Source organism: Triturus cristatus, chromosome 10 (genome assembly GCF_964204655.1).
Source record: "Triturus cristatus chromosome 10, aTriCri1.1, whole genome shotgun sequence".
NCBI classification, from domain to species: Eukaryota; Metazoa; Chordata; class Amphibia; order Caudata; family Salamandridae; genus Triturus; species Triturus cristatus.
Genome location: NC_140593.1, coordinates 438116387 through 438188475, shown reverse-complemented (window position 1 = coordinate 438188475; position 72089 = coordinate 438116387).

Below are 72089 nucleotides of genomic sequence, written 5' to 3'. Positions count from 1 at the left end.
AATGGAGCAATTACAATACATTCAATTTTAAAACCAATTCATCATTGTACGATCCAAGACTATTGCACAAGAGTTTAAAAACAGACAGTAACCTTTTTCATCAATTGCCACAATTGAAAATTGAATTTAACCACATGAACCCTAGTGCCTTGCAAGTCATATACATCTAAGGTAATATTCATACAGACGAATTTGTGGCTACAGTAAGAGCGTTGACACGTTTCGAAGGAATATTCATATAGCACCTTCTTTCTCAAGACAGTAGTATTGTTACTCTCGTTCTTTTAAAATTTGAGGCGATGGTAAATAAGTATGCCCCAGAATCATCAAAAGCACTTCATGTAAAGAGGTCCCAATTAATCAATTTCTTATCCCATAAACTCTATATAAGTCGGGCACTTGGTGCACAGCGGCAGACTGGCCTCAATTTATGGATCACAACAACCGCCTAAGCCCTGTGTTTAACTTATATCAAAATCAATGTTCATCGGCCCATTGAGTGAACTTCCTTTTGTTGTTGTGGGCAGTATAATAAAAGAGCGTGTTCTTCCAACTATTCCTCGAAGTGAACTGTTTTGATTCCTTATTGGAGTAGAGTTTTTTTTTAAAAATATCGAGCTCTTTCAAATTCACGATGAAAACCGGTGGCGTGTCAATACGTCCATCCTGGTGCAGTATTGCAATCAAAAACTGTGCACGGCATGGAGATGGCAGCCTGCGAGGAGTTGACTGCCTCTGGGTGGGTTGACCACGGTACCTGGCTGCAGATAGGAAAGTATATTTCCAATTTAGATCCAGTACACTGCCCCTAAAAACTATTACTGCAAGATGAGTCCCTGATAAAGACGGCATTTGTCCAGTGTGCACTGCTGCCTCAGAATCCATTGGCCACATATTCTTTGCCTGCTCTGGATATGGCAGCATTTGCCAATCATGGATTAAATTGATATGCAGGCTGTTGGGGACTTGCTGTAGCCAAACGTCCCTCAGGACACTTAGATCAGACCCGACCCAGGCATCTGTATGTGCTGTTGCCAAGTTTTTGGGTAAAATGTTGATTATTCGCTCAAAGGCAATAATAAGGGCTGCTTGAATATACTGACATCCTTTGTACTGCTCAAGCAGTCATAACATCATTTGTCAATGTTTCATTATTGTGAATACATGAATGGTGATAACCCTTATAACTCCACATATGCCCCTTCAACTGTAAAATAACTTGTTATATTCTGTTGAATTTCTTCCAATCTCTGTATGTAAATAGAGGATCAGGCTGTTAAATCGACCTCTCAACAAATGTTTATTTATGTATTGATGATATTTTATAATGCATGGGTTTATTCTATCTTATACTGCTTTATTATGCTCTATACAAGGTTGCATTTGTATGAGTACTCCTGTATTTAATATATGATTTTATGGCTTGTGTTGTCGAATAAACCATTGATTGATTGATCGCTAATAAATCTAACCTTTCCAAAATCCAACATTTTTAATGTTATTGCAGACGTTGGAGTGAGAACAGTAAATCTATCCCCTCCAAAGTCCAATACTTTCCCTACTGTTGCTACAACTGGAATGGACTTTGAGATGTGGCACAGTTCTTAAGGTACTGAAGCAGTCTTGCAACTGCATTTTGAATTCTTTGGAGTTCTCTAATAGTGGTCCTTGATACTCCTTGGTATAGTCCATTGGCATAATCCAGACAGGATGAAGGGAGTGAGATGGTTGCCTGGACATTCTATGGGATTCATAAATGAGGGAGGAAGGATTGGCGTGTCCTCATAGTGTGTAATTTGAATTTGTCAATTGTTAAACTTGTAGGATAATGGATAGGGTGGAATACATGTTGTACCTTAGATGAGGTTATTGGCAGAATTCCTAGTTCTTCAGGCCACTTCGTAAGTGGATTGTACATTTTCGATTCCCCGTAGGATAGGATTTCTATTTCTGTAACGCTGAGTTTGAGATGACTCACTATCATCCATTGGTCGGTGGCTTTGAGGCAGACATATAATTATGAGAGATCAATTTGTGATTTAAAATTGAGACACTGAATTGTTAAAATGGATTTAAAGACCAATATCTACAGCGCAGCCAGGGAATCAATCAGGAGGACATTCCAGTGGAATGAGTGTGGAGTTAAGTTTGTTGACAGCAAGAGTTTATGCTAGGCATTTAGGAAAAGTCAGAAGGTGGAGATTACCAAAGAACAAAGCAATGTAAGTAGCAAGAGAGCTATTTAGCCACAGAATGGGGATGGCACAGGAATCAACTTGAAAACTGGCCTGTCATTAATTGGGGGGCATGAGCAAATGTTGAGAGAGAGTAAAGGAAATGCAGGTTGAAAAGGTGACGAAAACTTGACGACTTTTCAAGCGCTAAGAAAGCATACTTTGTGTCAAATAGAATTCCATGATTTCTGACAGAAGGAAAAGGAGCAAAGAATTCCAGAGGAGGTTGGAAAATAGATTATATCACTTTTTGATGATGCAGTAGGGATCATAGAGAAATTCAGTGCATAAAAGCCAATAGTTGGAGAGATGGAAATATGGGGCTGAGGTGTGAAAGAGTTGAAAGAGGAACAAGTTTGATGGCATCGACATACAGGTGATAAAACAATCCAGTGTAGGAGAGAATGTCGCTCAGTAAGAGGGAAACCTAATGAATGGGCCAAGCATCAAGGTACATAAAACAGAATGTTTAGCGTTGTAAAAGGAGAACCAGTCAAGGAATGTATCAGTAGTAACGACAATCCAGTTAGGGACAAAATGCCACTAAGTAAAAGGAAGACCCACTAAATGAGCCAAGCATCAAGGGACAATAAATAGAATATTCAGAGGTGAAAGTGGAGAACCAGTCAAGGGGATGTGTTAGTAATACCAATGTAGGTATGAGTGTTAAGTAAGGTGTATTATGATGGGTATATAAGCTACGTATGAAGACTATAAGCTCTGAGACTTGGTTAAAGGCAAAACTATGTTACTTACAAAGATTTCTGACTTCTATTTCACCTGTTAAAGTTCATTTTCTGTTGGATGGAATATTAAAACCATCAGTCAGCTTAATACTGGAGATTTGACTATGCCAGATTGGGAGTGTATATATTACTAATAAATATATGCACTAGAATACCACATTTTATGTTACATGACTGTGTGGCCATAAATAATTGTAAATGTCTAAAATTGATTTAATTGATTAATGAGTGGAATACCATTTCAGGTAAACATAACTTTAACAAATATACATGCAAATTATATTGAAGGTAATGTGTAAATATTCTAGCCCATCCAATTCTCGTAAGGCCAGTTTTTCATTTTATTTAACTTGTATTTCTGCAAAGATCACTATTTATTGTCAGAGTTCATATAAATGTGTTTTAGATGATCAGCAGAAACAATATTGTTACTTTTGATAGACCCCTTGTCAAGTTAAATTCAATGCTGGCCACCAATGTTTTACAGCTCACCTTCAAATTATATAGGTTGATTTCTAGCTGACATTCAAATAAATAAACTTTGATTTTGTTAGAAGTGCTTTACTTTGATTATCACCACTATGTTTAATTGTTTTTAATATCACAAATATATAGTATAAAAGTGGTTATATAGAGTTTGGCGGATACAGGACATTCACCAATAATTGGGGATACGCCATCCATCCCTATTTATGGTTCATGCCTGCGTATAAATTCAAAACAGTTTGCTCAAAAAGGAACACATCAATAAATCAGTTGAAATACTATAAAAGCACTCCCTATATCTACAACCAAACAACAGCACTTAAGTCTAGGTTTGCTACATTCTCGATCATCCCTTCCTCCAAAAACAAATGTTGTATTGTCGCGAAACTCAGGATACTATAAGGCGCTCAATGCTTGCTTGATACAATAGGAATGATCAAAAACCCTCGACATTTCTGGAGTGCATTATATACCTGACTTTTCACATGCATGTATAGTTAACTATTCAGTAAAAGGGTTGGTATCCACATGTAGGATCCTGTCTATTCACACATCATTCTTCAACGCTTCATGTTTATATGCAATACTGCCAAGCACCATGATTAGAGCGTATATTGAAATCATTCACCCCAACCAACAACTTCCATATAGTTTTAACAAGAAGCAGCACCCTTAGGGAATATGCTTTTAAAACAGAAAGCATTGAGACCTTGTCAGGGGAACAAAGCACTATATTGATTCTGATTTTTTTTGTACCACTGTGTTCCTTTCTAAGGGTGTAGAGGGTTTCCTTCTAATTTTGTATGGATAAGTCACAGAGTCACAGGGTCAACGTTATATATTTCAGACATCTACATTCCTTGTGATGTAGGTAGGTTTGGACACACCTAAAACAGTCCTCAAGAGTTGAGTAGTGAAAGGGCCCATATGAAGAAGGAGATCAAAGTCCATCTAAAATCTGCCAGGGCTTTCAAACAAATAATAAAACATAGGGACAAAGGATAACCGTTATATTCACATGTTCACTGTATAATACCACCAACAATTTAAGAACAATATTCAATGGTTGGAGTTGTGTTCACATAGAGTGAAACCAGACCAGCACTGTTCTAGGTTGGTCGTTATTCAAATTACTGATCTACTCTGGATATCTGTGTCTCCCGGGTTGTTTTTCACGTTTCCCATGAAAAACAGAGTAAAGGCATAGAAGTTCTCACACATATTTGATTCAAGATACTTTAATATACCAACTCAAAATTTCTCGCAATTTTTGGCAAAGAGTATTTTGATGAGTCTTGTGTCTGCAAGTGGGACAGTGAGGATGCAGTCATGTCAGTGTACATGGGTGTAATGCGCTTGTATGGACAGTAGAGGTGTTAGGAAAGACTGGTAACTTTAACAGAAGGAACGCCAACTACAAGGAACATAATCTGGAGCACAAAAGCCAATGCTCAATCATACCACTGGCAGAGGAGATTCTGGGCAGCACCAAGACAGTAGCTTCTTTCCTCATAGTTTATAATTTGTTTTTTGCCTCAAATGGTTGAAATGTCGGCACCATTTTCTTGCCTTCTGCTTGCATACTTCCCTGCCATTTCTTGCTTAATGTGAACCACTTGTATTTACATTGATGGGGCAAGGATCAGCATTTGAAAAATGCACCCTACTGGGAACATCAAAGGACCTGGACACAGTTAAACAGCGTGCATTTTATGTAAAAGATTGCTAGAATGTGGAAGAGCTGAGGGTGGAATATCCTACCGTGGCAATGCTCAGCTGACAAACCTCTCATGGAATACATTACTTCTTTGAAGTAATATGGACAAAATAGGCTTAAATTAACAGGGTGAATCCGTTTGCAGGGTTTTAACATCAATTTCAGAATTCCTGTAGGAATCATGCATGAAGTAGTGCAGATTTGACAGGGAAAATCTGGAATGAATGATGGGATTTAGAATGGAGCGTGAAGCTAGGTGTAAAACCAATTAGAAGGAGGGAGCGCAGGAGCACAACTTGCATTTAATATTTTTGTGACATCTTTCAGTTCAGACATGAATGTTATCATTTCTGGTGTTAGAGTGCTGAATAAAAACTATCTAGAACCAAACAGTCACAGATGGAAACATCTAATAACCAGTTAACAGAGAGTCTGAACTCTCCATGCACAATCAAAGAGGGGCATCAGGGGAGACACTTTGCAGATACGGTCCCATCTGATGATCTGGGCACACGCATCTCTGTGAAGGTGCAGACTTCTCATAATGGATCCTTGACTGTGGGAAAGGTGAGGCTGGGGTATCTGTGAATTTGAAGGCAAACTTTTTTGGAGGAAGTAGACCATGGGATTTGAGAGGCTGTGAAATTGGTAATAGCACAGCATTCCCCCACTATTGGCAGAACGGGCGACAGAGTGTAAATAAAAGATTGCATCACAAATACTGTCAATACAAATACACAGATAGTATGTTTAAAAAATAACCCTACATAAGAGGGAGAGTCTGCATTCGTGGACCCTGTGCTCTTTGTGTCCAGGTTTTTAAGCTACTCCACCTGTGTTAGAGATGCTGCTGACCATATAACGGTGAAGTCTTTGGTTTTATTCTGTAGCTTTGGAACAACGTCCCCATATTATCATTCATGATCTAGCCTTCACATCCTTTAACAAGCACAAGCAAAGCCAAAAGGCATGAACCTGGCAAACTGCACTGCTTTTTTTCTACTTTTATTTAATTTTCCACAAAAAAAAGAAAAAAATGGAAACAGGCAGCTTCTTAAGTGGGGCTGCCATATGCCTGCAGTAAACATTTAAAACTTTTTAAAAAATTGTACTGACTGTTTTACAATTTATTTTTGTATAGCAAAGCTTTCAGCTATGCCACACATTTCATTATTTGTTATTTGTGAAGGAGACGAGAATAAATCACCACCCAATTACAACTTTAAAAAATAAATAAAAAATAAATCCCTGTGTAGCTGGGTACCCAAAATGGAGGCAAAATATAAAGTTGGTAGTTAAAATTAATATGTAAGGAAACTATTTTAGATGGCTGTGAACAATGTGCATATACTTTATGCAGTCACTCAAAGTGAATGGAGCCAATGGAATGTGGGCTGACCTATTATCCCACACTGTATTTATGGTGGAAAGAAGCACATTTTGAATGACAATTTCATACACCAATGGTTGATGTCCGAAGACCAAAAACTCCTCTATATATGCATATTATATATGAATTATTTGCAAAATAATAGTCTGGTGAGACAGCTAAAACTGTCTCAAGTGCCAGACCTAACAATCACCTGTAATCATTTACTTCTAAAATGAATGGAACCTTACTGAATGACTTTACTATATTATCCTTCAAAAAGCATACTTACTCACCATGACTGATTGCAACATCAGTACACCATATGGTTATTTAATAGGTTATCTTAAAATGAACCTCATAAGCATATACTTTATGTCTTTAAATCAAATCTTAAGCTATAAACGTAATAATTCAATTTGTTCGCTGTAAAGCGCTCAAATATCCTCTGGATTATGCTAACACTATCACAAAACCTAAAAACGTAAATGCAAATACATGTTCAGAAGGTGTGGTGAGCATGAATATCATGTTGCACTGGTCATATCAGACTCGGACGTATATATGAGTTGTCCTCTATTGTAAGCATGCAGCAGACATAAACAATGTGACAGAATTCTAAATAGTGGAGAGGTGTGGTGCAGCGGCCAGGGCAGCTGATTTTGGAGCACAGGGTTCACGGTTTGATCGCTGGCTCTGGCAGCAGCTCAGTATAGTAAACTTATGCACCATGTGACTCGGGGCAATAGCTCACTTAATTTCCACGATGGCCCCCATCGCCTTGAGACCCGTGAGGGTGAGCAGTTTGTGCTTTACAAATACGGATTTATTGAGAAACATCCTCATATCTTAAAATGTATCTGTCACCCCATTGATCTCTAGGGTGATTCAGCTGATCTGGTGGGCTAGGCGGGTGCCCACTTCCTCCCTCACTGCTGCACGTGTGTCCCTCCCGAAGCTGTGTGCTCTGTCACAGAGGACGTCTCTTTACCGACAGAAGACTTACCAGTGTCCGGTCTGTCTCCTGGGTGTGTGAGAAGCTGTGCTCCCCTCCTAGAACCTCAAAACAAGTCTCCCATCACAATACTTTACCTGAAGAGGAAGCTTACGTGAAAAGGAGAATCCAGAAACAGGTCTGCATGCACATTATATTTAAATGCTTCAGCTACATTTCAGTAACAAAACTCAGCAAGAAAAAATCATATGGGAATGAGTTTGATTTGTTTAGAGAGATATAATGTGTCTGTCACTGCTTGTGGTTGACGCGGTCGCAAGATCACACTGGAGAGTAAACCGATGATGAGTCATTTCAAATGATTCAGCCCCAGTGACTTTCAATGCTAAACTGTATGCGTTCCTATCACAGCTTCTATGTGAACCATGTGAAATATAACAGTGGTCACATGGATAGTGCCGCCCATCAAGCCAACATTTACAAGCTTTTAAATAAATAAATTGTGTCCCTAGATGCCATGTAGATCATTCGTGAACCTAGGTATCTTTTACTTCTTCACTTGTGTTTCAGATTATGTATATCACATTTAAAAAAATGTAGGGGGAGTGCATAAGGAGTCAACAAATTGTGACAGACTGCACAGTGTAAATTCAGTTACACATCTGTTGGTTTTATTGAGCTAATGCCACCAGTGTTTTGGAGATTATGTAAACAATGACACATTAAGGAAATTAGCTTTTAAGTGACAAAATTGAAAATTTTAAAAGACATCTGAGGCACTGCCATACAAAGGCTACTTTTTAAATGATATCCCATTTCAAATAGTGACGCACAGCAAACAGTCTGGCTCATCCTTGAAAGTATATTTTCAGGGTGTAATACGTCAGGATTTTGCTTCTGGCTGTTTGGGGGTATGCAGTGCAGTTTACAGTACAAGCCAGGACTTTTATATCAGATTGCAAGAAAACACAAGAGCAGGATATCATGTTGCAGCCTACAAAGCAACCGACCACCCTCTACTGAATATAGCATAAACAGGATCTGAAGTGTCACTTCACCACTACTGAAGAGCTTACAGAGACCACTTTTAGAATGCACTCAATTGCATACACTAAGAGGCATATTCACAAGAAACTATCGCCGAGTCAATGGCACTTTATCGCAGCCAAAGTTGCGATAAAAATACCTCCCCATTCACAAGCCGGTGTAAACAGCCCACAGCACCAGTTTACCCACAATAGCAGCCGCAAAAAACATTGCCACAGAGGCCCCCGCAACTATCGCTAATGAGATGCAGAGTGGGTGTTCCCGTGCCAAAAGCCGCGACAACATCACACCTCAACATTCTCAACGACCAGACAGAACTGCGATAAAAACACAAAACAGGCGATAAGGCACGTTAGCACCAGGAAATCTACACATGCTCTGACCTGGTGTAAAGTTGGACGGCAGCCTGCACCACAAAAGGGAGACCAGTCCGGACACCCAAGAGGGCCACAACACCTACGGACACCACCCCAGGACCACAACCCACACCCTGAACACCCCCCCCCGGACCACCACAGACACAGCGCAGACAAAGACAGCGGACCCCCAGGAAGCGTACCAGCCGCACAGATCCAACCAACATCCCACCCCACACCAAGCTGATGGCTTGGCTGTACCTGTTGGCCCCTGGCACCCCCCAACCAACACCCGCCAGAGTTGGAGGAGTCCCACTGCCAGCCACATCCAAGTCCCTCACACCTGTCCTGGACATCACCAACCCCCTGGTACCCCAGTCCCCATACGTACAACACAATGAGCAGGTCACGCTGGAGACCAAGCAAGGATCATACGCCATAGCAGGATGCACGCACGTGTAGGGTGGCAATCCACAGCACACATGCCCCACCTGTGCCCCCTGGTGACACAGCACACAATCACCGCAACAGAAAGCACACATCCCACCCCAATGTGCAGCCAACAACAGAACACCTTGGAACCTCCAACAATGTCTCCTTCTTTTACACAGCCAGTGTGCATGATTCCTCCATCCTCCGACAGTCCATCAGCAACCAGCGTTCCCAGGATGGCACCAAGGGAAATGCACAGCCCCTTGGCTAATTCCAAATGAACACCCCACTCACCTCAACTCCACTACCATGAAAATCACAACTCTGGCAATACACACATCACCAAATCACAACCAACTTGCACAACAGCATGCCCACCCACCAGACACGACAGAACAACTCACAATGGTCACCTGGCCAAGCCATGAACATGAGCCGTCAACAGCATGGCACCTCAGCCACACAACAGCAGAATGTGGGGAGAGGTGGCAAACAGGCATGTTTGAAGGATGCAGTAGTACCATGATTGGGAAAGGACACAATGCCAAGAGTGGTAGAGACGTGCCGGACAGACCGCAGTATGCAGCACACACCCATATCCATGGCGACATACACCTCTAGTGTATGGAGTGTAGTGGACAGTGGACGCAACTATGTCACCACAGCCAGTGGGGGACCTCGCGGAAATCTTGCCTGTTACGCCCCCCCCAAGCGTGACTGGAGTGGGATGGCCAGGCATACGCCACGCCTGCGTAGGGGTGTGAATAAGTAGCACATACCCTGGGTGTGGTCCTCTACCGGAAAGCCCAACGTCTCTGCCAGGGCGGTGCCTCTCACCACGCCATGAGGCCGACGCCATCCTCGTGAGCGGAGTTGCCTGCGACGCTGTGCGCCTGCCGGACCACGCATCTGTCAGGCCCGCTCCTGCACAGCCAGGCCTCACTGTTCACGTGTCGACACCGGCGTGTGTCTAGGAGGGCCCACCACGTTCCGGCTCAAGCTCCAGGTCCGAGTCCCACGACCTTGGCAGCCTCCTCAGACCATCATGGCCTCCACGACACGGGCCCGCTTTAGTCATTTTTCGTTGACATACCCTACTGTCGCCTCAGGCCTACACCTCGACCCAGTAGGTCCCATGTATGAAACTGTGTCCTGAGTCATGAATGGCAATGACCCCAAATCCGGGCCACCGGCAACAGCACCAGACTTCCTTCGATCAGTGAGGCATGGTTCCATATGGGCTTCTTGCGACACGTGGTGCCACTAACCATGTTCAACACCAACCGGCGACACATGGTGCCACTAACCCTGTTCAACTCCAGCCGGCGACACGTGGTTCCACTAACCCTGTTCAACGCCAGTCGACGACATGGGGTGCCACTAACCCTGTTCAATGCCAGCCGGCGACACATGGTGCCACTAAATCTGTTCAACGCCAGCCGGCGATACGTGGATGAGGAACCAGGACTACCCTGCGGACCAGTAGGTCCCACATCCAACACCTAGGCGCAAATCACGAATGGCAGAGTCCACACCAGTGGTCGCATGGAGAGGAGTCAGAGGAAGATGTAGCTCACTCCGGACGAAACCCGGGTCACATACACAGAGGTGTCCCAACACGTGGTGCCACTGAACCTGAACTACGCAGGCCGGTGTGGCCATCCAACCTGTGCCGGGGACACTCGGTGAATGGGCCGTGCCGACCACTGCCTCAGGTCTACACCACGGTCAGGTAGGTCACACATTTGGAACTGAGTCTTGATTACACCATGGCAGTGAACACCATGTAAGGCATAGGAGAAGTCACTATACTCCCTTCGATGTGGTGCCAACAAGTCTGTGCATGGCATCACAACCACACGTGTCTTGTCTATTGCCCTACGCGGACTACTGCCCTTGGACTACACTGCGCACGAGTGGGTCACAGATTTGGAACTGAACATCGGTTATTCAAAAGGCAGAATACATGTCATCGCACGCACAGAGAGGCGTAAGAGGATGACGCGTTGCAGTCCGGAGGGAACAAGATCATCGTTACGGAGGTGATCGAACACTACCTACAACTGCCCTTGTGTCACTGACTCTGTGCCTCGCCAGCCATCGACGCGTGGCTGTAGGTCACTGCTGACCGCTGCCTATGGCGTACACTGCGGTCCAAATGAACACCCCACTCACCTCAACTCCACTACCATGCAAATCACAACTCTGGCAATACACACATCACAAAATCACAACCAACTTGCACAACAGCATGCCCACCCACCAGACACGACAGAACAACTCACAATGGTCACCTGGCCAAGCCGTGAACATGAGCCGTCAACGCATGGCACCTCAGCCACACAACAGCCGAATGTGGGGAGAGGTGGCAAACAGGCATGTGTGAAGGATGCAGTAGTACCATGATTGGGAAAGGACACAATGCCAAGAGTGGTAGAGACGTGCCGGACAGACCGCAGTATGCAGCACACACCCATATCCATGGCGACATACACCTCTGGTGTATGGAGTATAGTGGACAGTGGACGCAACTATGTCACCACAGCCAGTGGGAGACCTCGTGGAAATCTTGCCTGTTACGCCCCCCCCAAGCGTGACCGGAGTGGGATGGCCTGGCGTATGCCACGCCAGTGTAGGGGTGTGAATAAGTAGGACGTAGCCCTGGGCGTGGTCCTCTACCGGAAAGCCCAACGTCTCTGCCAGGGCGGCGCCTCTCACCACGCCACAAGGCCGACGCCGTCCTCGTGAGCGGAGTTGTCTGCGACGCTGTGCGCCTGCCGGACCACACATCCGTCAGGCCTACCCCTGCGCAGCTAGGCCTCACTGGTCACCTGCCGACACCGACATATGTCTAGGAGGGCCCACCACGTTCCGGCTCAAGCTCCAGGCCCGAGTCCCGCGACCTTGGCAGCCTCCTCAGACCATCCCGGCCTCCACGACACGGGCCCGCTTTAGTCCTTTTTCGTTAACGTGCTCTACTGCCGCCTCAGACCTACTCCTCGGCCCAGTAGGTCCCATGTGTAAAGCTGTGTCCTGAGTCATGATTGGCAGGGACACAAAATCCGGGCCACCGGCAACAGCACCAGACTTCCTTCGATCAATGTGTCATAGCTCCATATGGGCTTCTTGCGACACATGGTGCCACTAACCATGTTCAACACCAGCCGGCGACACGTGGTGGCACTAACCCTGTTCAACTCCAGCCGGCGACATGTGATGCCACTAACCCTGTTCAACGCCAGTCGGCAACACGTGGTGCCACTAATCCTGTTCAACGCTAGCCGGCGACACGTGGTGCCACTAACCCTGTGCGATACGTGGATGAGGGACCAGGACTACCCTGCGGACCAGTAGGTCCCATATCCAGCACCTAGATGCAAATCATGAATGGCAGAGTCCACACCAGTGGTCGCACGGAGAGGAGTAAGAGGAAGATGCGGCTCACTCCGGACGAAACCCGGGTCACATACACTGAGGTGTTCCAACACGTGGTGCCACTAAACCTGAACTACGAGGCCGGTGTGGCCATCCAACCTGTGCCGGTGACACTCGGTGAATGGGTCGTGCTGACCGCTGCCTCAGGCCTACACCATGGTCAGGTAGGTCACACATTTGGAACTGAGTCTTGATTACACCATGGCAGTGAACACCATGTAAGGCATAGGACAAGTCACTATACTCACTTCGATGTGGTGCCAACAAGTCTGTGCATGGCATCACAACCACACGTGTCTGTGGCCCTACGCGGACTACTGCCCTCAGCCTACACTGCGTACGAGTGGGTCACAGATTTGGAACTGAACATCGGTTATTCAAAAGGCAGAATACATGTCATCGCATGCACGGAGAGGCGTAAGAGGATGACGCGTTGCAGTCCGGAGGGAACAAGATCATGGTTACGGAAGTGATCGAACACTACCAACAACTGCCATTGTGTCACTGACTCTGTGCCTTGCCAGTCAATGACACGTGGCCGTAGGCCACTGCTGACCGCTGTCTACGGCCTACACTGCGGTCCAGTAGGTCACAGACTCTTCATTTTGCAATGGCTGAGTTCATATCAGCGTACCGGCTTCATCGCAGACACCATCCCCTCTCAGCCCCGGTGCCACTAAGTCTGTTCCCTGACAATCATGGACACTCTCTGGTCGAACTTTGGTGGCGTCTGAGTCTATGGAATAGGGGGCAGTTTTCATCCTGGTGGTGGCAACGAGGCTGTCGCATTCCACTCCTCCATTTGCTGCTTCTGGATAAAATCAAACCTTTCGGCGTCATGCACTGGAGGACACCTTCCACTGTCCCCTGATCCCCTCCGCAACATACACCTCGGACATTGATGGTGACCCGCTCAGATCGCATGGCCCATCTGACTGCACCACAAGTCACCGTACCGTGGCTGGGTGCCTGTGCTGGCCGCTGTGCATCCGGGGCCACTAACTCTGTGCTGGTCAGGTCCGGGACCCCTTCTTCTGAGATATTGCATGGCCCCTGAAGCGTTGGCCTTGAGGTCATCAACACCATTTCTCTGTGGCCCTGCATTGTACGCAGCCTCTGGGCCCAACAGCGTCCCACCAGGGCTCACACACCAAATCGAGTCTTGACCGGCCTGGACGTGGCATCACCGCAGGAGGCACATGCCACCACCGCAAGGACCACCTCCAACAGTCATCTTCCAGAGTCGAAATGGTGGTCCTGACAGACTTACGGAGTTGCTGAGGCCTGTTTTGGATGCCATCATCGGCCTGATACCCTGCTCAGCACTCCAGGTGCCTGTGACTCAGTGCACCACAAGCCATTGTCCGTTACTGATTGAGTTTTGAGCTGTGGAGAGGTTGCGCAGCTATGTCACCTCAAACAGTGTGGGGGCCCTGAGACATTGATGGGGAAGATGATGCAGGTATGAAACACCCCACTGCATCTGCATCAGGTGTCTGTCGGAGGGACACAATCCGAGACTTTTTCTTCACATGGGCGCCCTCATCTCCAGTGTCCCATCCCCAGTGCACTGCAGCTCACGGACACTTCTGTTTGCATGTTGGCTGTCCTCTGGACTTTCTCTGGCCCCCTCCATGTTGCTCAGCAGTTAAATCTTTTATGCATGTGTTTTCTGTTTCCGTTGCAATGGTGTCTAATGTTCAAGTGGTTGCCAGCACCAGACATTCCGTGCGGAATGGCTTACACTCACCCCACACACATCCAGTACAGGCGTCACTGTGCATGTGACCCTGCCAATAAAGGGGCCGGGCGCATGTGCCCGCAGCCAGTTCAACATGATACCTGCGTGTGTCCCTGTGGTCTTGTTGTATGCTTGAGGGCCATGGGCCCGACGCCATTACATTGTTCTGTGTACATCGGATGCAGACGTGTCACCGCAGGCAGCGGGTTGGAGCTTGAACATGTAGCTTTTTTGTCACCCACTCAATTCGTAAGGGGAGTGGCCAGGGCTGCCGTACGCAGAGCCAACATGGGTGTGTGACTGCAACTTGAGCGCCCCTGCCCGTGGTTCTGTACTGTGAATGTGCAACTGCATGTGTCTCTATGGCAGTGTGGGTCTCCTTAGTGGGGTGTTGGTGGCCCCTGAAGCTGTGCTTGCGGGTGCTTCCTGCTGTGTGGGCTGTTGCAGGCTGGGTGTTCTCCTCTGAGTAGCTTGGCTGTCCAGGTCCTGGTGGGGGGTTGCGTGGGATATCCATGTGCTGTTGTAGGGCGTCGTTATCGACGGTGTGGTGGTCCTCTCCGGCATCACTGATGTGTTGTATTCTGTGCTTTGCTGAAGGTGTTGTGTGCCCCTCTGCAATGTGAAGGGGAGGTGCGAATTGACTTTGCGTTGACATATATGTTGGCGCATTGTGCAGGTTTGCATGCAGACTGTATGGCAATGTGATTGTGACTGTTTAGGGGGTGCTGGATTCTACTGCGGGACAGTGTACATTTGGTCTACATGACGGATGTGATGTTGTACGCGTACATTTCCATTTCACAGTTTCCGGCTCCGTTAGATGTAGTAGGCATGTTTCTGTGCATGTGCGGAGCCAGTTGTGTCCTCTGTTCTGCAGTGTCGGCTATGCGCGTTGTTCCTCGTTGTCATCAATGTGGGTGTGCTGTTTGTGCTATGTGTGTGTGCTGCAGTGTGCCAAGGGGATCAGGCCCATGGACCTGGGTGATTGTCGGTGTGCAGTGTGCTACACCTTGTTGTGCATGTGTGCCATTGTGCCCACTCCCCCGTCCCCCCCAGTCCCTGTTCGTTGCACTCCCTGTTGATGTTGTGTCAGGTCCTCTCGAGCTGTGTCCGTACTCCCTACTCCTTGCACCGTCTCCACACTGATGACTGTGGCCTGGGTTTCCTTCAGTTCCTCCGGTGGCGCTGGACTGCCACCTCCTGTCGCCGTTGCTGCCTTCCTGTTGGCAGCTGGTTTGTGCCTGGTTTAGGTAGTCACGTCATGCCGGCACCTATTGGCCTCCTGTATTGGCCTCCTGGGCACTCCGACTGCAATCCAGGTGGTCTGCTAGTGAGTAAGTTGCTGGTAGTGTTCTGTCACCTCCGTGACTCTGGTCTTGTTTTCCTGCGGTCTGCACCCCGTCTTCCTCTCCCTCTTCTCCTTGGCCTTCCCGACCCCGTTGTTCCTTGCTAGTAGTCTGTGGGGGTTGTGGGGTTTAAGTTGGCCCCTGCACCCAAGTTGCTACACGCTTTGGATTGTATTTGGTGTATTTTTTCTGTGGTTTTTATGGTGCATTGTTCCGCCAGCCACGTGGGATTTGCAGGCCTGTGGCTGGTGTTCGCTACTTTTTGTACCGCGGTTGGCCTCATCGCATGTTTTTTTGCACTCGCGTATTGCATTTATGCGGCGTGGCATTGATTTTCACCCAGAGATTTGGTGGGTTATCTGGTGACTATCGCATGCTACCGCCTTGTTGTGAATTCCACGTTGGCACAGGGTTATTTTCCCATGATAGGCTTTGATATTGGAAGTTGCGTTACGCTACTCTTGCGGTAGTTATCACACATTCTTGTGAATATACCCTAAGGGCCTCGAACCGCCAGACTCGTGGTGGTGCGGTTGTGGCAGTCTTCTGACTGCCACATTACGACCTTGGCTGTCGTGACGCCCTTGGGACTGCTGACACCGCAGTTGTTCCATGGCAGTGGCGTGACAGTCTTGAGGCAGTAATATGCTTGGCAGGACCCCGCAGTCCAGCCAAGCATATTATGACTTTCTTCACCGCCACTGATTTCATGGCGGTCTTTCCTTCATGAGAACAGTGGCGATGAGGAAAGAAAGGGGGATCCACAGGGCCCCCTTGTGCCTCTCTCCATGTGGATGCACACAGGGAGGCACAACACGTGCCCTCCTGTGTGCATGCATCCCCAGTTCCAGCACGGCATGGACTTCACAATTCATGCCGTGCTAGAATTTTCTTTTACTTTCCCATTGCAGTACCTATTTTTTAGGCACTGTCGTGGGAACGTCGAAAGAACCGGCCACCAGAAACTAAAAAGTCATAATATAGCAGGCGGTTCTTGCATGGGTTCTGCCGCCGCACCGCCAAACTTGTAATCAGCCCCTAAGTGACGAATTATGAGTTACCCTCTAACTGCAGCAGGACTAGCAAGAACAGTTACTAGCCTCATCGGAATAATATGTTTCCCAAAAACTCAGTAGACCCACTGTTTTTCACCCAGAGTCTGTCTTCTGACAGCAGCTATAGCCTCCAGGTTAAACTCCAGTGAAAAGGAGAAATACCCTGCTGAATTAGATGTGGTTTTTCAAAGCTGGTTATTCTGAATTTTAGAAGTGTGCCCTCAGGATCCAGCTTACAATCCCTCACTATCTCCACCTCTCAGAGTTACAGAACCCCAGTATCTGTAAGGCCAGGTGCAGACACACACCTAAATCCGTGGACCTCTGAATGAGGACCGAATGAAAGAAAATTATAGTATTGAATTGGGGTCTTCACTTTAGCTCTGAATCACCAGTGAATTGATTGGTAACAGCGGGTTGGCGAATCCGTGATCGAAAGTACTGGTACAGTGCAATATCACCCCCACATTTTTGTGTGCCTCCAATTCTAAATTATGTAGTAATGCGTAATAACGTGGTATTCAAAATGACTTCATGTTTTCTCCACTGTAGGATTATTTACCATACATGAATGTAATTGTGCCTGAGTTTTATCACAGGTGCCTTAAAACCTAGAAACTTGCAATCCCATTTTACACAGAAGCCGGAGTGTACCGCTCGAATGTGATTACCATTCCTTCGTGATCAGACCCTGAGTGCATTAGCATAAGGACTTCCCTTAACAGGAAAGGTGCGAGTGGTGTTAGCTGCTCTTTCTAGAAGAAACTGAAAATCCTCCGACTTGTGTAGAGCTGTGCTAAATAATGCTAACTCAGGAAAACAACACACCCGGCCAAATTTTCTGCTCTGTTGGCATGGTAGGTATTGAAAAAGGTCACCAGCGCAATAAGTGATGCCCCAGAGAATTCCATTATCACATATATGGACATCAGGAGAGTCAGAGAGGTAGGTCAACATACTTTCTCCCTAACTGATACAGGCGAACACAAAAGAGTGAACAGCTCTTAGCCAAAGTTTACCTACTTATTAAACCACCTACTCCTTGACAGATATATTTCTATAATAGGAGAAGACACCTCACATGCGGTTCATAGTGGTATGCTTCATCATAGGTGCGCTCCCCTCACTCGCGTAGGTGGATGCCACTCGTTTGGGCTCTTCCACTATCTAGGAGCTCTAAATAAAGTGTTACTTCTGGATATGTGAAAGGATCCAGTTTATATAGAAATGACTAAGGATATACCCTTGAGATATCTCTTTGTTCCATGAGTACCCATGTCATGGTCAAAAGGTAATTGTGGAATCTGAATGAATTGCGAATAACAATGATTAATTCATTCACTGAATGGTGTTTCTTGTCCAGATGTTTCAGCCGTTTCTAACAAGCCCATATGTGTCTCCGGCTTTCTTGAGGGCTCATCACATCGCTGCCTGAGTGCAGCTGTTTCTACAAGACATGCACTAAAAAGTGAGGTGTAAGGCTTTTCTCCCTGTGTATAGTTTTTAATAAAAACCCTCTTTGGTTAAATGTTCCTAACACAATGGCTAAGAGGGAGGAGGCACTTCCTTTTAGTTACACATTTGTCAAAGAAAAGTATCCGCCATCTTTACCTGCCACAAAGCACATGGATCCTGTCCACCTAACTCTGAATCAGACGCTTACATTTGCTCTACTCTCTGAGAAGGCTTTCACAGGTTTCATTAAAAAATATTTACTGTGCTCTGGAGGAAGCATTTCACAGGTTCCTTGATCCGTCTTTCACAGTGCTCTAGGGTAAATCTTTTGCAGAGGTCTGTGGAAAGACCTTTGCAGTGTTCTTGGGTAAGTATGTTGCAGTGCTGTGCAGCATGTCCTTCCCAGTCTATTAGGGGTAAGTATTTAGAAGTGCTCAGGGGTAAGTATTCCGCAGTCTTTTGGAGTGCTCTAGGATAGCTATTTCCAAGTGGTCTAGAATACACTTTTAACATGCATGTGATAAGTCTTTTTAATTGCTCTGTGATGCATCTTTCAGTGTTGTGCGTAACCCTGTTGCAGTGCTCTGCAGTAAATTATTATCACTTCCCTGGGGTGAGTCTTTTACAGTGCTGAATGGTAGGGTTTTTCTCACTGTTTTGACTCTGTCTTACATATTGCTCCGGGGAACATATTTTGCAGGTCTCTGGGGTAAGTCTTTCATAGTGCTCTGTGATAAGTATTCTGTAGAGCTCCTTTGTAAGTCTTTTATTGTGCTCTGTTGTATCTCTCTGATATATATATATATATATATATGTGATCAAGGCAGGGGACCCTGCCGGAACGCGTCATAGCCCGGAAATAATTGAATAAAAGTTACTTGAAAGCTTGCAAGTGCGGTGTCGTTTTCTGGCGAGGAGAGTTTGTGTGCCAGAGTAAGAAGTCTGACGTCTTTTTTAGACGAGATGAAGTTACTATATCTGGACCAAAAAGGGCAGAGGGGAGGGGAAGAGGACATGGAAACGTCAGAGGGAGAGGAGCAAGGAGGGGCCAATCGTTTGCTCAAACAAACGAGGAAAGACACGAAGAGGCTCCGTAAAAAACAAAGGGGTATCCTCTATGCAATCGACAGAAAAAATAACATCAATGGGTGGCAGTATGGAACAAGAAAAGGACCTGATTATAAATCTATCTAAACACCACTTGACTGAACATGAGAAAAGCTTATTAAATAAAGGCCTTCATTTCTGCCCCGAAAAACATTATGATCATGTCAAAACCCGAATAGACATATACAAGTTTGTGAGCAAATTGAAACTTATGACATTTTTTGCCAAATCTAATTATAAGAAACTCAGCAGTGCGAATCCAACAACAGCATTGATAATATCAGAGGTAACAGATTTAAAGACGGCATATGATCTTGGTGATGAAGACATGACAGAATTACAAATATTGGAGGAAATAGAAATTGAAACAGAAAAGCAATTGGGCACCAAATTTTAAAACAAGTCTAAGTTATGCCCAACATTATATCCTGGCAACCGGATCGATACATTTTATGATCTTGTGGTCTCTAGACAAAATGGAGAAAGTGAAACATGGCCAAGAGTAAGGAAAATCTTTCACTAGAGGAACGTAAGGCAATGACTGTACTCAAGAACAATGATTTAATATATGTAAAGCCAGCTGACTAATGAGGCAATATAGTGATTTTAGACAAAGAGGAATACATATGGAGGCAATGGGACAGTTGAATGTGAATACCAACTATAAGAGATTAAAGAGGAATCTGATAAATTAACTCACGGTAGATTTGAACAACAAATTGGAGGAGTGGTTCAAAAGGGGCCTACTGAGTGAACAAGAAATGCTTTTTCTGAAAAATGAGAGCCCAATCACCCCCACGATATACTTTCTACCAAAAGTGCATAAGACCTTAACTAGACCTCCAGGGAGACCCATCATCTCCAGCTGTGGCTCTTTGTATGAAAATGTCACTATCTATGTGGATCACTTCTTGGCACCTGTGGTGCCAACCATAAGTTCATATATTAAAGACACTGGTGATTTCTTAAGAATTCTAACGGACACTGACTGGCAAAATGGGTACCTGCTTATAACAATAGCTGTGATAGCCCTCTATACATCAATCAGTCATGAATTGGCCTTAAAGCAATTAGATATTTTCTTGAGGCAAAGACAAATTGAGGAGTTACAGCATACACAAATGCTGTTGGAAATGATCGAACTGTGCCTTAGAAATAACATCATTATTTTTAATTAGGTCTTCCATTCCCACATATGCGGCACTGCCATGAGAGTTTCCTTCTCTCCAAGCTATGCCAACCTCATGAGGGGTTGGTGGGAAAAGACCATAGCTTGGAGAGAGGAAATAGAACCATAGATGGCGAAAACAGCTTTGTGGCTCAGATTCATGGATGATCTGTTCCTTATTTGGAATGGTACTGCAACTGAATCCATGGAATTCTTCTCAGCACTCAACAACAACGAAGTGGGTCTGAAATTCACATGTAATATCAGCACCAGTAAAATACAATTTCTGGACACTACGGTCTACATTGATAAAAATACAATCCAGACTACAGTGTTTCGCAAGCCGACAGCCACTAACAGTATTCTCCATGGATCGAGTTTTCATCCAAATTCATTGGTCAAGAGCATCCCCTGTGGGGAATTTATAAGAATGAAGAAGAACTGTTTAACCAATGAAGAGATGGAATCTAATTTTAAGGACACTGAGAAGCGCTTTAGACACACAGGATACAAACACAGTGACATTCTAAATGGGAAAGCCAAAGCGAGATCTTTAACACAAGCACAGACCCTTGTGAACAAAGGAAAGAACAAAAATAAAGATTAGGACGAAGGAGCAAGGATGATATTAACATACAGCAAAGAGAGTTACAAAATCAAAAACATCCTGGACAAATATTGTAATATTCTAACAAAGGATCCTGATATTGGTGGAAAACTATGGACAAGACCATCAATAACATTTCAGAAAGCACCCTTGTTGGTCGAGAATCTGGTCAACAGTCACTTTTCCCTGAATAAAGCACAAAATTGGCTGGAACAACAACAGAAAGGCTTTGCCAAATGTAGCAAATGTAAAGCATGCAGAAATGGGAAAAATAAAAACTAACTTGAAGATCCGCGTGGAAAAACTTTCATGATAAATGACAAGATCACATGTGATTCAGTATGTGCAGTATATTTGCTCCAGTGATTCTGTGGGAAGAGATTCATTGGGAGCACGATTTGTCCTCTGAAAAAGTGTATTTTGGATCACATTAGAGCGATACAACACAGAGACAGCAACTATGCGATTGCAAAACACATGATCTTGCATGAAGGATAAAAATGATTGAATGTAACCTACTCTGGAATAGCCATACACCCACCCAATGAGAGAGATGGAGACAGAACTCTCATACTAAGGTGTTTATAATCCCTACTCATTGACAGATTTAAGACTAAGATCCCCTCAGGCCTGAATGGAGACGAGGAAATGTACATTCATTTATGAGATGGACCTACATTGTGAAATTCTAGTCGGACTTCTGCAGGTACCTGGGTTATAGGACCAAAGCAGTTTATAATGTGGTAGTTGATAACTGTGTATAAATATGTGTGACTCACCTGTATTTACAAATCTGTTACATCATTTGACACTATGTCACTACAGATGAACATGACACATAGATGAGACTGGTCACAATTCTGACACATCGGTACAGATCAATATAACATATAAATCAAACTGATCATGCATACCCTGAATTTCCAAATAGGCAAGGATCACTATGATCCTTACCAAATATGAGGATATATCTCACAGGCACTTAGTTGAGACATGTATCAAAATTGTAGTCATAAACACAGGTTGGAGCACACAAATATGATAAAACAACTTCACATAGCAGCTCGATTACCACTGTGAACATTCATTAGTAACATATTTTAGAACAAATATACCCAGTTTCTAACTCGCTTCTCATGTTGCAACTAATAACAACTCTTGATTAAGTTGGAGGAATAATATGTAACATCATACAATATGATTTACTTATTAATGTATAAAAATAATTCTTTCTTTTCTTTCGAATTTTAAATGTGTGAAGACTACCATTCCCACAGTGCTGCATAATGGACCAAGTGGGAAAGAGGTATAAAAGGTGAAAGTGTTGATGGACTAACCATTTACTGTGATCAAGACCAGTTTGGTTGAAACGCGTAGGTGGAGAGTTAGGTTGAGTTATTCTTTAACTCAATAAAATTACTGGCTATATCATATGGTGAGTGCAGCGTTATCTTTTTGGTGACTGACAAGTTTGCGGGGGTAGTCCACACCCCTGACGAGTGCACCGACTGTGCAATAGCACGCCCTTTGGTTTGGACTGCTTTGTCGGAGAAAATATATATATATATATATTATCTACTGGCGGTCGCCAATAGATAGTTATAGTCACAACCTAGTTTCCATAGGAAATCTCAAAATTCTATTTTGAATAACTTTGGCGCCGGTGGACGAATCCTCGCGAAATTTTCAAAACTAATGGGGCGCTCCGTTCAGCTCCTACCCTGAAAGTCTCGGGGTGATTCGTCAAGCGGGGGCCGAGAAAAAAGGGGGGTCCCAAAACACGTTTTCCCCATGCATTTTTCCATAGGACCTTTAGTCGCAGCTACAGCCCGAACGGCTGAACAGAATTACGTGAAATTTGGCAGAGAGGTAGCCATAAGGTCAAGGAAGTGCCTTTTGCAGGTCTGGTGTAAATCTGTTCAGTATTTCCTGAGAAAATAGCATTTAAAAGCATATCAATATCTATACGCGCGCACCGTGCGCGCACCCTGCCGTGCGCAAGTGCAATTCTGATTGGTTGTTAGATGTTGGTAAACATTCGAATCGGTCGAAACCAGGAAGTGTCGGCCGCCATTTTGTCTCTCGCAGTCTGAGGGGGTGAAAAAAAAAGGTGGAGAACGTGAAAAGGGGGCAGAGTGGACAGTTCCTGACCCCCTAGCCTTGGTCAGGGGGTCACAGAGGACCCCCAAGGGAGAATAAAACATTTTTTTTTTGTTGAAAATCGCGAGGTGCGCGCACGGCGAACCGTGGGTGCTCGGTGTGCGAAGCGCACCGAGCGCCCACAGTGCGCGCACGGTGCGCCAAGCCCAACGTGCGCGCACGGTGAAAAACCTGAAAATAAATAAATAAATAAATACATAACTTAGCATTTAAAAAACCGTACAGATTCACTGAAAAAACCATAGGTTTCACACACGTTATAGTTACGAATTAGCATTTAAAAAACCTTGCAAATTCACTTAAAAAACAATAGGTTTCACACATGTTATAGTTAGCTGGACATTTCACTCGTAAAAAACCAATGAAATTCCCCCGTTATAGTTAGTGCAGGCAACTATAACTCACGCGACCGCAATCCTCGGCTGATGACGTCAGATATTACATCACTGATGACATATGTGTCTTTTTTTAAAAAGAAATATTTGTAATATATGTATAGCTAAAGATTAATGGAAGAAGACATGGGTAAATAAGTGTCTAAATACAGTGATGTAATATCTGACGTCATCAGCAGAGGATTGCGTTCGCGTGAGTCATAGTTGCCTGCACTAACTATAACGGGGGAATTTCATTGGTATTTTACGAGTGAAATGTCCAGCTAACTATAACATGTGTGAAACCTATGGTTTTTTAAGTGAATATATATATATATATATATATATATATATATCAAAGCTCCAAGGTTCCCACCTGTGGAGACGCACTCTGACATCCACTGCAGCAACCTTCATGAGGTAAAAGCCGGTTTGGCGAGCGGATCCACTTTACAGCATGCCTGTCGATTCGCGCCTGACGCGTTTCGTGCTCATTGCACTCTTCAGAGGCGTGACAGTCATTTTGGCATAGAGGCCACACCTCCCACTTTGAAATATGAGCCCTCCAATGGACGACTCAAATGAGTCTGCGTTGGTTTGTGGGTCTAGTGGTGTGTGCCTCAGTTATGTGCCGCTGTCTGAGACATTTCAAGCCCACCAATGGGCCTCCACTTGCACATCCGGCTTGTCAATCCTCCATGGATGACTCCACATTGAGATATATATATATATATGTTAAGTCGTTCGTAGCCTGTGGTGAGTATGTTGCGGTTCTCTCTGTTAGGTCTTTTAAAGGCCAATGTTGTAAGTCTTATACAGGCTTCTGGAGTAAGTCTTTCACAGCACGCTCTAATCTGTCACAGTAACCTGCAACAAATCTTTTCCAGATTACTCCAATAAGCCTTTTAGTGCGGTTGATGGCCAATGGCCGACACCCCCTCTGGTGTTTTGCACCAGAGGGTCTCTTTTTTTTGTCCTGCAGTCAAGGCTGTTCCGAAAGAGTTTACTGTGTAGCCTGAGTGTTTTTTTTATATTTGTAATGACAATCAGCCTGCAGGGCTCGCTTAAGTCATACATTCTAAAAGTGAAAGTAAAATGAGCAGAGAAGCTCATTTTACTTTCACCAAATCAGTGCTCGGCCCATTGAGCACTGATTCTCTTGGGAGGGATATCATTGTAAAGGGTAGAAGCTCTCCTTTCCAGTGGTACCTCTGCCATGTGGATCTCTGCTTGGGGATACCTACTGGAGAGCAATCCCCAAGCAGGGATCCACCCAGTCGCTACCAGGGATAGAGGGTGCGGCCCCATGGGCAAGTGCTTGTGTTCCCCCAAACCCCCCTCTAAAATGTCAGCCTTTCTACACCCCCGGGGGCAGATGGGGATAATTACCTCTGATCTGCACCCCCCACTGGAGGGGGAAGGGGAGAAAGCCCACTAGACACCAGGAATATTTGTTTATAAAATATAGCGTTTGAGCTACCCACCTGGGTATGGCCATGCCCCCACCCCAAATGGATATGGCAAACGTCTTTCTGCCCCTGGGGTGCAGATGGGGGTGTCCATAATGTGCAAGGCCATTCCCCAACCAAAAAAAGGCAGACTGTCTTTTTGCCCTCCCTGGTTATCCCCAATCTACACTCCGGGGCTTAAAGCCTACCAGACAAAAGAGATTTTTGTGTATAAAAATATAGAGGTGGGGGCTGCCCACCAGGGCATGGCCATGCCCCCACCCCCAATAGACATGCCAACATTCTTTAGGCCCCCCCAGCGGGACATATGGAAGTGATTATCCCCAATCTGTACCACTGGGGGTCAGAAAGCCCACTGGACAGCAGGTAAGAATAAAAAAAATAAAAATGTAGTGGTGGGAGATGCCCACAATGGACATGGCCATGCCTTCCCCTAGAAGATGTCAGACAGTCTTTCTGCCCTCCCTGGTGGAGCAGATTACCCCCAATCAACCGCCCCCAGGGGCAGAAAGCACACACGACACCAGGGATTTTAAAAAACATTGCAATATAAGGGTGGGGGTTGCCCAACAGGACATGGCCATGCCCCCACCACCAATAGACATGACAACTGTCTTTTACCCCCCCAGGAGGGCAGATTGGGGTGATTACCCACAAACTGCCTCCTCAGGGTTCAGAAATCTCACTAAACACAAGGATTTTGTTTTGATAGGGGTGGGGGCTGCCCACCATGTGTTTCTGCCCCTCTTTGGGGGGGCAGATGGTGTGTAATTTCCCCATATCTGCTCTCTTGGGGGGACAGAAAGCTCACTATACACCAAGTTCCAAAATAAAAATAAATATAGGGGTGGGGGCGCCCATTATGGGCATGGCCATACCCCCACCCCCACCCCCAAAAAAACCTGGTAACGGTCTTTCTGCCCACTGGAGGGCAGATTGGGGGTGAAGAAAGTCCACTAGACCCCAGAGAATCAGATTTTTTTTAAACAATATAGGGGTTACAGCTACCCCCATGGGTATGGCCATACCCCCAACCCAACAAGAAGCCAGACAGTCTTTCTGCCCCTCCTGGGGGTTGTATGGGGGTGATCCCCGGGGCCGAAAGCCATCTAGACACTAGGACATTTTATCAAAATAAACATAGGGGTGGGGGATGCCCACTATGGGCATGGTCATGCCCCCACCCCAAAGGGGGACAGGCTTTCTGGGCCCCTGAGGGCGGATTGGGGCCATTCCCCCTAATTTGCTTCTGGGGGACAGAAAGCCCACTAGATACCAGGGACTGCAGTTATGCAACATTTGTGGGGGGAGCGTGGTCTCCCCCACCCCACAGGCCAATAGTCTTTCTGCCCTCCTGGGGGGTGCCTAGGGGTATACACCTCCAATGTTCCTCCTGTGGGGAGCAGAGCCCACTCAACACCAGGAATTTGAAAACAAAGCCAAAACAAACAAAAGGAGGGTGCAGTCTGCCCTGTCAATGAGCCATATCCCCTCCCCAGAAGGGCCAATAGTGTCTGTCTGCCCCCTAGGCCAGGTGGGAGGTTTTTCTCAATTCGGAAGATTGCGTCAAATATGCCCTGGGGGGGGGGGGGGGGGGGTGGGGGGGAGTAGAATGTCCACCTGCCCCTTTGGGGCAAAAGAAGTGGTGACGGCATTGCACTCTGGTTTGTCGCATTTGGGTTGCAAGTGTGGTCAATGCCAAAGGGCAACACCTGCACCACTTTCTTTCATGCCAAAGGCAAAATCCCCGGTGTCAGGTGGACGTTCCACCTCCCCCTCGGGGGTAAGTTTGGAACACACCTCCCATGTTCCCCCAGGGGGCAGGAAAACATTATTGGCCCTTCTGGTGTAGGGGTATGGCTTGGTGCCAGGGTAGGCCACATCTTCCGTTGCGACACCCTTTTGAATTCCCTGGTTTGTAGTGGGCTTTCAGCCCCCCTAAGGGGAAAATGAAAGGTAAACCCCCTTAGAATAACGCTAGGTGTTAGGTATTTTGTGGATTCCCACGGATTCCCGAAGTTCCCAGTACAGAAATGTAGGGAAAATGTGTGATTTCAGACAAAGGTTGAGGTTTGCAGTGCATTATGGGTAAGAAAAACTCATAGGATCCACGCAAAGCACGCCATCCTGGAAATCTTTGGGTGTCTAGTTTTCAAAACTTTCTGTGATTCAAAGGTTTGAATGGGTTGCGCCACAGCACGGCCCCAAATACCACAGCTACTCGGATTGCTTATCTCTCAAAGCAGTGCTTTAGGGTATTTCATGTTATAGTCTCGTGGCCCACCCACACAAGTGAGGTATGGTTCTTATCCGTTGACAATTAATGAACCTATAATGATTTCTTCAATCTCAACTGATGGGATGTTATACATACAAACATGTCCTGGCTTCGCACTTTGATGGGCTTTGCTGGCACAGAAGTTTAGTTACTCGCCTTCCACTGAGGTTACAGCATAAAAATTCTCCAGAGTGCAACCCTTATCCTCAATCCGTAAAAGAAAGTCAGTATGGTCTTGCCTTTGGTAAATTCTTCACAACATTGGTGTAGACATTCCAGGCTTGGGCAGATGAATTACTAATTATTTTCTTGAATCCTTGTTTGTGGGCAGAGGTGCTGGAGAAGCCAGACACAACCAAAATACTATCCCTGAGTTTAATATTCAAACATCACCTCAAATCAGGATGAATTGCATTTATTCTCAATTTTCTGATCTTGGCAGGTATTAACAAAAAATGTCATTTGTGTATTGGCACCAGACTGATCAGTCCACAGAGCTCATGTTACCAGGTGACAGAGTAAGAAATGGAGTGGGGACAATTTGAGGAAAACAGAAAAAACACTATATGGGCAGATTTGAAGACCGACCCGCGACACAGCTCCAGTTTTGGGGACTAATCTTTGAACAAATGGGCAGTCAAGAATTAAGTCTACCGTAGTTTAGGCCAGCCTGTATATTAACCACTATTGTGTGCAACTCATAATGTACACCACTACCAGTGTACACATGGTCCCTGGCCCTACACACTTAAAACAATCATACCACACAGACATACTGTATGTACGAGGCAAGGCAAGGGCACATATTATGGGTGACTGATCAGGCATTTACAGCAGGAGACCAGTACACAACTTTCCTAGCAGGGTTCAGGTAAAAAGGTCTGCACCCCTAAACTATTCTCTAAGGCACATTCTTCAGTCACCTCAGAGCCTGGCTGGAGAGGGTAAAAGACACCATAACTTTTTTGAAAGGTATACTTTGGGAGCACCTCCTTTTAGCTGGGGAACCTTCAGTGGAGTTGCATTGGGGAAACACATTAATGAGGTCTTACAAATGAACAGGGCCAGTCAGTACAAATGATTGAAGTAATGAAGATGATATCTGTTCCAACATGGCAGGTAGATAGGGAGAACTTGCAGCACCAGATAGTACAACAAGGAGGAGGCAATATATGGCCTGCTCTAGAGTTTGATGGACGGGTTACTCCATCACAAACATGGTGGTCTCATCCCGCACTTATTATTACAAATGCAGTATAGCTAGGGCTCCCTGTTATTCGTTTTTACAGATTTTTACAGAGAAATACAGACAGAAAATCATTTATTTTCCTGTCTGTATTTATTTTTAAATGTGGATAAAAGCGGAAATAGGGTTGTTTTTGAGGGATTCTGAATGCCGCCAGTCATGACTGCCAGGCCAATAGCTGTGCGGATTGACATGAAGGGAATTAAAAAAATATAGGGATTTTAGTGAAGAGCCTTAAACAGCAGTAGATTTGCACAACGTGATACTAAAATTTACATATTTTCTTACAAGTGCATATTTTAACATGTGAGTGTGTTTATATCATTGCTTAGTCATGAGCGCACATTAACTGGTTAAATAAATGGAGGAATATACACATTTCTGCTTCATTTTTTCACAGAACTAAAATAAATACGGATAAATACAGTTAAAATTAGCAAAAATAAATATGGATAAATACAGACGGAAATTACTAAAATATAAATACCATAATACCGTGAGTCCTAATTATATCCTATGACACTTCTAAGAAGGCATCTGCCAAACTCTAAATGTGACCCAGAGGAAAACAAGTATATCAAACGTGGTGAGCTCCATTTCCTTAAAACGTAGACTCTACTTGAAGGTGGCAAACAGGTCAGGTTACTGGTCTTGTAAGGCCTTCCTGTAAAAACACATATATTGATACACAAGTTGTTTTATATAAACTTGAGTTTCTCCACAGTTTCAACAGAGGGTATATTTTTGCTAAAGAAATCTCCAGAAATCAAATTGGGACCCAGAGGAACAGACCTTGTCAAAAATTATTGTTAGATGATTCCACTGCTGAAACCCATTCTGTCGCATCCAGCCCAAAGTGCATCTAAGGTTCTTGGGCTTAGATTATTAATGACAAACAAGGGAATCCAGCAATTCCAGAAATTCCAAAAATGCAGAATTATAATACACAGAATGACAGCAAATTGTAAACAAATGTTCACCAAAACACACATACTCTGCAGGTTAATGCTGGTGGAGAAAGGAAGCAAAATGCTAGGCAAGCTAAATATATTTCTTAAGCAAAAACACAGTGACAGCTCAATTTAGAACTCTGAATGCAAAAAAATGATATGCTATTTTTTTTAGGAGTTTGTTCTGTGCCATGATGTTAGCACACTCTTCAACTGAGATAACCGAAGAATAGATGAGGCAGCCATTGACCCCACCCAATAGGAAAGCCAGGAGGAAAGAACTGTCACTTTCTCTGCGTCAGGCACTTTATGGTGGAATTCTGAAACATGTTCAGACATCATAACATAAGTACTTTTAATACTGATAGTGCTGTGCAGGCAAGAATGAGTGGTTGTTGGCCATGCATTGAGGCCGTGTATGCACCATATAACTTCTGTTTTCTTCAAGCAATAACTTGTAAATAGTTCAAATAAATTGCTGAATAGTTTATTCTGGCCACTCTCGACAGTATGACAGTAATGTTTCAGTGTGATCAACCTAAGGTGACTGAGAAAACTGAAACAATACATTCAAATATTGAAGTATCACTTTAAGAGAATGGTATCAACACATAAACAGCAAAACATAATTTGAAAAGGTTCATTGGCATTACCCTCCTGCCCCTACCACTCACACAAATTATTTCTCATGGAGAGCCTACACACACAAAAATATACTCATAAATATTGAATGGAAAAAGACCATTCAATTTAAAAAAAACATTCTTGAAGTAATGAAGGAAGGGCTCATCCACAGCCAATACCAAACGCAACCTTTGCAGGGCACCCTTGAGGCAACTCATGCTTCCTTCACAACAATATTCTGGTTAGTTCCACCCATGAGAATAAAATGAAGTTAATGAACAGTTAGGTAACATTCCCTTCTTGTACACCAAATCTGAGGTCAGTGAGGGGATGAGGCTTGGACAATCACCATCGTTCACCATAACCCGAGATAATAATGGTTCATACAAATCATTTAAGGCAATCTCTTCCTGTAACATAGATTGTGTGGTAAACCTTTATACAATAACTAAGTTTGGCTGGAGGTAAAAGGGAAGATGTTTATTAGGATCCCTTTAAACAGTAAGGGTGTACACTTTCTCCAAATACCTCTTCCTCCGCTCCTTCACTTTAAATACGTATTGGCTCCCTAAAGATTGTAATTAGGTTTCTAAAAGCAGACTCAGGTAATCTTTGACAATCTAAGATTAGAATTAGGCTGTTTGTTTGCACCATGCACATATTACACATATTAGAAGTATGCAATGGATATTCCATTAATAAAATCCTGTAGACATCTTGATTTACACAATCAATTCTTCAGATCTTCATTTTCCTACACAGCACGTTTTGTTCCTCACCAATAGGAACTTCATTTTTTTACATTTATTTATTTGAATTTTAAAAAACTTTATTGAACTTCATTCATGCGTACAGGTAATGAGCATCGTGATAATGTTGCAGGCAATTTAAGCACTCCTTTGCAGATATAACAAAACCCAGCATGACATGAATTAAAGTACAGGTGTGCCTCTACCCATTTATGGCGGATCTCGTAGTAAGCTATGCTGTCTCCAGGCGTTCCATGTGTGACTGGCATGTGCTTATCCGGAGCCAGTTTGGCTTCCTTCTACTGATGTTGTGGGATAGTCATGGTCAGGCTCGGGGTCTAGTGGGGCTGTGTTGAGTGAGGATGTCGTGGGGGCATCCTTGTGTCTCAAATAAGTCATCAAGGATTCCCATATGTCCACCGGGCGACATCTAGTGGGTATAAGATCTCAATAGGCAGATAGTTGTGCCTGACATTGCGCCCCATCCCGCAGCAGGGTGCAGGTTTCCAACCCCAGTGTATCGCTACTCTGCGCTTAGCCAATAGGTCCTTCATCAAGGCTGTGATCAAAATGTAATACACAAACCAGTATTAAAAATCATAATTAAAAAAAGTCAAATATATACATTAAAAATTGCATATTATTGCAATAATTTTAAACACCAGAGACAAACTGACACCATTTATTTACCTCTGCGTGGTGCATACCACAGAATTGTAGCACATTTAACTTACATATAAATCAAAACAATTCATTGCACATTTGTTAAATTACTATACAAAAATCATGAAGAAGAGCTATATATATTCATGTATTCACTGAAGAAAACAAAGAAAAAGTAATGTTATTTTCAGGTGTGATACAAAAGATCTGTTTTTTTTTAATATAAAAATTCACTGACAAAAGGTTAAAGTGATTTCATAGTTAGGTGAATATGTCAGTAACAACATTAACAATTTAAAATGAAAAAGCACAGAAATTCATCAGTTATAGTTAGCAGAGCAAACTATAACTTGTGACCCCGCCGTGCACTGCTTATGACCTCATATATTCCATCACTCATGGCACTGTCTATGACATCATTTATGACATCACTGAAGTAATCTCAAATGACATCTGTAATGTGCCTATTAGTAATTTACACATTAACAAATGGACATCTAAACCTCATAACATTTCATTAGAGTGCGATCCTTGTTATAAAGGATTCAGTTAACAAGTAACAAGTTATCTGAGAAGAACAAAAAGAGATGGATGCAATGCTTAATTAATCATAGGCACTTAATTACATAGATCTACAATTAGATTTGTCCTTTGTTTGCTCGCAGGGGTGTCCTACGTTTCCTACAAATTTAGTAGGTCTGTGTATCTGGATGACAAAACTGTCGGAATATGGGGACTGAGTCCATACATATCATCAGATTATGTTGGCCTAATTCCTAGCTAGCTCACAGTGCCCCATATGAGCATCTAACCATACCAGGGTACCAGGTGGTATCTGCAACCTCAGAACATGACCACTCTAATTCCCCAAGGAAATCGTGGACCCAGATCTAAAGTTTTGTTATCACTCAAGCATGCCCAGAGGGAGACACAAGAAAGATACAAATTGGCTTTTTGAACATTTATTTAAAGCAATTGTATTCTTCTGTAAAAAACATGAGCTCCAGTTATTAGCAGGAGGAAACAAAGCATTGTAACCAGCATTACAAGAATGGTGAACAAGATTAACAGTTCAACGATTATGACAATATTATGTGATTATATGAATATATGATTATGCATTTACTTATAGTTATACCTAATATTACCTACACTAGCGTAAGAATAGTGGAAGTAACCTCTGCCAGATCTCTTGGGACAACCCAACCCCCCCATACCTTTGCATGATGTAGCTGTAGGCCGATCTGGTGTGGAACAGGTTACTGTCCTTTGCAGGATAGAGATTGAAGTCAGCAGGGCTGCATCTCAGTCACAGGCACAGCGTCCATGATGATCTATAGAAATGCTTCTCTGACGATTATGCTCAGAGGTAGTTTATATAATAAAAGCACTGTTCCAATTGCTCTGTGTCAGAGGTGCAGTACCGATGCGATTGTTTGTCTTGCAAATCAGAGCTGTCTCCAACCGGACAACCAAACACAAATATTGTGAAGGTAAGTTTCTAAAGGTAAGTAAAGTTTTCTATATTTAACTCCACATACAAATCTCATGTGCCGTACAATTATGTAGATGTGAGTTCATGCAGATTACAGCTAGGTCATCACTTCCTAGAATATTAAAGTAACCCAACCCACTAGGACTCATCTGGGGTTGATAAAAGGTAGGCAGTAAACTGGCTCCAGATGTCTTTTGGCCGTGAGCATCGTGGAAGTTCTTCAGCATATAGTTCCAGCTGATCTCAACAGTATGCCAAGTCACTGAGCCACTGATTGGTCTTTGGCACAGTCTGTTTGCCCCAGTGTGTAGCCACCCTTCTTTTCGCTAGTAGTAGGGCCACTGCCACCAGTTAACAATTGACCGGGTGAATGGTCCTCGATATTTTTGACACAATATTCTGTCCATCGGATATGTTCAGTTCCGATATTCTGTCAGTGATCCTTTATGTTATGTTAACAGCTTTTGTTTAGCATCTTCTTCCATATACATGACATTGCAGTGCTTTCTTAACCTGGGTGCACGTTTAATGCTCAACTCTCTGGAGTAGACATCCATTTTAATACAGAACAATAAATAGACATAAAGGGTATACAAGAAAGCAGGCAGCACCAATAATCTGGGTCTCACATCTCGAACCGCCTAATAGGCAGGGCCATTATATGACAGAGGAGCACCAAATTATGCAGGGTTGACTAAATTATGTGGCAAGAAAAGCCAAATTATGAGGTACAAGGGACCACATTTTCTGATAGTATTATTGTTACTCATGATAATACTGTCTGGGCAAAGATTTCACCTCATTAATACAAATTTAACAACCAAGTACAGAAATAAGCAAATGAAAGATGACCAGATAACCTGTGCAAAGGGCCCTCCACTGTCTGTGAACACATGTTGCAACATTCTTAGTAACCTTTCATCCGTTTAAGCTGGAAACAATGTTTCTTTGTTTAATTCTGTAGATAACGATGGATTATGTGGCAAATGCTAAAAGCCCTGCCATCATGTGAAAAAAGCCACAGGTGTAGTTGCGTTTTAAAATCACCCCTACTTTCAGGTCTCCACAGATGTCAGTCACAATGTTATGTCATTCTCTACACACAGCTTCTCCCTGGCTTTTAGGCCAGTTACTTGCTACATCTGTTATTTTTCAGTTCAGTGCTTCTAATGTCCTATCAGTTTCTGCTCACAAAACGTTATCCGTACCACTCACAACTTTTCACCTACATCTATGCTGACTTTTCTAAAATGACAGCTAGCTGGTTACTTGTTGATTTTGAAAGAACTGACAACAGCCATCTTTGTATACACAAATGCCGATTCCCAAGCACATTATGTCCACTGTTTATCATCAAAGTCACAGGAGAAAATCGAGCAATTGACATTCTCTCAGCAGCTGATGGAATGACTCATGCTGCTTTGGCTGTAGTTGCAAAACATGCAGTTATCTTACTGCGTGTGTTTTATTTGATTCCTCTAATCTTTAAATATTCCTAGAAATCCATCTGTTTTATTTACAAACACATTTTTTCATGTTTTCACCAATTAAGGCCGTCTGGCAACGTTACTTAAAAGGTCGTGATCAATTGCATGAGTTGAGATCATTTGCTGTGGCCTGCAAGACATTTAGCAGCGTTTACCGAGAACGCTTTAGTGCTGTAAGGGCGCCAGGGAATCCTCCATCCATGCAGCTGCAGGGGGTGTGCCGGTCAACCCCCGTCTGGCGTCTTAGGATGCCAAGTGCCCTGATCTGCCTGGGAATCATCTCAGCCTTAAATATTCTTCTACAAAAATACTGTGGCCAGAATTTCCAGTCAAAAATAGGTTAAGTATATAGGTAAACATCGATTTACTAATCATAACTGTATATGTGTCCCTTGATGGTATTTATATTTTCAAGGTTTGTATATGTGGAGTTAAAATGAGTATATCTATTCTTACCTTCATGATATTGGTAGCCTATATTTTGTAGTCCCAATACTTCTGTGCCCAATATCGTGGCACATTCCCCCCCCTGTAACATCCGGTGATGGGGGGGGGGGGGGGGGTTACCAAAATTTCAGCTGCCACTCCTAAACAAACAGGCAAAAAGACAATAGCTCTGGCTTTGTTGAGGTCACAATGTTTATTTATATATGTTTGCAAATATATACGCTAAAAGTTTAAGTGTAAAAACAAATATATATAAATCCAACCGTCTAAAGGTGGTCTGCATATGTTTCTAAAAAACATAAAGAATGACCCATCACATTTAGGGCCACTAGCCCTGGCACTGAAATACATTTTTTGCGAATGTTCGTATGTACAGGAACACAATGCTGTTTAGATGTACAGAAGCAAAATGCCCAATGCCCCATACAGTGTGCTGTTGATGGATGGAATCAAAATGGGATGGCACTTGAACAGCCCAATAGATCAAGAGGGTTTACTGAAAGCCCCTCTACCTGTATACATATGCGTGTATTTATAATGATTCATTGTTGAGAAAACATGAGACTGGTTGAGTCATCTAACGCTGCCTCTAAGCCAGACCTAAAGATACAGTGTCAGGTAATGTGGGTCCAGGTGGCGCATCTATAATCCGTGGTACAGCTTTAAAAAGGGGGTAAGGCCCCATAGAACCTCCACGCCCCTCCCTCAGCTCCCATGAAGGAGTCGTGAAAAATGTATTTAGTCTCTTTGGTGGTTTTTAGTTTAGGGCCTTTCTCCGGGTTTGGTGAGCTTCAGCACATGGTTCATGGTTTGACAACATAAAAGAAAAAGATGGACCCAGCTCAACTAATCTGAGCCACTGGTAAGTACTCTGTGTGCATTCCATTCCACTGTGATCAACCGTATGGAAATGAATCTTGGTCCAACCCAAGGAGGCCAGGCCAGCCAGAATGATAAGATTGTTTTCCTGCGGCTGACGCCTGGGATTATACAAAAGGAAACAGATGGATTGAAATTCTTAAATGCATTGGAACCTGTAGCAATTATATTAAGATATATTCCATCATTTTTGCCACAGCTGTGCCCTTACCACTAGGTACTTCCCATTTCGGATTAGGGTTTTAGCTGTGCTCACCCTTTGAATGGGAATACGAGCAACCTAAGTGGAAAAATCATATTCATCTCTTAAACCATTGCGAAGATAACGAGAAAAGTTCACCAAATTTCACTCATTGCATGTATTTACACCATTCCTGAATGTTTGGAAAACAAGATAAAGAAGCCGTATAGACTGCTCATCTCTCTTCAGCTGCCATTCTAAGCACTTATGTGTGGGACTCCCCCATACTTCTCCCTCTCCTCAGACATCTGCCAGCAGCTTGTCTGTGCGATGGTCCAGGGTGGCTGCACATGGCCTTGGTGGATTTAGTTATAGAATACAGGGGTCGCGGGATGACTGAGTGTCTTGTGAGGCGCCTTCCCTAAAAGGCTTATTCCCTAATTACCAGTGCCCCACAAAGGGCTGTAATAATTATTGCAGACAGTGAAATCTGATAGCCCGGAATTCCACAAATGCAACATTTGACTCCAATGTGAGTTTCCCCCTTCAATATGTGCTCTTCCGAGTGTTTACTCAGCTATTTCCATCAGTATTTTTAGCAGGGATAGCCTGCTGTAATGAAACTGGCGGGAAACTGCTGGGGCGCAGACAACGATGAACAATTTATAATCCTAATCTCTGTGCAAAGAGGGGTTGAGAACTGTCCATCCCACTTTTAATCGTGGCCATACTGTGCCGGTGCAGACTACTGAGCACACTATGCAAATCAGCTGAAATGCCACTGAATGTAATGAGTACCTCAGTTAGCACCCGCGGTATTCCTAGTCTACCCTATTACAGCCACAGGGGTGCCACCTCCTTGGATTTAGTCATTCCTCCTTTACTTTCAACCATGTTACAGATTTCTCTCTGCCTTGGAATTCAGGCAGAGTATGATGTAGGGCAATTTTGGGGAAGAGCATTGGAGCATTTTACATGACCACTCAATTACATTACACAAAGTCAGATTCTATTCTATTCACATTTATATAGCGCATGGCTACGCGTACTCATCCGAGGGCTGGCAATTCAACACAGAGTCGCCATAGTGCTCAGAGGAAATTATCTGTAGAACAGCCAAGTTTTAAGGAGTTTGCGGAACCTAAATTCATTGTCAGTTAGCCTCATTGTAAGGGGAAGGACCATCCTCCGCTTCTCGTTCTTCGAATGGGGGGAACCATGGCCAGGTGGGCAATGGTGGATTGGAGAGCTATATTGGGTGTATATTGGGTGCATAGGGGGAGATCAGCGGTTTAAGGATTAATGGGCCTTTAGTTCTCAGTGCCCTATGAGCAATGCATAGGGCTTTAAATTTGACCCTCTGCTTGACAGGTAACCAGTAAAGGGTGGCCAGGGCCTGCCTGGCAGACGTGCGTCTGGGAACTGTGACAGGATCGCGGGCTGATGCGTTCCGCACCACTTGCACATTTTTAATAATATTTTTGTCCACTACTAGGTGTAGTGAATTCCCGTAGTCTAGGTGGGAAATAATTAATGTCTGGACCATTAGCTTTCTGAATAGGAGGGGGAGCAGGTGTAATATTTTGCAGCACATTCAAAGGATGCTGTAGAAGCATGCAGCAGGTTTTGTAGCCTGAGCATCCATGCTTAATGATTTGTCCAACCATACCTCCAGGCTCTTAATGCTGCCTTGTGGCAAGAGGGAGTGCCTAAGCTTTCTGGCCAACCTAGGTTCAGTTGGGGAATGGTATTGTTGTCTAGTATTATGAGCTTGTTTTTCTTCCCTTTGAGTTTGAGGCAGGATTCTGACATTCAGCTTGCTACTCTCTCCACAAAAGTTCCTAATACTGGGGATTGGGGGTCCCGCCATTGGATTAGAGAGAACACCAGTTGGCTGTCATCGGCATATGATACCATTGGGATACTGCATTATAATACAATTTCTGCTGATGGACTCATATATATTATCTACTGGCGGTCGCCAGTAGATAGTTATAGTTAGGACCGAGTTCCCATAGGAAATCTGAAAATTCTATTTTGAATAACTTTGGGGCCGGTTGACGAATCCTCGCGAAATTTTCAAAACTAATGGGGCGCTCCGCTCAGCTCCTACCCTGAAAGTCTCGGGGTGATTCGTCAAGCGGGGGCTGAGAAAAAAGGGGGGTCCCAAAATGCGTTTTCCCCATGCATTTTCCCATAGGACCTTTAGTCGAAGGTACAGCCCAAACGGCTGAACACAATTACTTGAAATTTGGCAAAGAGGTAGTCCTCAGGTCAGGCATGTGCCTTTTGCATATATGGTATCAATATGTTCAGTAGTTCCTGAGAAAATTGCAGTTAAAAGTACATAAATATCTAGAGGCGCGCACCGTGCGCGCACGGTGCGCGCACCATAACGTGCGCGAGCGTAATTCTGATTGGTGGTTACATGTCAGTCAACATTCGAATCGGTCGAAATCAGGAAGTGTCGGCCGCCATTTTGTGTGTGACAGTGAAAAAGAAAGGTGGAGAACGAGAAAAGGGGGCAGGGTAGAGAGTTCCTGACCCCCTAGCCTTTGTCAGGGGGTCCCTGAAGGACCCCGAAGGGTGAAAAAAACATTTTATTTTTTTTTCAAAAAATCGCGGGGTGCGCGCACCGTGAAAAAACATACAAATTTCAACTGTTTATAAGTTTATAGAAGATATTAACTATGCTGTTCAACTTTATCCAAATACAAAAAAAAAGAGCTGAGCCATTCCATATTACAGGATACAGTCAATCTATAACTATATACATAGGTAGTTTATTGTAAAATAAATATATAAAAAATATAATAATACATACATAAATTAGCATTTAAAAAACCTTGCAAATTCACTTAAAAAACCATAGGTTTCACACACGTTATAGTTAGGAATTAGCATTTAAAAAACCTTGCAAATTCACTTAAAAAACCATAGGTTTCACACATGTTATAGTTAGCTGGACATTTCACTTGTAAAAAAACATTGAAATTCCCCTGTTATAGTTAGTTCAGATAACTATAACTCGCGCGACCGCCACTCTATCACAAGGATGATGTCATCAGTGATGTCATCAGTGATGTCACTGATCATGTCATGAGTGATGTAATATGTGACGTCATCAGCAGTGGATTGCGGTCGCGCGAGTTATAGTTATCTGAACTAACTATAACAGGGGAATTTCAATGGTTTTTTACGAGTGAAATGTCCAGCTAACTATAACATGTGTGAAACCTATGGTTTTTTAAGTGAATATACATATATATATATATATATATATATATATATATATATATATATATATCAAAGCTCCAAGGTTCCCACCTGTGGAGACGCACTCTGACATCCACTGCAGCAACCTTCATGAGGTAAAAGCCGGATTGGCGAGCGGATCCACTTTACAGCATGCCTGTCGATTCGCGCCTGACGCGTTTCGTGCTCATTGCACTCTTCAGAGGCGTGACAGTCATTTTGGCATAGAGGCCACACCTCCCACTTTGAAATATGAGCCCTCTAATGGCTCATGTGGGGACCGTGGGTGATTTTAATCTCCTCAGAGATCTCCAACTACTGCACGAAGAGGGCCGCACGTGTGACTCTACTCAAAGCGATGTTGCTCCCATCACTAATATACCAGGTACAACCGCTTTCAAACCCAAGTCCACCTTTAGTCCTGTCATGGTTCATGACAACATTGAAGTTTACAACGAAATGGTCACCGGTCAGCTAAAATCCTTGCATAAAACAGTCAAGAACACTCGGCAAAATCAACAACATTGGAACCATGGCTACGGGAGTTTGATGAAAAAGATCCAAGGTGATGACAACGTGATCGTCCGACAATCGGACAAGGGAGGTAATGTTGTTTTATGGCCAAGACAGTTGTATGTTGAGGAAGCCCTGCTCCACCTGAATGACAGGTCATGTTATAAAAGGAGTGAGTGCAAAGCAGTAAAAGCAGCTTGGGGTGACTTCTTTAACAACTTATTGGCATAGAAAAGTACAGGTCTCCTCAGTTCAGATGAATTCAAGTTCTTGAAAGTAAACCACCCGGTCATGCCAGTCTTCTACATTATCCTCAAGATACATAAGAACTTAGCTAAACCCCCAGGGAGGCCAATTATTTCGGCCAGGGGCAGTATCTTGGAGAAGACGTCACTGTATATTGACTTCTTTTTACAAAAACATGTGAGGAATTTACCTTCCTATATACAGGACACCAATGATTTTTTGAGAAGGATTAAGGACATGGAGTGGCATGATGATTATTGGCTAATTACTCTTGACGTTGTTGCGTTGTATACTAGTATTCAGCACCAGGATGGGATCAAGGCGGTGGAATACTTTTTAAGAACGGAACCCATGTACATGATGGACCATTGCAAGATGATTCTAGCCATGATTAACATCTGCCTTAACAATAATTTTTTTCTATTTCAGAATACAGTGTTCCAACAGTTAAGAGGCGTGGCTATGGGGGCTTGCTTCTCCCCAAGCTACGCGTGTTTACACATGGGCATGTGGGAGGAGCAAGTCCTCCGCAATGATTACAGCGATGTCATGGCAAACAACATCATTGCCTGGCATCGCTATATTGATGATCTATTTGTCATCTGGAAGGGGTCGAAATCAGCAGCCTCTGACTTTATTCAGGCCATCAATATTAATCAGTTGAATTTGCATTTTACAGCTGAGTTAAGCCAGGAACATGTTAACTTTTTAGATGTTGAGGTTTTTGTGTTGGAGGGCAAGCTTCAAACCAAATTATTTCGCAAAGCAACTGCAGGGAACACTGTACTGCATGCTTTTAGCCATCATCCCAGTCATCTTATACGTAGTATTCCCTATGGGGAGATGCTGCGTATAAGACGCATTTGCAGTACTGACTTACATTGTTGGGAAGCGCAGGAACAGAGCAAGCTTAGATTCTTGGCAAGGGGTTATGCCCCGGCCATTATTGACAAAGCTATTTCTCGCACCAGATCTCTGGCTAGAGATCAAATTTTGAGTCCCTCTGCAGCTGATTCCTCTTCAGTAGCCACTCCTAGCCTTCTATCTGCACAAAATGATGTACCAAGACTGATTTTAACCTTTAGTCGCCAGCATTCTAACTTGCGTAGAATTTTTAAAAAGAACTGGTCACTGATTCGTCAGGACCCGGTAATTGGCAATGATATACCCAATTCCCCTGCCATAACTTTCCGCAAGGCCCGCTCGATGAGCGATATGCTGGTTAAAAGTAGTCCTGAACTGAGCAGCAATACCAGTAATTGGTTACAGGCCAGCAAGGGATTCATTAAATGTTCCTCTTGTAAGGCCTGTGTTCTTGGCAAGAGCACAACATCTTACATCTCTCCCTTCTTCAGTACCCCCTGCAAGATCAACAGGAAACTCACGTGCAGGACAGACTTTGCAGTTTATGTGCTGGAGTGTACTTGTGGCCTGCAATATGTTGGGAGCACCAAGTTGCAGGCACACAAACGTATACTCCAGCACATGAGGGCTATCACTAACCATGACGCGTCTTACCCGGTGGCAAGGCACTTTAGTGACAAGCATAACAGCAGCCTGGAACATCTGTGCTACTTCGTCATAGATGCAGTGCCTCCACTTAGACGGGGTGGTGATAGGGAAGCCTCCCTTAGAAAGCTAGAGACTAGGTATATCTTGGAGCTAGACTCCAAGGTCCCTAATGGATTGAACTCTAGCGAGGACTTCTTCACTTGGCTCTAAGTCTGCACTCTTGTTGCATGGTCAGTTCCTGTTACTTTATGAGTTTTCCTGTTGTTGAACAAATATGCTGTGTGGCACAGGTTTCTCCTGAATCTTGAAACATGAATTATGATGTAATCGATATCTATACAGGTTGAACTGTCTCTTTTTTTATACTTTATTATTTATTGTTACTTGTTTTTTGCTTCCTCTCTCACCTATTATATATAATTTTTTCACGAATTTTTAATGTATGTTCTTTTGAATCATGACATGAGGTACAGTGGACGATATATTGTGTGGGTAACCTTTTTGATCAATCGGGTTAACCTTGGGGCATCATGCCGGTTTGTGGCACTGGATTCAACCAGGTATTTAGAACAACTCTAATTTGCATTAGTTTATTGCATTAGACATCTGTAGCCAGTTTCTCCTTTCATTCGAATTATATATGTGGAGTGACGTTTATTTGGCGCTTATGTCTATGTTGATGTTTAGTTTAAGTTTTTAACTTTCAACATCCAAAAACCATACCAGGCCTTTTTGGGGTTCTAGCATTTTGCCTCATATAACTTCAACATGATGGGAACAATAATTTTTTATGTATGAAATTTGACTCTTGATTATGGTCCTATCTAGGAATGATCACGTATTTTACATGTATAAGGAGGACTATCTTAAACAACAAATATTTAGTTGTTTATGTATTTTGCACGGTCATTTTCATCCTACAGCGCTATTCCCAAGCTGTTTTCTATGTCCATTGCTATGATGTCATCATTTATGTATGCACTTGCACTTTAAAAGGTCAGGCTTCTGACAGCAGCGTCATGTGATCAAGGCCTCCTGTAGGCCGAAACGCGTCATGGCGGCTGTGTAAAGTTTTTGTCCAAATAAAGATTTGCAGCACTTACTTTGGGTCCGTGTTCGTCTCTGCGCATTGAAGCTGCGTAATTGGTGAGGCGATTCCTGGTGAAATATATATATATATATATATATATATATATATATATATATATATATATATATATATATATATATATATATATATATATATATATATATATATATATATATTAAAGAGTGTCAGGCTTAGGGACGAGCCCTGTGGTTCTCCGCACTTCAATGGGAAGTGTTCGATGAGCACAATGCGGCGCCCCCCCACCCTAGATATTGGTGCAGGCACTGGGGAAAGAGCAACAGATGGACTGTTGACGTCATCAGCAGTGGATTGCGGTCGCGCGAGTTATAATTATCTGAACTAACTATAACGGGGGAATTTCAATGGTTTTTTACGAGTGAAATGTCCAGCTAACTATAACATGTGTGAAACCTATGGTTTTTTAAGTGAATATATATATATATATATATATATATATATATATATATATATATATATATATATATATTGTATAACGATGGTATTCCTTTGCGAGCAGCACTCGAAGAACGGCGTAGGTTACCAGCCTAAATACAGGGTGTGGACAAAGTTCTCCAAGTGGGTTGGTTACGAGCAGCCCTTCACGTCGCCTGACGCGTTTCGCTGTAGAGCTTCTTCGGAGGTTCCGGTGAAAGGTACGTGCAGCGGTGTACTAACTCTCCCATGAAATAGCCAATTCAAACACGCCCCATGCATGGGGCTACCAATCACAATTATTCCAGGCATTGTGGGAGATATAGTATTTATTTCACCTTTAGTAATCATTGCTGCACATTTACTGCTGAGATAAAGTCCTCATTGGACCCCCACTCAGGAATATTGTCCTAGATCCCTCGTCGCTCCTCCGTTCTGCCGGTGCATCCGACCTCACGGCCCCCTATGGATATGGGGTGGTGCCCGCTCGGCGGCAGGACCGCCGCCCTTAAATTGTATAACGATGGTATTCCTTTGCGAGCAGCACTCGAAGAACGGCGTAGGTTACCAGCCTAAATACAGGGTGTGGACAAAGTTCTCCAAGTGGGTTGGTTACGAGCAGCCCTTCACGTCGCCTGACGCGTTTCGCTGTAGAGCTTCTTCTGAGGTTCCGGTGAAAGGTACGTGCAGCGGTGTACTAACTCTCCCATGAAATAGCCAATTCAAACACGCCCCTGCATGGGGCTACCAATCACAATTATTCCAGGCATTGTGGGAGATATAGTATTTATTTCACTTTTAGTAATCATTGATGCACATTTACTGCTGAGATAAAGTCCTCATTGGACCCCCACTCAGGAATATTGTCCTAGATCCCTCGTCGCTCCTCCGTTCTGCCGGTGCATCCGACCTCACGGCCCCCTATGGATATGGGGTGGTGCCCGCTCGGCGGCAGGACCGCCGCCCTTAAATTGTATAACGATGGTATTCCTTTGCGAGCAGCACTCGAAGAACGGCGTAGGTTACCAGCCTAAATACAGGGTGTGGACAAAGTTCTCCAAGTGGGTTGGTTACGAGCAGCCCTTCACGTCGCCTGACGCGTTTCGCTGTAGAGCTTCTTCGGAGGTTCCGGTGAAAGGTACGTGCAGCGGTGTACTAACTCTCCCATGAAATAGCCAATTCAAACACGCCCCTGCATGGGGCTACCAATCACAATTATTCCAGGCATTGTGGGAGATATAGTATTTATTTCACCTTTAGTAATCATTGATGCACATTTACTGCTGAGATAAAGTCCTCATTGGACCCCCACTCAGGAATATTGTCCTAGATCCCTCGTCGCTCCTCCGTTCTGCCGGTGCATCCGACCTCACGGCCCCCTATGGATATGGGGTGGTGCCCGCTCGGCGGCAGGACCGCCGCCCTTAAATTGTATAATGATGGTATTCCTTTGCGAGCAGCACTCGAAGAACGGCGTAGGTTACCAGCCTAAATACAGGGTGTGGACAAAGTTCTCCAAGTGGGTTGGTTACGAGCAGCCCTTCACGTCGCCTGACGCGTTTCGCTGTAGAGCTTCTTTGGAGGTTCCGGTGAAAGGTACGTGCAGCGGTGAACTAACTCTCCCATGAAATAGCCAATTCAAACACGCCCCTGCATGGGGCTACCAATCACAATTATTCCAGGCATTGTGGGAGATATAGTATTTATTTCACCTTTAGTAATCATTGATGCACATTTACTGCTGAGATAAAGTCCTCATTGGACCCCCACTCAGGAATATTGTCCTAGATCCCTCGTCGCTCCTCCGTTCTGCCGGTGAATCCGACCTCACGGCCCCCTATGGATATGGGGTGGTGCCCGCTCGGCGGCAGGACCGCCGCCCTTAAATTGTATAACGATGGTATTCCTTTGCGAGCAGCACTCGAAGAACGGCGTAGGTTACCAGCCTAAATACAGGGTGTGGACAAAGTTCTCCAAGTGGGTTGGTTACGAGCAGCCCTTCACGTCGCCTGACGCGTTTCGCTGTAGAGCTTCTTCGGAGGTTCCGGTGAAAGGTACGTGCAGCGGTGTACTAACTCTCCCATGAAATAGCCAATTCAAACACGCCCCTGCATGGGGCTACCAATCACAATTATTCCAGGCATTGTGGGAGATATAGTATTTATTTCACCTTTAGTAATCATTGATGCACATTTACTGCTGAGATAAAGTCCTCATTGGACCCCCACTCAGGAATATTGTCCTAGATCCCTCGTCGCTCCTCCGTTCTGCCGGTGCATCCGACCTCACGGCCCCCTATGGATATGGGGTGGTGCCCGCTCGGCGGCAGGACCGCCGCCCTTAAATTGTATAACGATGGTATTCCTTTGCGAGCAGCACTCGAAGAACGGCGTAGGTTACCAGCCTAAATACAGGGTGTGGACAAAGTTCTCCAAGTGGGTTGGTTACGAGCAGCCCTTCACGTCGCCTGACGCGTTTCGCTGTAGAGCTTCTTCGGAGGTTCCGGTGAAAGGTACGTGCAGCGGTGTACTAACTCTCCCATGAAATAGCCAATTCAAACACGCCCCTGCATGGGGCTACCAATCACAATTATTCCAGGCATTGTGGGAGATATAGTATTTATTTCACCTTTAGTAATCATTGATGCACATTTACTGCTGAGATAAAGTCCTCATTGGACCCCCACTCAGGAATATTGTCCTAGATCCCTCGTCGCTCCTCCGTTCTGCCGGTGCATCCGACCTCACGGCCCCCTTTGGATGTATGACGTTACAACGCACACTTTTACAACGCATGCACTTACAACGCATTTTTTACAACGCATAATCCATTACAACGCATGACATTACAACGCATGACACTACAACGCATTTTTAAAAAATACCTTTACAACGCATTTCCATTACAACGCATACTACCTTTACAACGCATACCATTACAACGCATAATTTTAAATTACATTTAAGGTAAGTATTAGATAGTATAGGGGTAAAAATTACTATTCTAACTCCAGGGGGTGCAACAGTGGGGTAAGTGTTGGATAGTATAGGGTTAAAAATTACTATTCTAACTCCAGGGGGTGCAACAGTAGGGTAAGTGTTGGATAGTATAGGGGTAAAAATTACTATTCTAACTCCAGGGGGTGCAACAGTAGGGTAAGTGTTGGATAGAATATGGGTAAAAATTACTATTCTAACTCCAGGGGGTGCAACAGTAGGGTAAGTGTTGGATAGTATAGGGGTAAAAATTACTATTCTAACTCCAGGGGGTGCAACAGTAGGGTAAGTGCACTCCAAAGCGCTTCACGGCACCATGAAAAGAGAGACGGACACCTTCTTCTTTGGTTGATACTGCAGCCGCAGTAACGTTTTATTCAAATCATTGATTCAGTGCAAACTCGGGAAGACGCGTTTCGGCCAACTGAGTAGCCTATATTAAAGAGTGTCAGGCTTAGGGACGAGCCCTGTGGTACTCCGCACTTCAATGGGAAGTGTTCGATGAGCACAATGCGGCGCCCCCCCAGCCTAGATATTGGTGCAGGCACTGGGGAAAGAGCAACAGATGGACTGTTGATGAGATGCACTTCGGCGATGAAAACCGCCTTGAATCGCGCTACTCACAAGGAGCATGGCGCTCGAGGGCTGACTCTGTCAGTGCACAAATGGATGCACGAGCGGGTTACTGAACCTGGCTCGCGATTCTAGTGTCCATTACTCCTGCAGCGTTATTGGTGCACATGAGGAACCTTGGACTCAGAGAGGGGAAAAGTACTTACTTACGGAACTTTCCTGGTCCTCTTTCTATGATAACATCCATGGTCCAATGGGATTACTCACCTGGCTTTTTAAATGAACTGCCCGCGAAAGTCTTTTATTTTTTAACTTTCCAGCATACAACCGGCATTGATGAAGGCATCCGCCGAAACGCGTCTGCCAGGAGCTGTGAGAGAGGACATCGCGTAACTGAAAAAGTGCTGTATGGCGGCATTACATTTCTGAATTGCAACTCAAGCATGTGTCAGACCCGTTTTTATCTACAAAGCGGGATTGGTGGCATATATATATATATATATATATATATATATATATATATATTAAAGAGTGTCAGGCTTAGGGACGAGCCCTGTGGTACTCCGCACTTCAATGGGAAGTGTTCGATGAGCAGGATCCGTTGAAGACTTCAGGAAGATGAGCCGCTTTAGTGCTGGTCCCCTAACACCTGCACTGTTGGTTCTTTTGTTGAGGATGTCATGGTTCACCGTGTTGAATGATGCACTAAGGTTGAGGGTATGATAGTCGTTATACCTCCTCGATCAAGAAGAATTTTTTACGTCTCCACTACTGCCAGGAGGGCGTTTCTATGCTGTATTTAGGGTAGAAACCCATCTGGGTGGAATGTAGGATATTGTTAGTTTCTAGAAAGTTAGAGAGATGTTGGTTGACATGTTTCTCTACCACTTTACTCAGACCAAGGCATAACAAGAATGGTCTGTAGTTTCCTGGGCATCCAGGGTCCACGTTGGATTTTTTTAGGAGGGCTCTGTCCTTGGTATGTTTTCTTGCGGAAGCACTATTCCTATAGGAAGAGATAGGTTGGGGCCATTTCTAATTAAAGGTAAGGTAAGTTCAGCTGCTTCATAAAGAACGTGTGGAGGGGCTGAATCAAGTGGGGAACCTGATTTAACTTTACTAAATAGATGTGTAAAACTGTCCAGAGTGAAACTGGGAATGACTATAAAGCCATTTTCCTCCACTTCGTGAGTATTAGTAAATAGACTGGGGCTTAAATCATAGTTAGATTTATGGAATGTAAGATAGATATCCGTGATTTTTGTTAGAGAAGAATCTAGCAAGATTATTGCAGTATGTTCCTGTAGGTTCATAAATCGTACCAAAAATGTATGAAATGTGCAAAATCCACAGGGAACTGTGACATGTATGGAATATTAGGAAACTTATGCTTTCTGCAGAAATGTTTGTGTCATTGATTTGGACTATCATTACTTATAACTGCTGTCACATGCAGGAATGTTTCAAGGCATGGGCAAAGTGGGCAATTGCCCAGGGCACCAACGTTCTAAGGGGTCTTCCTGAGAAAATGAACTTTCTTTCTGACTATCTCAATTCTATCTATTTATCTGGCATAAACTTTTCTGTCTCTTACCTTATCTCTGTGTATCATTCTACCTCTGTTTCCACTGTCTTCCTACTGATTTTTAGTGCGATGGGCAAGACACATTACAGCTATTTCTGTGAGACATCATTTCTGAAAGTCAATTGTATAGTTCAATATTATTTGGCGTCATGCTGGCTTGAATTAGCAGAACGTGGCAATGAAATTCAAATTTGCTTTGAACAGGGTGTCCCAATATCTGTCTCGCCTAGGCCCCAAAATCATTAAAATTACACTAGTCACTAGGGTCCAGGCTATACACTCATGCCTAAAACATTGGCTAGATAAACAACAAAAGTTCCATGCAATAAGAATTTCTTTTACAGAATTCAACAAAGATCAATAGATGAGAATTTTGAAAATTGTAAAACACAATTAATTAAGTATGGAGACACATAAACAAATATCCAAACTCTTTACTGCTATACAAAAAGCGCTCAGTGCTCATGAGTGTTAACACAGTGGTAAATGACTAACACATATTACAGTGTGTACACACATAAAATGAGCAAAGGAACCAAATGAGTAGATAATCAATGTTCCTCAATGTCCATTCAATTATCGGTCCATCAATGGATACAATCATATAAATTACATTCACCCTTTACGTCAATAACACTTTTACCTTAGCCTTATTATGGATCTTCATCCAGACTGTCAGAAATTACAGCAGTGCTGCGATGGATGTTTGGTGTGGGTGTGTCCAGCACACAAAATAGAGAGCTAGAAAAAGTTGCACTCTCATGGAGTGGTGAAACAAAAAGAAGAAAGACGTTCTCTGAAAATGAGAAGTGGAAGAATATAAGTCATCCAGTCAAAAGGATGGTAAAGTTGGAATGCTTCAGGGGAGAGACAAACACATACAGAGGGAGGCAAGCCAGTTATTAAGAAGCAAGAAAATAAGAGTGCCAATAAGGTCAACCAATGGTAAGCCAGATGAATGGCATTTACCAGATGATCATAATCAATTTATAGAAATCTTTTTATTCCAAAATAATTCTTTGCTAAGGTTTCATCAGTGTAAGGCATATGTATCATCATCATCATAGCCAATAATACCTATACAGGCTATATCACCTACCTTATCTCTAATAGTAAATAAAGCCTCAACAATAACAGCCGTCCCATCTCAGGGACAGAAGAGGCCTCAAATGATATTTAAATGTGAGTGAGCTGTGAAGTGTAGGATGCCAAAAGCAAACCGGGGGACGGGTACTATGGAGGTTAAGGGGCATGGGGAATGGTCTCATCTAAAATCGTTCTGTCCAGTACAAGTTTAGATGGCGATAGGATATTGTAGCGTCCTCCCCAGCCCGTGTACATGCAAATGATCATGGTAAACACGGAGCTTGGTATTACACGTTTTTATTCCTCTTTGTTTTTGAATTATTTTTTTATGGGACAGTGCAAAGCAAAAACATAAACGAGATGATACAAAATAGAGGCAGATACTTGATACCAAAACAAAATACATAGATAAACATTCAATAAATCACATCACATATTCCATATATTTCATATAAAGTGCAAGTATTAAAGTGCCATGTGCTCTTTATAGTGCAAATTTATATGGTATAATGCTCAAAGAAGGACAATTTTCAAGTTTTAACATACGCTATAAATCAGGTAAATGACCAACAAAAAGGAATAGCTTAGACGTATAGGTCTACATGAATATATGACTTTTTCCCACAAGTCATTACCCCGCATACCATCTCCCCACATTTTTTACAACGCAAGAGCAGTTACAACGCGATACAATCACCCCGCAAACTTTCACTCTGCATATGCCTTTACCACGCATGCCATTACAACCAAAGGCATGAGTGGTGAAGGCATAAACTGTGTAAAAGTGGTTATGGTAAATATATATATATTTATGTTTATATATATATATTTTGTAAATATCTTATATATATATATACATTTATTATTTTTAAAAAAACCTAAAACCCATAAAAGTCCTTTTTTATCCCAATAACTAAACACCCCTAACATTGTTAAATTACCCATACCACCCCAATACCCATACCCACTTAAATCTTAAATTATCCTTGGCAGCCCAAAACCACCCTGAACCCTAAAACCCACCCTGACCCCTAAAAATACCGCTACACCCCAAAACCCAAACCCACCCTGAAACCTTAAAATACCCTAGCACCCCAAAACCTAATCCCACCCTGTACACTAAAATTACCCATAGCACCCCAAAAACAAAACCTACCCTAAAAATACCCCCAGCACCCCAAAACCTAAACCCACCCTGAACCCTAAAAATCCCCCAGCACCCCAAAACCCAAACACCCTGAACCCTAAAAATTCCCCTACACCCCAAAACCCTAACCCACCCTAAACCCTAAAAATCCCACCTGCACCCCAAAACCCTAACCCACCCTGACCCATAGAAATACCCCTGCACCCAAGCACCCCAAAACGTAAACCCACCCTGAACCCTAAAAATACCCCAGCACCCCAAAACCCAAACATACCCTTAACCCTAAAATTACCCCTGGCCCCTAAAAATACCCCAGCACCCAGAAACCTAAACTCACCATGAACCCTAAAAATACCCCAGCACCCCAAAACCCACACATTCCCTTAACCCTTAAATTACCCCTGAACCCCAAAACATATACCCGAAAACCTAAACCCACCCTGAGCCCTAAAAATACCCCCGGCATCCCAAAACCCAAACCCACCCTGAACCCCATAAATACCCCAGCACCCCAAAACCCAAACATTCCCTTAACCCTAAAATTACCCCTGAACCCCAAAACATATATCCCTACACTCCAAAACTCAAACCCTATACTTACCTTATACTTACATATAAAAAACATATGCTTTTACTATTCATACATTTACAACAGAGCAATATTGCAAAACATTGAGAAACAAGGTCCAATTTCCACATTAAATAATGGAGGGCACCCTAGCTTGGTAAGTAAATTAAATAAACTAATCCGTTAGGGGACCTAATGCATGGACAAAGAGCTGTCGACGTTTCGACCCTGACATTCTGCATAAATTAAAGATATCAATGCGGATCTTCTTCAGGACAAAATGCATAAGGCTTGCGGTGGCTTAACAAGCAAGTGGAAATTGGACCTTGTTTCTCAATGTTTTGCAATATCTCTCTGTGTAATTAATTGTACAGCATTCGTTCACATTCTTGTATAATACACAATTTTGTCACTTGGGGCCTCATGTAGGTAGCATACCAGTTACCACTTCTAAAATACCGAACGATACCGAATCGGTATTTTAGAAGTGGTAACTCGTATGTAGGTAATGAGTCGGTATTTTTTACCGATTCGTTACAATTCGGTAATTACCGAATCGGTATTTACCGATTCGGTAATGAGGCATACCTTCCCATTGATGGGAAGGTATGCCTCATTACCGAATCGGTAAATACCGATTCGGTAATGGTGGAGAAAATGCAAGGGTGGCAGGGTGTCACATTGACACCCTGTTGCACCCCTGATTCGGCCATGTGTGCACATGTGGCACACATACATGCCCTAAGGGCATGTATGTATGCCACATTGCACACTGCTACGCGCTTCAAAATGCATACACACATACATTAATTATTTACCACCAACTATAAGTTGGTGGTAAATACCGACTCCTAAACACACACACACACTCCCCCTACATATCATTTCTGAAATCGGAATTTACCGATTCGGTAAAATTACCGAATCGGTAAAATTACCACATCGGTAACGTTACCGATTCGGTAATTTTACCGATTCGGTAGTTTTACCGAATCGGTAAATTCCGATTTCAGAAATTGACCCCCTACATACCAATAGCCAAAATACCGGTCGGTAACGGTATAATTACCGAAAATCGGCCGTTACCGACCGGTATTTGGCTACCTACATGAGGCCCTTTGTCACTTCACACACTAGTCACCATAATCACGTCCTTTGCGCCGTTTTCTAATTAGCTTATCGGACAGCCTGTATGTCATAATAATAATTTTTGGTTTAATTGTTTGTCTATTTTTGCAAATATGAAGTAAAATTTTCCTCTAATTAGATTAATTTGTTTATCATCATGATATCTTTCTCTGTGTTCAAGTGCACGTTTTATCTTCAATTGCATTGTAAATGACAAAGAAATTGTTTGACCCGACAGAACCAAATGTTACCCTTATTCTTTGGAAATTTGCGGCTTTCAAAGACTTTTGTCCCAAATCTGCAATACATAACTTTTCTCCTTTAGTCATTAAACAATCTATAGGACGGCTGATTTTAATACAAAATTCATCAATTGAAACATTCTTGGTGTTATTCCATATCACCCGGTACCAGTTTCCCAGGCCTGTTAAATGGTTTTTATACAAAAGGTACATCAGCACATGCATTTCAGGGCTCATAATGGAATATGTGGAGGAGAGTAGGCTACTAATCTGTTGTCCACTAAATGTCAAGCCTCTGGCTTCCTCACCTAGGTGCAGGAATATTCCATCCCACGTTAAGCGTCTCTCATCATTATAGAAATCTCCTAGCCTGGTGAACCACTTATGCTTCCAACATTCTATGACAGCATTTGGGATGAAGATGCCAAACGACCGGCAATCCAGTAGTGAAAGAAAAGCATTACAGTTCGGGACTCCCCAAGTTTTAAATAGATCCTTCATTCAATGTTCCAGGATATCTAATGACTTATATCTAGTTTGCTTTGGGAGTTTAGGTATTTTTAAGAAGGACAATAGTTCAATTACTGACTCTATGGCCATTTGTACCAGAAGACAATTGTTAAATACTTTATCATTTATCCCAATTTTAGCTATACTATCTAAAAGTGCAACATGATAAAATGTTTGTCTGTGAGGTAAAGCAAGTCCCCTTGTGATTTATCCAATTGCAATAATGCTATTCTATTCATGGGTTCCCTGTTATTCCAGATGAATTTTTGAAACAGTTGGTCGAACTCTCTAAAATGTGATCTATTTATTATAATGGGAAGAGTGGTAAATAAGAAAAGCACCAATGGAGGTATCGACATCTTTGTAAGAGCCAATCTACGAATAAGAGATAGAGAGAGGCAACTCCGTCTGTCTAGCAGTGTTTTAATTTTATAGAAAGTCCCTTTATAGTTTAATTCAAATAACTTAGAAGAATCATGTATTACATGAATGCCTACATATCTCATAGGTCGCTGGGGTCAGTATTGTGACTGAAGATCATATGCGAGATCATTAGAAGATGTATTAAACAGTAATACCTCTGTTTTAGTTGGATTGACCTTATAACCCCTAATTCCGGTATATTCTGTGATTGCTTTTAACACATTCTGGATATTTGCTGTGTCATATTTAAGGTATAGTATGATGTCATTAGCAAAAAACATGATTTTGGGCATCCCAATTATTGGTGGAAATATTGTGGTATCACTACCAATCCTAATTGTTCAATAAAATAGTGAATAACATTGGGGAGAGGGGACAGCCCTGACGTGTTCTCCGAGTGATATTGATACTTCTTGCATCCTTTGCGTTATTTACCACTGCGGCCGTAGCCCCTTGATAAAGATTTCTTAGCATGGACAAAAAGTGATCTGGAAGTCCAAATTTCCCAAGAATAAAAAACAGTGCATCCCAATTGACAAGGTCAAATGCCTTCTCCGCATCCATCATTAGAATGGCGGCCTTCTCTTTTATTGTTACAAAATAGTCAGTTGCTTGAATTAAAAAGCTGGGGTCAGCTGATATTTGTCTGCCTTGTGCAAACTCACATTAATCTTTATGCATTAAACTATTAGCTAGCGGGATAACACGAGAGGCCAAATCTTCATGAATAATTTATATTCTGAATTATGCAGACTGATTGGGCTGTAAGAATTGACATTAATGGCACTCTAGCCCTTCTTCAGGAAACTGACAATTATTGACTCTTTAAAGGACTGGGTAATTGCTTTCCTTATCTAAACTGGTTTAATAGGCTTACTAGGGATAGTAACAACTCTTTAGAAAATGTCTTAAGTATTTCCGTCGGGATACTGTTGCCACCACAGGCCTTGCCATTAGGCATGCTTTGGAGCGCATGAAAAGCCTCATAGACCTGGATTTCCCCCAGACTACCCTACTTTGCTTGCCCATCACTGGCAACACTGTGATGGTCTCAAAAAACTGCTCTAGTCTATGTCCTAAAACCTCCTCCACTTTCTTGTAAACATTGCGATAATGCAGCACAACACCAAAGCAATCTCCCTACTTTCGTCTATTAGGGAATGAATCTCTGGATTTTCAATTCCATCAACTATCTGTCTGTTCTCACATAGCCTGGTAGACCATGCAAGAAACTTGCCTATATTTTGGCTCTCTATGTACATATTTTGTTTGTAAGCCTGGTGGCTATTGATTTCTTTGATTAGGAAAAAATTGTGCATCGCCTGTTTAGCTAAGTCCAGTTCTTTCTGCCACACCTCTATATTTCCTGTAGGCATTTGGATATTGCCGGCATTATCTAGCGCTGCCTGCAACAAGTGAACCTGAGCATTATGCTCTTTGTTTATATGGGCCTGCCCACGGGAAGCGGCCCTGAAGGCCTCATACACCAATATATCGTCTGCAGTGCCATTGTTTATCTTTAAAAACTCATTACTTAATTGTGCGTGTGCTGGCAGCATAGCACTGAATTGACCTGTAGACAAGAAAATAAGTCAATGGGAGATGCTGAGAACATTTGCTGTGAATTGCATGTATATTCAGCACGCCATGAATCTATCAGCCCAAAGTCATGTCTTAAAGCAGTAAGAATCTTAAGCGTACGGGGCTTTAGTTGTTTTTTGCTATATTTGATGTATCAAGGTGAGATCTTGATTAAATTAAAATCCACCCCCTTCCCCCAGATCATTGGACTTGCCGCCGTCATTGCTAAATTATGAAGTTGAGTCAATGGCCCGGTATCATCAGTGATGAGGCCATAATAATTGACCAGATTTAACAAATTATCTTTTACTTTCATTGTGACCCATAGCCTACACCTGTTAACATCCATAAAAACATCATAAATTTGCCAGTCAATGGGATTGGCTATTAAAATTGCAACCCCCCTTCTGGCCATCCCTGCCAAGGCATAAAATGAATGCAAATATATCTTAGGGATGAAGGGGCAGATTTACAATAACTGGCGCATCCCTGTATATCAGCAGGGATGTGGCAGTTATTTTACATCACGGCAGACACCTCTTGCGCCACCATGGATGCGCCGCATTTACAATGCGGCGCACCATGGCGCAAGAATAGACAGATGTGTCACGCATCTGATATCGTGAAGGTGACGCAGTGCTGGAGTTGTGTCGCAAGCGCGACGCTACTCCAGCACTGCTCGGGGCGCCCTATACTAGCTGGGCACCATTCGGACGAGCAGGTCTTGCCAACTGAACACCCAAAACCCCCAGGCTGCCTCTTTAACGAGAGCTGGGCTGTGGTGCCCGGATTACCATTGGCACCAACCGGCGGCCTGAGACCAGAGGTACAGAGAGGCTGGAATCCGCAACCAGGAATGAGTAATAGCGAGTGGTGACTTGAGATGGTGCCGGGGCTGTGGAAGTAAATCGAGGTACGGGAGCTGTGCATGCTGAGGGCAGTCTGCCGGCCCATGGAGTAACAGAGGCTACAACAAGGTGGAGATTGGGCCGCAGACAGGGCCTGGCTGTGGAGCGGCAGAGCTGGGAACCAGGGATGGGGGCTGGCCACTCTCCTGCTCAACTTGAAGGCTGCACTTAATTGCTGGCATCAGCAGCGCCCCCTCACTTAAAGGATTGCCCACTGACTGACCATCTGGATGGTGGGGGCTAGGGCCAAGGGTGGGGTCGCTGGCCCGTACGTTGCTGAGACTGGCTGCGGGTGTTGGACTGGAGAGAAAAGGCCCCACCCCTGATGAATGCAGACCTATGCAGCACACAACTAAAAACCGGACAGACTTTGCTGAAAGTCACAAAGAGCTTCCCATCATGAGCTTCACTGTAAGTAGGGGTCACAGTGATTGCAGCTGTAGACTCCTTTAAATTGCATACTATGTCCTTCTCAGGATGTTCCACATGGCATTGCAGAGTGCTGGGCACCTCTGACTCAGACTGCAGGTACGGTGTACCTATACACACACATGGTGGCACCACCACTTTCTGGATGTCGTACCTAACAACTTCCTTCGCTCATGCACAGTCCATAGGATTGTAAACAGCACTGATGTATGAAAGCCTGGAATATAGTGGCAACTGCATCCCCATACAGGAGTCTGCGGGCCCCCACTTCCCACATTATAGCAGAAGAAAATGGAGGGGGGGAATGCAGAGCGTTCTCCTCCACGGAAGTCAGTGCATCACAGGAGGTACCAGAATGGGTCACACCAGAACCTCCACAAGAACCTTCTCCATAATGTAATCTGAACAAGTGGACTCCCAAGATCCCCACCCCTTCTTGGGACAGATTCATGTGGTGGAAGATCTCACACTACTCCATGCCGATCACAGAAAACTCTCTGACCGAGTTACAGTTGCAGAACAAACTCTATCTGTGGTACAACCGGCTACTGAAATAATGGAAAAGCAGATGTGGGATTATGAGGCCAGACTTTGAACCTGGAGAATAGGGTGGAGGATGAAGAGGGGCGCTCAAGACACAATAATATTCGCTTAATAGGTCTTCCAGAAGGGACAGAGGGCCAGGATGCAGTGGCCTTCATTGAAGGTGGCTCAGGGAGCTGCTGCTGACGTCATCCTACTTCTCTGTTGAAAGGGCCCATCGCCACCCCTCCAGGAAGCCTGCACCAGGCTCGAACCCTCAACCATTCCTCTTTTAGGTACTCCACTTCCGTGACAGAGACTCAATATTATGCGAAACAAGAAAGCTGCAGGAGATCAGGCTTGAGAATGCACAAGTGATGTTCTTCCTGTAGTACACCGTGGGAGAACAGCGTCAGCGCAGTTCCTTTTTAGCGGTGAAGGTGCAACTTCAACAGTTGAATATCCAGTACTCACTGCTTTTCCCAGCGAGATTGCATGTGGTGGCAGTTGGAACGGTAAGGTTCTTTGATATGCTGCAAGACACATGGGACTGGCTAGAAGCCTCCGGAAAATACTCTGGTCCCTGGTGAGTGGCAGGGGTTGAGAGCGAGGCAGTGTGGTGAAAGCACTTGAGCAAAGTAGATGGGGGAAGAAGACGTTCACCTAAATTGACTACAGTTCTGAACCTAGAATTAAAGAGAAGCAGCAGGCTGTCCGGGAGGCAGAATTGATTTCTGATCCTGCTAAAGACTCTGATAATAATGCGGCATCAGCTCGATTGTCCAGAGATGAGGAATCTTCGGTGGTCTGCCTATCAGACACTAACACACTGACTCTGCCAGACATTACACCACAAACGTCCGATGACATCATCTGACACGCAGCTTATCTCTTATTGCTATTTACTTATTGCTGCGTCCTGATTTACCTATCTACAAGTAACTGGGCAGCAGTATACTGTTAACATGTTCAGGTTGAACCGGCACTGAGGGGAGGGAATGTGTGATTATTAGGCTTTCCGAGCAGAAGAGATGATGGGGAGTTGGCATGTTGAATTATGATTGAAGTGTCTCTAGTGGTATTACATTTACTTGCTCATGGTTGGGGATGTTGCCTCTGAGTGTTCTGCAAGGCTACGCATCCTCCTACTCACATATTCTAGGGTCAATCTCGGTTGACAAAGTTTGAATCTTAGTTCGGGCAGCTCTTCCTTTACTAAGAAATGCTCTTTTGGTATTGCTAAATCGCCATATTGGCATTCAGTTTTAAGTTAAGGTTAATTAGGTTACGCTGTATTTACTCTATGCAGACTCTATCTGTCATTTCTAACCATAACTGCATGTATGTTTCTGGCCTCTGGTAGTTCACTTTTTTGTACACAGACAGAACATGACATCACAACGCATTATCAGCTGGAACATTTGGGGCTTACGTACTCCTCCCGACAATATTTAGTGGACTCATACCTCAAACGATGTAATGCACAAATAGCTCTCCTGCAAGAATTGCACTTAACACATCTAGAAACAACTAAGTTACAGGGCAGATGGAGGGTACAAGTAATTGCCACAAATTACTCATCGGAATCTTGTGGAGTGTTGATTTGGGTCCACCCAGGAGCTCCTCCCTTTATAGAAGAGGCGGTGACAGACGCAGGCGGTAGATAAGTCTTTCTTAAGGGAAGACTTGATGGTCGCCACCTCTTAATAGGTAACATGTGTGCACCTAATACGGAACAAGGGTCCTTCTGGCGATCATTATCGCAGATATCTCTAAATGGTGTGACTTGCTATCGTTGACAGGCAGAGGCTTTAATAGTGTACTGGACACAGGCTGAGATTGTTCCTTTTCACCACTGAGATGTACGGCAGGATCTGTAAATTTCTTGACACTAATGGAATGGGCACAACAGTAGGGGCTGGTGAACATATGGAAGCACCACAACCCCACAACAGAAGTGCGCTTCTTCTACTCTACCCCACATGCTCTACATGTTCGCCAAGACAGGATTTTACGTGCGCCCAATTAATTACCCTCTATAATGCATGCTGATTATTTAGGTCGTACCTATTCGGACCATAATGCACAATACACATCAATTACCTGGGACACGCGACCCTCCCCTGTTCCCACTTGGCATTTGTGGCCTGCCATGCTGGAGGATCCACCCTTCTGCAAATCTCTTCTCACTACCACTACAGAATATTTTGAACATAACACAGGAACAACAGCCTCTACATTGGTGGAATGGGATGCACTAAAGGTGACATTGAGAGGTCACTGCCTGGGTCTGGGATGTGGGACACGGAGGCAGGTGGAGAGCAAATGAATGGAGGCAGAGCGAGCGCTGCTGACTCTTGAGACATGCTCGGCCACTGACCCTCCATGTGACAGCAAGGACAACACACACAGCGCTGCTCGAGTGGCTGAGATGCCTGAACTGTATAGTCACTCAGCCAGGACACATGCGGCAGCTGATCGTTCCAGAACCCTCCTTGCCTGGTTAATCTGACAGGAACAACGAGGCATCCTATTAATGCATTGCTCTCCCCCAGCAGTGTAATGTGATACACACAACATGAAATACACAAGCAGATGGTTCTCCATTTCATGACGCTCTATCAATCAACCTTAGAAGCGTCTGACTAGGACGTACTGCCATCGGGGATTCACTCTTTTTCAGGTGGGCAGCTAACAGTCATCCTTCTTTCTCCATATGTCCCTAGTAGTGCCCTTAAATGGTAAATTTAAGACAATTTGTTTTCCAGTTCTCTCTGTAGCTTTTCAGACAGATGGGTGTTACATGGTTGTGTTAGGTCTCTAATAGATTGTACAAGGCTGGTTTGCTTTTCTGCAGCTGCCATCTTGCTATGGCACTATTTCTCATGAGTAGTCCAATCCGAGTGGCTTTAACTGCATCCCACAAGGGTTGGGTAGACACAACAGAACACCTCCTTTTCCTCTATATATGTGTACAGATCACCTTTTTCTTAAGGAAGCTAAAATTTAGAAGCGTTTATACACCAGGATTTTATCAGTGGGTATTTCCTACCAATATCTTAGGTTTAGAAGTGCTGGGGAATGATCTCAGATTCCACCCTTCAATATCTCCTAGAAGTCATCCTAGAAAGCAATGTGACAGATAATAATAAGTAATTAGTATGAGATCTTGCTTCATGGGCACAAGAAAGGAAGGTGTATTCTCTCTAAGATGGGTAGTGCAGCTGCCAAGTGTCTAGGAGGGCATGGGTTTGTGTTACGTTGGTGAAGAGCATCCTGCCAGAGATGTTTTCTCTCCTGGGCAGTCCTGTAAAGGACAGAGTCCAATGTTAGCTTTCAAACACCCCATAAAAGTATGCATGTAGGACCAAGGTCAAGTCAGAGTCAGATTGACTTTCTATAAAACGAGGCACTGGAGAGGTTTGGGGATGTATTGAACCAATTATTCGAACCTCATCCAGATTGTTGCTTTAGCTTACATATAACAACTTTGTCGGTCCTCTTACATGTTTAGTACCTTGAGTGTGAGGTTTTTTCTGAAAACGCTGGCCTCACCGTATGATTTTAAGGGACTGGAGATGATCAAGTTCTCAACAGGCTCAGGTTCATGGCAGTCACTACCCGAAACCAGTCTCACTCAGTATAATTTCCGCTTATCTGTCTCTGATTGGTTGAGATGTGTTTTCTTTAGCAGTGTGAGGTGCAATGTCCATGTGTTTTGTTGATAAGGAAGGAAGGATCTTGCTCTTTATGTGGTGAGCCAACCCCTTTGAAATTCGGTAACTTAAATCATAGTGGACTGGGCAAGTTTGGGCAAACCATGATATGGGCTTGGGGTGCCTGAGCATACGGGCAGTGGCAATGGAGGAAGTACTACTGGTAAACATGTTTTTCAAGGCCAGTCTGTACATTTTGCAGAGGAATTATTATCTGGTGGCTTGTATCCCAGAGGAGATGGGTCTTGGATTATGTTGATGAGTACCCGATGTGTACGGTCAACCCGCAGTGTAGTATTCCTGTCTATGGGTGGCCAAAATGGAGAAACACCAACAGCTATACCAAAGGATGGGAGGGGGGCAGAAGGGCTTGGTCAAACGTGATAAGTCTTCATATAGAAATCTCAAGGAGGGGCTGAGAGGTTGTAGGAGGCCAACAGTTATTGTGGGGTGAAAGATAAGGCAAATGAAGGTAACATTGTGGAGCTAATACACTATATCACCGCATCTACCCTAGAGGAAGAGGTGAGGAGTTCTAACTAAATAAAGCACCCAGCTCTACTTTGGCACAGGGCCCAGCAGCACATCCGGGATTCTGTAGGAACAAGAGCCACAGATCAGCGCATTCTAAAAGAAGAAAAGAAGAAAAGGAGTAAAATGACCATGTGGATGGGGAGGAGGTTTAGTGGTTGAGCAGGGGACAGAGATTTCCGGGTAAGATGTTGAGAGGTGTGGTGTTCTAGAAGCCAGGACAGAGGCCACTGGGTAGCACAAGGGCAAGTACCAGGCAGAGAAACAGAGTTACCTAAATGTGCCCATAAATTAAACATGCACAACGAGACAAAAAAGACAGGCAATTGTCAATACTTTGTAGGGTCCCCTACCATAACAAAAAAAATGCAATGGCAAAGTAATCAACCTATTCGAAAATCTTAAACAAAATTTGCAATTAGTAAGATCATGGAGTAGATTCTTGTGGAGTTTTCCATATGTCTTCAATCATGATCAAGATTTGTCCTTGTCACAGACTAATCTCTTGACCATTATGACATAGGCTTTCTTTATCCAGGCATCTATGGAAGGGATGATTCTGTCTCTGAAACTGAAGAGAAGAAGGGGTCAGGTGGATATCCCTGACCTGTTTATGAGTACTTGTATTTATTGGTAGGCCCATTTCTTAAGATTTCAGCTTGTGTAGTAAGTGTTGAAGCTCCTTCAGTTCCATACATTTTGTTCCTCTACCTCCGTCATGATGAGCACCAAGGCCAGTTTGAGAAGGCCAAATGTAATGTTTCTGTGCTTTCGTTTCAGCCTTGACACCAGGAGCGTCTTCTACTTCAAGTCTGTCTCAGAAGAGAAATCAGCTGGGATGTGTATCTTATGTCCAGTACAAGTATACAGCCTGTGTTTCTTTGCCACTAGCATAGCCTGTCAGGGCTGATGATGGTGGATAAGAAAGCATTGGAGGGGGCGGCAACAGTGCAATTCATCATAGGAGAATGGCACTGGACATTTTCTCTTGTAGGCCTTAGCTCTAAATCCATATGTTTGTGGTCTTACTGCCTCCATCTTGATTGGGAGTTTGCAATGTCCGCTTAGATGGAGTGTCTGTCAGTCTAAGACATGTTCTAGGGCATCCAAGCAGATCCCATTGCCATGACATCTCTCATGATAGCTTGATTTCTAGAGATTTCACTGAATAGGTTCACCCTGGACACTGTGAACTGCAGTTGGCTAGATTTACAATTATTAGCCATTGTGTGCATGTCGAAGTTAAGGTGGATATCAGTTGCATATGTTTGAAAAATCAATAAAGTGGGCACAAGGGGGCGAGGGAAACACCTGGGACAGTCTCCTCATAGTCTAATTGAAACACAGCTGTTTCAGGCAGACCAGACAGGCGCCATATCTCTGTCAACTGCGAGTATATGGGAGTAGTCACTTGGGTTGGTGGGAGTAGGCCTTAAAAGTAGAAGTAAAAGTAGAAGTAGAAGACAATGACACAGTGAAGTGTGAGCCAACCTTGGTCAGTTTGTCTTGCTAGCCATGACGGGGAATCAGAACAAGTTAAGTGAAGACCAGTGCCTCACCTGTCTGGTCTCAGATGTGTAGATAGAATTCAGCCAGTCATGGGTCATGCTTCCAAATGTTGAGGCCTTATAATTTAAATGACCTAAGTGTCATCAGGTTTTCTGTGGACAGAGGTATCAGGGCACTGAGATCCACCAAGGTACAGCTGTAAGGCACTAGAGATAAGGTAAAGGGGAGGCAAGCATGTTAGGCAGGCTCACATCCATATGACTAGAATAGACGGTCTATATACTATAATGCGCAGGAAGAGTAACAAAAGTAGATCACAGACTGCCCTCTTCTGTGTTCAAGCAACTAGTATGTAGTATGTTGCTCAGGTGAGACTTAGAGCTGCATGTATTTCTCTCCCAGCCACTTCTATGGTAGCCGATGTCTCCAGTTGGAGCTTGCCTTTTACATTCATTTCATTTAGTAGAAGCCAGTGAGTGACTGTGTCCACAGCTCATTGTATGCTGGATCCTCAGCACCTTGATTCAACAGGTAATTCTGTAGGCACTCAGTGCTGCCCATCACAGTCCATTTGCTTCTAGGGCTACCACAGGGAATGGAGAGTCTGCACCAGAATTCTATGTCCTCTTCTTCAAATTCTGAGGGACATGCTTCGTCAGTAAGCCACAATACTGCAAGGTAGCTGTTATCCAGTATGCCAATGTGAGGACGAAAAGAGATGCCTTGGGAGACCCCTCTATTTTAGTGTCCCCTGGCACTGTACGCTGTTTTAGTGTACTGGGACCTGGATGCTATAAAACGCTCCAGTGCATTGAGCATCTCAGAGGCTAATGGGGAAGTAGCCAGCTTGAACTCAGGTCAAGCTCCGTTACTACACATTTTTTTTCGAAATTGATTTACCTAGATTTTTTAAGGTATAAATAGTCTTTAAAGTAAAGTGGATTTTCTCTGCTGGTTTATCTATAAGGTTTACATAAATCCCTATTCTTGTTGCAACCCTCCTCTTCACATGCGCTGTCACTTGCCAGCTTTTCACACTTTTTAAAAAACATTGCTGTTCCGCTGGTTTTTATTAAAAACTCACATTCTCTCTTTCCACTGCTCTTTTCCTCCTCCCACATTCCTTCACCCTAACTCTTCCTCCACCCTCATCATCCTTCCATTGTTTTTTCCTGGGGAGACATGCTCTAAACCACACTCTATTCACCCATTTTTATAAGTAGTTTATTTTTTCCATATCCCATGCTTTTCCTTGTTTCCACTTTTTTAGTGCGGCCCTACTTGTAATCTCCTTCTTACTCTTAACCCTTCCCATACCCTACCTCTCTCCTCTAACTACCTTTGTCTTTTTACTTGCTTTTCCACTTCAACATTAGAACTATGTTCACAAATGGTTAATACTGAGGGGTACATGTTTATTTCTTTAAAGAAAACATGAATATACATTTTTAAATGTTCTTTGATTTTATTTTTCTATTAATTTGACCAAACTGTATTTCTAGTAGTTTGTTTTCACACTAAATTTAATTCCAATTATTTGCGTTCTCAGAAATGAATTTCAATAGGGTGGGCGTGGTTTAGGCTGCACGCTGGATGGCAGCTAGACCTTGAGCTCTGTTAAGACCGTAGTGCCAGCGCTTTCTACATCGGCAATGTTGCAGTTTTTTGTACATCACCGGGCTGCTTTAACTCTCTAGAGGCTCCGCAACGGTCGTCTACTGCCTCCCCGACAACTTTTGCTCCCTGGACATTTCGATTCCCAGCCTAGGAGCGCAGTGAACTTCAAGAAGGTGCCATCCATCTGATACAGGCATTTTCCAATGTGACAAGTGGCTGGAGGATAGTAAAACCACAGAGGCCAGTGAGTTCTTCATGATTTTTTGGCCCCAACACAAAATGCTGCCAGCACCTTTTCCTGCCTCTCTGAGCTCAACCTCTACTCAATCCTGGAAGGGCTGTGATATCGAGCTTGTCACTTGTTCTGGTGTATAGTGTCGCAGTGGCCCCAAACATACCGCGCTTCCTCAACACAACTACTGACTTTTCAATACACAAAATACAGCATCCAGTTCTTAAGATTAATGTGCAGTCCTCCAGTGCCATGCATGTATCACTCACAAGGGGAGTGCCGGCTCACTTTTCTGAGAGACCTATGGTGGTAATCCTGGGACTGACATTTCAGCTTGTTACCTCCCTGTTGTGATCTCCTGCATGCAACCTACCCAGAGCAATAGCAGAATCCAAGGAGGTTAAAGAGAAGTTAAAAAGATCTAAGCAAGAACCTCCAGGACTGGATTTACCCATTAAAGACAATCGGAAGATCCCTCAACACTGGAAGTTATTCTGAAAGAACTTAACGCTGTTAATGACATCACGCAGAGCACCAAGACCAACACGTATCTGCCTCAGGTGGAGGTGGCAGGCATTAGGAAAGATCTGAAAGACTTAAACATCAGATTCATCCAAGTGGAGACCAGAATAAGTAATGTCAAAGACTGCACTATTGCTCATGCCAAGCAATACAGAAATCCAATCAAATCTTTTCATCCCTCAAGCAGGATTTCACCAACTTGGAAGATCGCACTAGACTAAGTAACATTAGACTTTTTGGGGTTCCCGAGAGCGTGGAGGGCAAAGCTGCCTTTATGGTAGAATTTTTGGACTCTTTGATCAAGGCAACTTTGATTATATCATTCCAGAAAGACTTTGAACTTGAATGTGCCCACTGGATCCCTACCTTCAAACACAGGAAATCTGCGTCCAATAATATTTAAACCACTACATCACCAACACTCTGAATACTAATATCCAGCATGAGAGTAGTCCTGTGATTGGACTGAGCAGGCTCGTTTTATGCTCCCAGAGGTACTGGGAGCCTTTGTCTGGAGATCGGAGCCTGTGCCTGCTGTATCTCCATGCAATAGCTTGGAGATATCTAAGTGCCCATGATGACTTGGCTGTCCTAAAAAAGCTGTCCAAATTATCATGCGCACTTGCAGTGCCCTGTGCCCACCACTCTTCCTACTGCAAGAGGCTTCCCCCCCCATCAAGACTCGGCTCTGACTGCGGATCCGTCATGTAAAATAAAATGATAATAAAACTGCTTTATTATAATTTTATTTTACATGTTTTTATCTGCTGGCTGAGGCAGTGGAGCGAAGCTCCTCCACCATAACGGAGGACCGCTGCAGTTTATGGCCTCAATTACTTGTATTTACATCTGACAACTAACATATCCGAGCTTATCTACCCCTTGATATCTAACTTGGGCAGTGTTCTAGCAATGTTTTGACAACTCCTCAATGATGGGTGTGTTTGATTACATACCGGCACCTAGCTTATCTCAGCTTATTTGCATTTGATACCTGCCATATCTGTTGTTTTAGCATTGTCAGAGGGATGTTATAAATCAATTTGACTAGGTAATATCATGGTCTTCCTCATGTTGTACAAATACAGATGATTACTACACAGCCAGTTTAATGATACTTCCAGGCAATTAGTGCCCAGCACAACTTTATTGCTATGCATTGTCTCACAATAATGTGTTCTTCTTATAATATTGTTGCCACTTTGGGGAGGAATAGGGCTGTATTGTTTGATGTTGTGGCTCCTGTTTTAATAGTATATATCTTCCAACCTCGTTACACAGAGACTCACTTACAGTCGGGTCTCACTGCTTATTTTACATAGAACCCGTTGTCGAGCTGTCATACAATTGCTCTCCTTGATGGTTATCTGTCTATTGTTCGATTACACTTGTTTACAATGAAGCTCATATTTATGTATGCTTGGCAGGTCCTTTACATGCTTATAGCTTATCAACTTGCTGGTGCTGCGGGATTCCCCCCCTTCCTCCCGCTGTGTGGATGACCCCACGGCCTCTAGGCTTTCCACCTCGTCCCACGGGATGCTTCCTCTCCTATCAGGGGGAGGACTCTTGGATTTTAGTCACCTCCTTACTTCTTTAGTCTTCCCTTCCAACTCTTTCCCCTCTCTACTTGCCATGTGGCCCTTGACTCCGATGCCAGACACACTATCCTTTCCCATTTCATTGGGTGCTCGTGCACCATATCCAGGCCCTCCACAACAATGTCAACCATAACGATAGTCTCACTTAAAGTTAAGGGTCTTAACCACCTTGTGAAGAATAGAAAAATCTTAGATAACTGCAACAATCATAAAGGGAGATATAAGCTTTCTTCAAGAAACTAAGATTGGACACAGACATGTCCTAACCTTGCGTAGTAGCTGAGTCTCTGATTTGGCCAGCTCCCCCCCGCCCCTTCTCCAGGAATAATGGTGTGATCACTCTCATTTCAAAACGCTCTGAATTTTCCTAACTTAAGGTGGAGCAGGACAATGACGGTAGATGGCTAATTGCCACAGTGAGGGGGAACTCTGTGCTAAGAACATCTACGCCCACTAATGGTGATGACCCACAATTTTGGTCTACCAACACTCTGAATTCATTCTCACCCAGATCTACGCAAAACTAGCTTCCTTACCTCAATTCACACATATTGTCCTAGGTGGAGTCTTTAAACTGCTCTTGGAAATTATTCTCAATAGACAATTCGCATTCAAATATAGACCCTGCCAAAGCACACAAATGTATGCTCAATCTATGCACTGCCCATAGACTGTTGGATGTTGGACATTTCTTTCTCATCCCCACATCACTTTTTCTAGGATTGACTGCTTAATGGTGAGCCCTGTACTTCTTCAAGATTCCCTCGATTCCTCAATAGAATCTATCTATGGTCTCTGATAACGCAGCCATTACAATCTCAATTAAAATGTTCCCCACTCATTCCGAGAAATGTTCATGGCGCATGAACATCGAACTTTTAGAGTTCTGTGAAGACAGACAATGGCTAAACAAAGAACTATCTCCATTTTTAAAAGAAAACACTCATTCAGTACCATCTCCAGTGGCACTATCGGACCCTCTAAAATGTGCTTCTGGAGGTTTTTGTATCAGTTAGATGTCTAAGAAGAATAAGGATATTAAGAACTCTCTCTCCAAATAGAAAAATAAATTATAGACAAGACCTCTCTACATAGACATCCCAGGAACCCCACTCTGATGTCAGAGAATAAAATACTCAAATATGAAAACAACACTATTATTAGTAAAAGAGCGCACCGTACAATTAAGGCACAAAGGAGCAAAAAACCTTTTTATCTAAATAAAGCTGGAAAGTCTCTTGCAGCATAATTAAAATTCAAATATAATAAGTCCCGACAACCACTATCAGAGACCATCAAGGATCAGATGTAACTAAGACATCAGAAATCCTTGAAACTTTTTTAAAAATGTACGCCTCACTATATACCCCGAAGATCGCGGCCTCTTGAAAATTGTACGCTGACTTCTTCAGAACAATCCCATGAAATCGCTCCCAGACACAGATAAATTATCCCTCATTTAACTAATTGACACCAATAAAATCCTAAATGCAATTAAACTTATTTCGGGGGTAAGGTCGCTTGACCTGATGGCCTTCCCATCAGTTTTTACAGAACCTTCTCTTGTACAATTCCACAACCTCTGGAGTCACTTTTTCGGCAATTTGCCCCCTCTGGCAAAGTCACCGGCTCTGCAGTTAAGGCTAGCATTGAAGTCCTCTCTAAATAGGGGCAAGATCAATTATATCCCAAGAACTATAGGCCTATTTCTCTACTAAACATGAAGGCGATACTTTATGCAAAATTCTTGGCCAAACATTTGGAACTACTCATTACTAAGCTGACCGACCCCTTCCAATCGGGATTTGTTAAGGACAGGTTGGTATGCGACTATACCCGCCTTTTTTGCCACATAATTGAGAAAGCCTCCCTCCACCTTACTCCAGCTACCATGGCCATTGAATTAGATGCCGAAAAGTCATTCAATAAAGTATATTGGCCATTCCTCAAGGTGGCAGTGAACAGGTACAACTTTTGTGACTCCTGCTTGTCCATGGTCATGTCCCTATATGCCGAACCCAGAGCCAGGACTGGATTCAACAGGGCACTTTCTTCCCCTTTCTCCCTGCACCAGGGCACTCGCCAGGGTTTCCTCCTTTCTCCCCTTTTAATTACTACTACCAGCGGAGGTCACTTGGCGTCAAAATGTTACAAACTGTTACACAAATCACAAGCCACCTTTATTCCGCCCATCCAAAAGCATCGGTCCAAGCACCTTCAAAACTCAAATGCACTCTTCATTCTGACCCCAAATCTCCACCAGTCTTCCTAGAAATAAATTGACTCCATCATTAACCCAGACAGGCTTTTTTGCCTCACATTTCCTTGATTGGATCCTGCCCAGACTATTCAATTTGAAATTGATTGACTCTGACTTTTGTTGGTCTTATAGAGAAGCATCTGGGGACCCTGAACATGTTTGTAGCATGCAAATGGCTATCTACGTACTGGGTTGATATTCATCGGTGTCTCAAGGCTATCTTCAATGTGGACTTCCCACTAACCCTACCTCTTATACTGTTAGGCCCACATGCAGTGGTGGCTCCTCCGCTAAGCTGGAGGAGCGTCGCCCCACTGCTATAAAGCAGCAAAAGAAAGAAAAAAATAAAAATTATAATAATTCAATGTTATTATCATTTTATTTCGTCCTCTTGCTGCAGCAGCTTGTGAGAGGGTTTGGGACGGGGCTGAAGAGTTGGGGAGAGGACATCCTCCTAAGTGCATAATGACTGTTTGGTCAGCCCTGTCGGCCCATCCAAAACAGCCATGCGCACTTTCCCTGCTCTCCATGCAGACTGCATTACAGCGTTGTGATTAGCTGAGGGGTGCGTGGGAGCCCTGGTGCTTCCTGCTTCCTCACAAGAATCCAGGAAGAGGTTTACTTTTTACCCGATTTCCCCTCCAGCCCCTTCGCTCCCACCAGCCCCACTCCCACATGCCTCCACTTCCCCATTAGATATGTCTGACAATATTTAAATCTTTTATTAACAGTGGCAATTAAGGTAATCTTATTAGTAGAAGGCATTGAATTATGTCTCATTTCATACATGGTGGACATGGGTCACGAATCGCAGAGGCACACATAAAAATATGGCCTTCTCTTTGAGGAATTCTGTTCCACTCAATCCATTTGGTTCACACTTTATAAGTTTATGACCACCCATTAACAATCTCTTGCTTCACTCTGCTCCTCCTTCGATCATAAGCTGGCACATTCTGTACTTTCATATTGGCTGTGCCCCCTTCTCATCACCTTTTCACTCTCTCCTTTCACTGATTTTCATTGACTATGCCCACTAGAAACTTGCCAACACCCAAACTTGATAGTGCTACACCTAATTGCACCCAACCCAATTTTCCTTCAGAATTTGGAAGGAGTCATTGTTACCCTTGCTGTTGTGCCCTATAGCATTCTGCCTGCCATGATGCTTACATTTGATTATGTTTGTCCACCCCTCCTGTATGTGGAAGGATATGGAGGATGTCAACGAATATCATCTTTGTCACAACTGTATTCTAGTGTGCCTTATATATGTTTGCATGTATTATATGCCATCTGTTTCTCTCAGTTAATAAAAAAAAAATGAGTTTCTATTATTTTGGTGGTCTGTGACTGTACATACTAGGAAAATTACTTACCTCACCATCACATTTTCCAATTCCGACTTTGCATTCTCCTTTATGGAGTCTCTCTCTAGATAAAAGATCTAGCCTAGCACTTATTTTGTCCAGCCTGCGCTTAATAGTATCTCTGCACCTAAAAACAGGATGTTAGACCATCCGAGCAATCTGATAGTAAGGCCATTCAGTGAGTCATGTGAATGCATCACCACCAGCAAAATATGTGCCTTAACATGTTTTTGTTTACTGTACCTTACAGACAGTAGAGAAAGCAATTTTTGAGTCCACTTGAATTAGTCTAGACAGTCAGATGGCTTACCTCAATGGCCCCTAATCCATCAGGCCATCACAGCAAGTTTTAAACCGATGGAGTACATTTTACACCATTAGCGTAAAACTTGCAGTCTACCAGACTTAAAATTTGGCAGCGGTCCTTGAGTTTTTGCAAACAAGGAACTCTGTTGCCTTTGCCCTGTCCGACAAACTATAAATCATCACCAAAGGCCCACTTACAGCAAATCAATGCTTATCCTGCTCCTCATGGGAACAGTCCATCCAGAACCTTGGTCATTTCACCCACACATGGCCAATTGCTTTTTTAGTTGGGAGATTTGAGATTCATAAAAACACCACTCACCCCCCTGAATCTCACTGACTAAGCTACGCCTTTGCATGGCAGCCTTGAACAAGAAAATGCTTCCTCGTGCGCAGGGGGATAACGCCCATCACATCATGACTATCAGTTTTTTGCTTTCTGTAAGAAACTGCTTCTTTGGGAGTTTGGTTTATAATTGCAGAACACTTTACAGAGCGGCCTTCAGTGAAATTTCTAGGGCAAGTGGCTCTGCTAAAAAGTCCAGAGATCCTGGCCTGCCTATTGGGGTTCTCTAGACATAGCAAGTGATCTTCCTCCAGGGGGAGCGAAAGATATGTCTTTGCTGACATGGTGGTTGGCGAGCAGCCCATAAAACTCTAAATAAGTCCTTTATTCTTTTTTTCAAAATTCTAATGTCTGAAATTTCGATTCATTTAATGTATTTTGTTTTGCATTTAATGTTTTATTCTATTTGATCTAATTGCTTTATTGCAAGGGAAACTTAAACTTAAAAAAGATTTCCCCAAAAGTTTGTAGCAAAATTGTAGATGGATTTAATGTAAAAGTACATTTCGGCGTAAAATGGTACAATAGGTCCAATGGTGCTGTAGTACATCATTCAGTTTTAAATCTCATCTTGATAAACTGCTGTATCCAGAATATTGGGTACCACAATATTGCAAAGGTAATTTTATTTGAAGGAGGATGGGAACCACTATTTGGCTTTTCTTTTGTTTGGGTTGATTTTTTTTGTTGGTTAACTTGGAGTTTGGAAGGATTACATTATTTTAAAATATTAAGTTGTCTTTAGGGTTAATGTTTGCAAAATTTCGGGATGATAGAGGCAATGTTTTCCATTTATCTGTGTTTTTTTATGAAGTTTGTACAGATTTGCTAATCATTTTACTGTGCTGTAGATTAGGTCGAGCCTTGGCAGAGCATGCGCTGCTCTGTGAGGTATGCTGTATTAGAGTATGGACTTGAAGCTCCGCCCACTCTCCGCCCATATTTTTCATTGCCTTGTGTCATTGTCTTTTGTTAATGCTGGCTTCTGATTCGTTAATAGGCTTGTTAGTCCCTCCTTAGTACCACCTTGTCTTCATTTGTAACCTCCCATGAG